This window comes from Polyodon spathula, chromosome 14, assembly GCF_017654505.1.
Source record: "Polyodon spathula isolate WHYD16114869_AA chromosome 14, ASM1765450v1, whole genome shotgun sequence".
NCBI lineage: Eukaryota > Metazoa > Chordata > Actinopteri > Acipenseriformes > Polyodontidae > Polyodon > Polyodon spathula.
Genome location: NC_054547.1, coordinates 5,440,923 through 5,501,870, shown reverse-complemented (window position 1 = coordinate 5,501,870; position 60,948 = coordinate 5,440,923). Strand labels below are relative to the sequence as shown.

General features: G+C 37.0%; 2 protein-coding genes across 2 annotated transcripts; one reads left to right on the top strand and one right to left on the bottom strand.

Moving 5' to 3' along the window:
• Nucleotides 1–24,827: 24,827 nt before the first annotated feature.
• LOC121327073 (regulator of G-protein signaling protein-like) lies at nucleotides 24,828–35,978 on the bottom strand. Its single transcript, XM_041270868.1, has 17 exons — nucleotides 35,948–35,978; nucleotides 35,613–35,695; nucleotides 35,061–35,135; nucleotides 33,319–33,454; nucleotides 32,859–33,005; nucleotides 31,846–32,705; nucleotides 31,011–31,067; nucleotides 30,399–30,633; nucleotides 30,157–30,261; nucleotides 29,143–29,260; nucleotides 28,403–28,596; nucleotides 28,004–28,121; nucleotides 27,121–27,214; nucleotides 26,292–26,421; nucleotides 25,716–25,878; nucleotides 25,325–25,463; nucleotides 24,828–24,977 (listed from the first exon to the last, which is right to left on the bottom strand). The coding sequence occupies exons 1-17, from the start codon at nucleotides 35,976–35,978 to the stop codon at nucleotides 24,828–24,830; spliced, it is 2,835 nt and encodes a 944-aa protein (XP_041126802.1).
• A 3,173-nt stretch (nucleotides 35,979–39,151) lies between these two features.
• LOC121327221 (glutamine synthetase-like) lies at nucleotides 39,152–44,137 on the top strand. Its single transcript, XM_041271108.1, has 7 exons — nucleotides 39,152–39,254; nucleotides 40,303–40,487; nucleotides 40,732–40,893; nucleotides 41,015–41,161; nucleotides 41,273–41,400; nucleotides 41,751–41,950; nucleotides 43,760–44,137. Exons 2-7 carry the CDS (start codon nucleotides 40,322–40,324, stop codon nucleotides 44,076–44,078), a joined length of 1,122 nt encoding a protein of 373 aa, XP_041127042.1. The 5' UTR covers nucleotides 39,152–39,254; nucleotides 40,303–40,321; the 3' UTR covers nucleotides 44,079–44,137.
• Nucleotides 44,138–60,948: the final 16,811 nt, after the last annotated feature.

Genomic DNA, 60,948 nt, shown 5'->3' with positions numbered 1-60,948 from the left:
TATGGATACCTACACAGCACTTTTTTCCCACCTGCTCATAACTACTTCGAAGAATTGCAAACATCAGGAATAAGATTTGACTAAATAAATAAATGACATTTTAAGCAATTTATTCTTAAAGGTGGTTATTATGTGCAAAAAGTTGCTCTGAACCTGTTATATGTCATTCACATTTTATTATCCTGTCTTAAAAGTTTGATAAATTGCACACATTACTTCCACTGTATGTAAGACATTAATTGTACCTTGAATAGCCAAAAAGCAATGGTCTACTGTACTAGTGTTTGTGAATGTTTCTTTTTTAAACATTACTATTGCAGACACCGGAGTTCAATGCACAGGCCAGGTGGTTGAAGCATCTGAAGCACCGGCTGGAGCTTGGTGTGGACCAGCAAGCCTGCACTCCCTGGATGTGCAAAAAGTGTGTACATGTCATCTAGAAGCTATGATAAATAGAAAGGAGGTCATATCAAAGGAGGTGGGGGGTGCAGTATAAATATGTTCTTCTACCTTTTTATTTCTTCTAAAAACAGTTCATCTAAATTCACCTAGATTTTCACAGTTCAAGTTCACTAAATACAACCAGCACATGTTTTCAACCTACTTCATTTTAACAGTGTTTTTTAATCCAGATTATGTATACTATTCTGCAGATCAGCCCGTATCGAGATGATACAGCCAGTGCTGAACAGGTGCAGGAGTTGTTGAATGTCATGCCCATATTGCCAAAGTCATGTGGCTCCTGGGACATAACAGACATTCTCCAGACATAATGAACAACGAAGGGGTGTCAGTGGTGGCTGCTCATTTTTATGTTGGAGTAAATGTAAAAAAATATTACCTTACCATTATTATTAAAATGTTATGTACTTTGTGCAGCCCATTAATATACAGCAAGTGTTGTAATATTGTTGGAGTGTTCATTTCTTTGGCTCCTGGGCATTGCTGGGAAGCAAGATGTCACATCTGAAAGAATTTTTTTTTTTTTTTTTTTTTGCATCTAAGCCTGAAGATCAAAATCCCATTTTGTTTTCAACCGTTTCTCCTGAGCTGTTCTGTTTGTTCCTTAAACGTGACATGTGAGGATATGGCGTAGCTTTCACTGGGATTCACGCTCACTGGGAGCATGTTCTGGGAAAAGCAAGTTTTAGATCTTCCATTGCCAACCATATGACTTGCTTTTGATCACGAATGCCCTATTTATAAAAAGAGCAGGTACATTTCAGACTTCCCTGTCTCACTGGTGCATATCAACTCTGCGAAGTGCAGTCACTTCACCCATCCATTACTTAGCTTCTCTGAGACTGCAAACAGAAGTAACAAGTGTCAACTGTCATTGTGGCTTTCTGATGAACATATCTGTCAATGGGAGCTCATGCCACAATTGCCTCAATTGTCATACATGAAAAAAAAGGTTTTTCCTAACAAGTTCCCCGCTGTATTTTATGGTAAACGCAATGCAAAGTATAATAAAACATACTAAAAAAAATCATGTTATTCAAGCAGTAAATCACAGATAAGCATGATCAAGTGCTGTAAAACTGGCTAATTTCCTACACTCAATATTACACTTCATTTTCCATTTGAATATCTTGGCACGCTACTGTTGAAACAGATCATCCATAACTGTAAAAGTCATATGCAGTGCATACCAAATAACAAAAGAAACTAGTCAACTTATTTGACAAATGCTGGCCGGCTCTATTGTACAGCGGTATCGGCGCTATGCTTTAGTGCACCCGCCCTCCGACTGTGTGTGGATTCCCTGGCCCTGTGTGATGCGCCTGCGGACGTGATTTATCGATATATATATATATATATATATATATATATATATATATATATATATATATATATATATATATATATATATATTGTTGTAACCTTTACTCCCCCCCCCACTGTGCTTTGATTGGGGAGGCACATAATTCGCTATTTGATATGTGTTAGCCCACACATGAGACCCGACTTCTAAATCACACTTCCGTGTCTAGTGCGGCGGTTTGCCATTTTTGTCTTAGCGAAAGTGGCTTTACACATATTTGTTAAATAGGGCCCCACATGTTAGTCAAGCGGTGTTCACTAATGCTAAATGTTACGAGAAAATCGAACTCAACAAGCTTGTAAAATTAATCTGTCAAATATTTTAACTTAATTTGCAAAATTGCAAAAATTGTAACTTCACATTAAACTGATCTTATTCGTTAGTAAAGCCTTTACCGGTTCAACAAAATTTGAAACAGCAGGCAAACATGAGCGTCTGAATGGCACAGTATGATTTGTAACCCATTGGGTGAAACAAAGGTTCAATCACTATGATGAAATCTGACTGGCAAGTGTAAAGCTTTTTATCTGAATCCAAAACAGCTAAACCACCCATTCACTATAAGAGTGTGGTTGTGGGTTATATTTTAATATATAAGCTACCATATAATTCAGATAGGATGTCGTGTTTGTGGTGATCACTGTTCTGAAAGCTGTCTGTAAGGGGTTAATATCCTAGCTATGACCTACGATGTATGAATATTCCTAAAACTGTTTTGTATACTTTTATAGTACTAATCAAGCATGCTTCCTGTGAACATCAAAGAAAAATGTTGCTGTGTTCTCAGGATAGAACTCTCTGTTGATTCCAGAATTCCAAATTGCTGCCAGCGTGCTGTGCACTGAAACCTTAAAATGAAACACAAGGAAACCACTGAAGGTTGGAGAAATCTGCTTTACTCTTTGTTTCAATTCAATCTTCCCCTGGAGGGAGGCTTATAAATTGCCAGTTTGTAATTTTTAAATTCCATGTTTGAAATTGATGGAAAAGGTTATACAATGAGCTTTTCGGCCTCTTTCAGCTCAGTCGAACTCCATCACTGACTGGAATTTGCTGTCTTCGCCTGGTTTTCTCTCTTACGTATACACACTTTGTAACAGGAAAAATAAATCTGAGCTTTGATTTGTAACAAAGTAATGACCACCTTCTTTCTCTGGTATTTACCATGCTTCCTTGTCCTTTACATTGCTTTTACTTAACTTTGTTTTGCTTTTATTTGGATACCATTTGGATCTAGAGCAGCTAAGCTCAAGTCAATATTATAAGAGTGGGGAAAAATAATATCTTACTCCTTACAGAGCTTTTTTTTTGCTAGTATGAAATGAAACAAAGTAATCCAGTTATATAGTCTAACAATGGATATGGGTTGCAGCTATCATGCGTCTAAATTAACTGTACAGCTGAGATGAGAATGGATGGTAAATTATTTTTTATACAAAAAGATGCGTGTTAATGATTATACTGTAATGGGTTATTAAATCTGTGGCTATGAACCAGAAGCATAAACTTAAACAAAACTTTTGTATCGTACACACACCTACATTTTCCTACAGTATGGCTTGATTTACTTTACTACAGCACGTCATTAAAAAACAAAAAATCACTGCCATTTAGACTTCCAAATTCGAGTTTGTTTCCAAATTAATTCAATAATGAGTAAAAAAAAGAAAGAAAATGAATCACAAATTCCCAGATTTTGACAGGTCTGTGTAAACAAGCTCAATATGTGAGTAAGGAATCCTCCCGGCTGGTTTTTTTTTTTACCCCCTCCAGAAAAGGAGATGGGGATCACAGGGTGAAAAGTCGAAGGGAGGACAACTTGACGGATAGAGCTGGGGTGGGGAGGTCACTGGAAGGCGTCTGATTCAAACTCAGGCAGGGTTATTTCCTTAGTGATTTTGATCTCTGTCTGTTAACACAATGCACCACCTGGTTGTAATACACAGAATCTTACATTTCCAACATTTAAAGTTACAGCATCCATTTTTCTGCAGACTGCATAGTTCCTGTATCCATGTAAATGTCTGCTGTATTTTTTATTAGAAACTCAACTGCTCTACACAGCAGTAGATCTAAATGCAGCCCCCATTTAACCATTAAAACAGAATCCTTCCTGAGTTTTAAAAAAAATCTATTTTTACAGGCAGAAAACAATAACGAGACTAACCAGCACTTTTGTGTGTTTCTGAATACATTTAAAAAGGGGCGTCACACCTTCTAATTGACTGTGAATGATTTATTAAATAAAACCCTAAATCTGTTTAAATGATCACAGGTACAGAAACCAAACGTGAACAAAAACAGATGAGCCATGAATGTTCAGATGTGCATATTATTATTCCCTGTCATTAGTGGAGGTTAAGATCTTTACCTTTGTGTTATAGAAGTTTAAATAATAATAATAATAATAATAATAATAATAATAATAATAATAATATATTTTACATTTCTAATTTGAGCTACACTCTTGTTGGCAGATTAATTCTTGTGTTGGAATATTATATACAGCTAGAGACTGTATTTTAAAGTAACATGTAAAATGTCAGATCCTTGTTCGGTACAGTGAAATACAGTTGTTATTTTATGAGCCAAAACATGGTTATATATTATCTACAGTACTACATGTAGAAGGTGCTTCTTTTACAGGAGTTCATAAATCAGCCGAAGTAAGTCCTAATGAAGGCCCTCGCTCCAATATGTGAGTGAGTTCAGCAGAGGGTTACATGCAGGTTATGCTATCTGGCAAGGTACTCTATCCATTTATAAGTACTATCAATTATTTTTTTATAAGAAAGTAAGGTTAAATACATACATGCATACATACATACATACATACATACATACATACATTGACTGTTGGAATGCAGGTAGTGTGTAATACTTGAATTACAACGTGACATTTTATACAATATATATGGATTTATAATAACTTTTTAAGGGAGGGGGAGGAGCGGTTTGTGCATGAACATAGTGTGTGCTCATAATCTCGAACTTTAGAATTCTTTAGGGTTAAAACTATATGCAAAAAGAACAGGTTATAACCAAATGCAATCCCAAAGGTCTATAGGAGGCAAAGATTCCTTAAGGCAATATAGGGTGTGACAGATGGACCAATGGAAAAGATTGTACATAAGGGTCCCCAACTGAAATGAAGACCCTGAAAAAATTATTCAGAGCAGCGAGTGGCAGCACTTGCACTTTTTTTTCTGAACAGAAGTTTCCATTCAACAGAAAATGCTGTTTCTGAAAACAACGTATTCCCCCCCCCCCCCCACCCCCCCCAATCCCGCAGTGTAATGTGGGAGGGAGGGAGCCATGTTCACTATCAACTGTTCAGGAGAGCAGAGCGACGCAAGATTGATTATACTCTCCCAAAGTAACAAAAGATCTCCCGCCTGTGAGAGGCTGCTTATGAGACCTGATAGACTTGTCATCTCTTAATAAACATCACTGATATGTCAGTGAGAAGAGCAGCATGAGAAGCTGCTAAAGGCAAAACAAGAAGCTCTCTCCACCATTCAACTGTTATAATAAAAAAAAAAACGTGCACTACCCCCCACTCCCCCTCCAACAAACTCAGCCATCCAAAAAGATTCATTTTAAGTTTGTCTCTGTGCAAGTCACTTATATTCTACAGATGAATAATAAAAGAAAGGACATGCTGATGCTAAAGTAGTACTCCCCCATCCCACCTCATTCCTAACACAATAGTCTATCAAAATAAAGAACATCTCTCTGTATGTGTTTGGCTAATAAGTCTAATAAAGCCTATGCCACAGCCATTCTGTATGCTTTATTCACTGGGTGTGGATTTAGTGAACCTAATGTGTTATGGATTATTTAAAAGAAGACATATTTTTGACAGTGTGCTTCAACTGTCATCAGACCATATTGAATCTGAAAAACAGAAACACCGCAAGATCTTAAAGATCTTAAAAATCTTAAAATAGCTATATGTGACTGTGCTGTGAATAAAGTTTGTTTGGGGCTGAGAGGGGATTTTCTCTGCTTTGAGCTCCAGTCACGATTACTGTAGCAACTATAGCATCCGACGCAGAGTCTTGTATCTTGCATAGCGACCACAGTAAAACATACTCGATAAAGCTTTACATGACATATATTCATCACAGTAAATGTGGAAAAGAAATATCGACAAATTGCCATTAAAGAAAGAGATTTTTTTTCTAGTTAAAAATAATCTAACTGGCTGAAGTAGGATCTAATTGCAGCTTACTGTAAAAGGGAGTAAATTAATAAATAAACAACAAATATCTAAATAATTATTTAAAAATGCTGTACTGTTTAATAAAAAAAAAAATGCTATAGATTGTAACGCAGGCAGGTGCATCACATAGGGCGAGGCAATCCACACAAAGGCAGAGGGCGGGCGTGAACCTGGAACCTTTTGCACTAAAGCACAGTGCCTATAACACTGTACAACGGAGCCAGAGCTTTGTAAGGAGCGTATAACTAGCTTATGTCTATGTGTGATTACATCACCAACCAACCCTGCTGCTGCCTACCCCCGTGCACACTACACTCTCCACTGCCAGCCTCAAGTCCATCCCAGACCCCCCTCACCAGGCTACAGTCCGACAAGTGCGTGCAAGGGTACCTGCGTCCACGTCTGACACCAATGTAGCGAAATAGGTTAACTCAGGCAGTCGAATTACACACGGCGTTGCAATCCACACACAGGCTGACGAACCAGGAACCTCTCGCACTAAAGCATAGAGCAGATACCGCTGTACAAAGGAGCCGGCTCTATCGCTACAATATGTTCAAATATAGTTTAATGTGTTAAAAAATGAATGATTCATTTTTAGCACAGTACGTGGGTTGATCTGTAAAGAAAAAATATGTTCAATAAAAAAAGTATTTTGGTTAAATTGTTCAAGAGTTTATGTTTGAGATTTGTTTATATTATTGATTGATTCAGTAACATAAAGATACACTTTTCATTAAATCACATTAGGGTTTACCGACAAATAAATGCATGCATGTTACCAGTCATCTGCAGTATGTCGACCAAGACATTTCTAAATGACATCCACTGATCTGCATATTAAATATACGCTTTATCGTACACAAGTCGGACTGAAACACAAAAGTAGTACATTGTGACATCTTATATCGTTGCAACAACTTAGGTGTAGTCAGGAACTCAAAAGCATAAGTCATAAAAAGCAAGTTATTGTGAGCCCTGCCATCTTTATAAAGTATACCATTTACAATATTCTGTATTTTTGCTAAAAAAAAAAAAAAAGTTGTTTCTGTCACAATTCAATCTGGAGAACTCTCCCTGAACACTGTATAATACCTAGTTAAAGCCAGCAGTGTGTGAAATGGTATTTTAAAATAAATGAAACTGACTGGGAAACAGAGGAGTGGAGGAATATTGCGATGTCAAGCTGACAGACAGGCTCTGAAAAGTAACAAGAGTTATCATCTTAAAGAAAACCGGATTAAATAAAACCCACGACCAGTGGTGCATTTCCCACTCTGATATTGACACGGCTGTGGCTGGGGTTATTTTTCATTGTCTCATCAAGACAAAGCATTGTGGGATATCAATCTTGCCTCCAACAGATAAGCCTGCTATATAGCGCTTGGTACACATTTCATTATACAATCCTTAAACAGGTGTCCATCCACACATCCTCAGCATTCAATAAATAAACGCAATATAAAAAGTGTCAAGATATTTATGTTTGTTTTTTTCTTATACTATTACACAAGTTGTTCTTTAAAAAGCAAATGCATCTAAATTAAGAATTTAGAAAAAAAAAAGAATACGCTGATATTCTCTCTCTCAGGATATTATTCTTTATGATTTTGTCATTTTCTCAGCATGTGGTCTGCAGACCTGTGCATCATTAATTAGACTAATTAGCCAACATGATGGAGCTATGAGTAGTCTATTATTCCTGTATTCCAGTGGCAATTTCACAGCAATGGACTCGAGCTTTCCCAAACATGCATTGTCTCTTTAATGTCACGGCCAAGAACGCAGCCAGCCTATCTTACACAAAGTGACCTTATTATTCCAGGAAAGCACTGTGATTGATTGATTACTGGTATCCCTTTAATTGTGAGTTTTTTTTTTTTTTTTAACAAGAACTTCTCAGGAACTGCTCTTAAAAATAAGCAATGCACGTCAGCTGGCCTCATGCCAGTATTTATTTATAAAAGGGATGTCTTAAAAGCAACCCTTTAACGAGCTTAGCCTTTAACTGCATTGTGTTGAATCTTACAAATCTGCTTTAGTAATCGCAAAACTACTATTGTAACATTGATATATATATACTGTATTACCATACTGTACTGTAACATTCTTAACACTAAATACCTACAACAGAATGTGAAAACAACAGAAATATATATATATATATATATATATAAGATATATATATCTATAGTATATATAATATATATATATATATAGATATAGATATAGATATAGATAAGATATATATCATTCATAATTAGATAATTCATAATTCATAATCATTAATTAAATGAATACCACCAGTATTTCATTTGCATTCATTTTATAGACAATTATTTTTGGTGTTACATAACTGTAGACGTTTTTTAAAAAATATTTGAACATGTATAGTAAATTATCTATTGATTGCAATCTCCATAAAATGCATCAATTCTCTTCCCAAAGAATGCTCTCTTAGATGAAGTTTTAAATTTTTTTTTTTTAAAAATTAAAAATGTTTAACGGTCCTTTTCCTGAAAAAGAAAATGTGAATACAAAACTGTCAACTTTTACATAATATATAAATATTTTATATAATCTCACTCTCCACACTATAATCTCGCTCTCCACCCTATTATATCATTCTCCACCCTATAAACTCACTCTCCATCCTATAATATCACTTTCCACACTATAATATCACTCTCCACCCTATAATCTCGCTCTCCACCCTATAATCTCATTCTCCACACTATAATCTCATTCTCCACACTATAATCTCACTCTCCACACTATAATCTCGCTCTCCACCCTATTATATCATTCTCCACCCTATAAACTCACTCTCCATCCTACAATATCACTTTCCACACTATAATATCACTCTCCACCCTATAATATCGCTCTCCACCCTATAATCTCACTTTCCACAATATAATCTCCCTCTCCACACTAATCTCACTCTCCACACTTCTTTTGTCAGCCACAATGGCACTTGCTGGCAGATGTGATGGAATGTATGTGATGTGGTCCGAGAATTGGAGTAAGACCACCATAAATATCTATATTTTATTGTTAAAATGGCAATCACATAGAAATGTCTTGTGGTGAATCTTACTCATGTCCCAGTGGTAAAAGCGAATAGGTCCTTTGGTACTTTTATATATAGAGAGCTGCTCAACCAACTGCCTATTGTTGTCTGAACTTCCTGCACGGCCTTGAACAACATGGAAACACTTTAAATAGTATTTCCCTGAGGAAAGCACATGTACACAAACAGCAACGCAAAAATGTTCATAGTACAACTCTACGTAAACAACCCCTCTAAGGCCAATGTACTGAATCTAAAGTAAACTTCAAGATTCATTTATCGTTATGAAAAAAATATTTCTGTACATATACAGTCTAATTAAATAATTTCAGGACACTTACATACAATTCATATTTTTAAAACCATGCCTTTTTTTTTTTTCCTTAAACTACAGAAGTTCTGTCTAAGACACAAACAGACACAATGTCATGTTTGCATTTGATTTTCCCTATTTGATTTCAGCAGACCATTGATTATGGAAAATAATTCTGCTTTGAAACACCAACATAGGAATTATAATATCTAAATCATTTTTCCAAACTTCCATATTAACTGTGAGCTACAGTTGAATATTCATCCTTTAGTTGGAGAACAGACAAAGAAAACATGAATTAAGAAAGGGGAAGATGGAAGTATTTGTTAAAGTCTAGAAAAGAAAACCAGAATCTATCCTAAAAGTCATTTGAGAGTAGCAGGTGTTGGCACAAATTGCAAAAGGCAATCAATGTCACGTCCAGGGGTCTTAGCAAATGTTATAAATTGCTGGAAGGAATTTGTAGATGTCATTAAAGCTTTTTTTTTTTTTTTTTGTGTATGTGTACAGGTCCAAACATCTGTTTTAATATATAAATGTTCCCGGGGCTTTTTTGGTAATTGTTCAATGTATTTTTTTTTATTTTTTTTTACTTATTTTATAAGAAAATGCATTATTTTTGTATCGGTGACATCCTTTTCTTTGTCAGGTACTGTAGTTTCCTATTTCAAGGTGAAAGCCTGTGCATTCTTAACAAAGGTTGGGTGCTTTTTTAAACCCAGTGAGTCCTAACTCAAGCAAAGTCTGAAATACTCATTTTGTACAGACAAGTTTTTTACAATGAGTAAAACAGTATCTGATGATACTGTGGCTCCAGCCACTGCTGTTCTGTAGCCACTCATCATAAGCAATTTGCTTAGTCAGGCAAAAATCAAAAGACTGTTCTCTTGTCCCTCAGTGAGGGATGAATGCACAACAATGATTAATTCAATCTAAAGACCTCCCTCACTTTCTTTAAGATATGCCTTTGTTCTCAAGGAATTCCCCCCCGATATGTTTACTATGTTTTTTGTTGTTCCTTTTCATGGACTCATGACTGTCTCCAAACAGCCTTTCCACATACAGTGACAGCCACCTAGAAAACCAATTACATTGGACTGGTCTGCAATTGATCTGCCAATAGACTCATTTGAAAAGAACGATTTTGGCCTGGTTTAAAATTAATTAGTCTGCAGATCCTCCACCACCACCACCCCCCATCCCCCCACCCCCCCCCCTCCATTTCAATTTATGAGAGCCCATTTATGTACAAATTGCACAAGGGCCATGATATATGGACGGTCAGCAGCACAGATTACAAAAGTGCAAAAAAAAGGGAAAAAAACAGGGCTTCGCTACACCCCTTGCTGATTGTGCATTTTAAACTGGGTCCACATTGAAAATCAATTTCCAGTACCAGCACTGAGACTTCATTTTTATTTCCAGAAAACTCTGGCAGGGCACCGGGACAATCACTTATCCATTAATTTTTTGGCCATTACTTGTGGGAATAAACTGAGACCAGACCAGATTCAAAACCCCAGACGGCCTTTCACAAGCCAACCTCCTCAATGAGATCAACAATATCAAGGGGAAAATTACGTTAACTTAGCTCCATATAGCTTCCAGTACTGTGTATTTAAACATTGCACATAGGGCTGAAAGTTTAAAATACTTCTGAAATGACTTACTGCTTACTGACTCCTTCAACATTGGTAGCAGTTTTGCTTATTCTACCAAAACACATTTTGTCTGCGTTTCACACAAAAACAAAACAGTAAGAATCCATGTGACATCTTTTTTGACGTGTATTTCAGCTGTTTTGAAAACCCAAGCGCAATTACAGTTTAAGGCTGTGCTAATTGTATGCACCTCCATATAAAGGCTCATTTCCGAAGTGATGACATTTGAATCAATTCATCGCTGATTTCAATTTGCAGCTTTATAGCAGGAAACGGTTTGCACTTCCCTAACACTTGCAATAAAGACGTAATTGCTGATTATTCAAAGCGAACGCTGAGGTGTTATCACATTGCATTTTAAATGTGTGTGTGCCAGACTCGTTTCCTTTAACACAAAACAGGCACAGCGTTTTGCACAGACTTGTTCAGATGTTTGAGAGTTGTTCATATTTGGGATATTACATTTTATGAATAAATAACTATGTAACAGACAGAGATTTTATTTAAAAAACACATTGTTTTGAGTTACAATAATCTCTCAGCCTCTTTTATAAGAGTGTGTGTAACAGGCGCTGTACGCAAAGACCAGCTGATCTGCACACAAGCACCTTAAACCAGGCTCTTTTCCATGAGCAGCAATAGAGCCCTTTAACCACATCTCATCTGTAGGGGTCAGAATCTGTTCCAGCGGTGCTTCAACCAACACTACCTATTTACCAACAGCATTCAGTTTAAATTTACTTCACTTTGTAGTCTTCTTCTTCTTCTTCTTCTTCTTCTTCTTCTTCTTCTTCTTCTTCTTCTTCTTCTTCTTCATTTATTTGTTTATTAGCAGACGCCCTTATCCTGGGTGACTTACAATTGTCACAAAATATCACAGTACAAAGTATTGCTTTATAAAATATCACATTACAAGTTATCACATTATAAAATATCATATTACAGAATATCATAATACAGATAAGAGCAGCTGTGATAGTACAATAAGATTAAATTCAAGTAAGAACAAAATGAAGAATACAGTAAATTATAAGTAAGAGTGAGTTTGAGTAAGAGAAGTTAACTTATAGTAAATATTTTGCTTCTATGAGTAAAGTTCAGTAAGGCTATAGTAAGTATTATTTTTGGATGAAAATGACTTCAAATAAGAGCAATTACAAAAAAAAAAAAAAAAAAAAAAAAAACATTTATAAAACTTTAGGCTGTAATAATTGCCTGTGATAAAAAGGTCAGGTATCCTAAACCCCAGACTTAATCAAACAATAGTTCTCCTATAGCAGCACTATAACTCTTGTACTGTTTGCATGCTTCTAGGTGAACTCTGTGATTTTAACCTGCCTTGACTTGAATCATTAATGCAACAGGGATCTACAGATCACTGAATGCTTACATAAAGTTATTTATTTATAAGCTATTCAATTCAAATATTTAATACAGAGACCAAGGTCTCCTCAGCAGAAATCTGTATTAGTTAGTTATTAGTAGTATCATATATCTAGGACTATACAATATATTTTGACTGGCAGTGTACAAGGTCTTTAAGAAATAATCAGCAGCGGTTTGTTTAGCATGGAGTATAATAGGTTTAAAATACAATTTAAATATCCATGAGGATAAACCACAAGTTTTGTGTTTGCAGAGGGACTGCAGTAGCATTACTATCAGGATCAAAACAGTGATGGTCAGCCCTGTTTCCACAAAATTAATACAGTATCCGAATATTCTTTAAAATTATTAACAGATTGACATTTTACAATCTAGCCATCGTATGTAGTGACAAAGGGTCAATTAATGCATTAGGATAATTGTAGCGTGTTTTACAGCCTTGTAAAATTAGGTGCACTTTCCCTTCTTTATAGCCAGGGTTTTTTTTGTTTTGTTTTGTTTTGTTTTTTTCAGGGGCAATATAATACATTTCTGGTCAGCACTGCCCTCTGCTGTCAACTTCTGTAAAGTTGGTTTAGGTATGGTTTCTTGAGTGTTGTCATTTTTGTTCACTGTTAGCCTTTTCTGTATCTTTGTGTAGTTTGAAATATCTGTGAATTACAATAGTGTTTATAAGTTAAACTGAACTCTCTGCCTTGAATTGAGTTTAAAAATCGAGAGTCTCATTCTGATTAAATACATATATTTAAGTGTATCTATGTAGAGTAGCTATGCATCTATTGCAATTTCTATATTGTGAATAAAAAAAGAGATCCTTAAAACCAACTATATTCTTAGTAAAGGAATAAATTATGTGAAGTTTTAGCTGTCACAAACATGTGTGTTTTATTTGAATGCAAGTATTTTTAAAGTCTTACCTAATGGTATTATAATATATTATATTCATATTATACAATGTGTGTGTGTGTGTGTTTGTGCATCTGTACTGTATGTGTGTGAGGCTCAGAGGGAGCTGGTAGGGGTTTATGACCTAGAAACGCTTTTAAGTAATTAATGTCTAAAAATGAAGACTGTCAAAGGATGCATTAATTAGTCCAGACTATCACAGTCTATTATCTACTTTTGTCATTAGGAACAGTCCTACAAAGTGTTTAATTTAATGGATAGTGTGAAAGAAGATCATCAAATCTACCTAAATCACATAGAAAGGCTGAAAAAAAGTTAATTAGCTGAGTTATTACATTTTAGACAAAACCTTCTTTTCTCATTATGCTTCAGCCGGGTAATTGAATTTCTAATATCTAAGTAATTAGAAAATCCTAAAGTTTAGAACATTTTATGAAATAGGCATTTCACTTTCTTTTTGTCAACTTCTTTTACATGAGTATATAACTTTCCAACAAAACTATATTTAAAAGATATCAGTATACAATGCCTATAGGAAGTATTCACCCCCCTTGGAAGTTTTCAGTTTGTTGTGTTCTGGATGCATTTAATGGGATTTTTTTTCCTTTGATTTACATGACCTACCCAACACTTTCAATGTGTGAAGAAATGAGGGGGGGGGGGGGTGAAAAAACAAATCAATTAAAAATAAAAACCTGAAAAGTCTTCTTTAGATAAGTATTCACCCCCTTTGCTGTGACACTCTTCAGTAAGCTCAGGTACAAGCAATTGCCTTCAGAATTCACACAATAAGTTAAATGGAGTCCATCTGTGTGCAATAAAAGTAGTTGACATGATTTCAGATTAAATACACCTGTCTCTCTAAGGTCCACTGTTGGGTAGTGCATTCAAAACAATGATACTACCATGAAGACCAAGGAGCTTTCAAAATAACTCCAGGATAAAGTTGTGGAAAGGCACAGATCAGGGGAGGGGTATAAAAAGATTTCAATGGCATTGACTATCCCTTGGAGAAGAGTCAACTCGATCATTAAGAACTGGAAGGTATATGGCACCACCCAGAATCTGCTTACAGCAGGCCATCCTCCCAAACTAAGCAGCCTGGTAAGAAGGGCATTGGTCAGAGAAGCCACCAAGAGGCCAATGACAACTCTAAAATACCTACAGTGTTCCATGGCTGAGATGGGAGAAACTGTCCATGTGTCAACAATAGCTCAGGTACTCCATAAATCTGGCCTGTATGGAAGAGTGGCAAGAAGGAAGCTATTTCTGAAAAACAATCCTGCTTGGAATTTGCAAAAAGGCAAGTAGGCGACTCTAAAAAGATGTGGCAAAAGATTCTGTGGTCTGATGAAACAAAAATTGAACTATTTGGCCTAAATGCAAAGGGTTATGTCTGGAGCAAACCCAACACAGCACACCACCCAGGTAACACCACCCCTACTGTGAAGCACGGTGATGGCAGCATCATGCAATGGGGATGCTTCTACCAAGTATTGTCTCACTGGGGTGAATACTTATCTAACAAAGACATTTCTTTTTTTTTTTTTTTTTCATTAAATGTTGTTTCAAAATAAAAATTCTCTTGCCTCTTCAAAGTGTTGAGTAGGTTGTGTAACTCAAAGGGAAAAGAAATCCCATTTAAATACATTAAGATTTCAGGTTGTAACGCAACAAACTGTGAAAACGTCCAAGGGGGTGGGGGGGGGTGGTGAATAGTTCCTATTGGCACTGTATAGCACATATAAATGTTATATAAAAAAGTATATTGTTTATTCTTTTTTCAATAAGGCCTATTTAGACATACACAAGTTTATTTGCACTTTGCATCATCTGCTGCTGCACAATCTCAAACACAAGGTACTAGAATTGCTCTGTATGACAAAATACATTTCAGGCTAACAATGCTGATGCAAATAAAGCTCTAATTATTAGGAGGTTAATAAGCCATTCCACTTATGGTTTCCATGGTGATTGTCATCAACTGCAACAAAAGAATCACTAGACTATGTAATTGATACATTCAAACACTCAATTGTTTGCCAGCTCAAGTTCCAGTTTATATATCAAATTTGCCTGTATATCTATGCTTGCCCAGACATGTATTTTAACTCAGTCCCCTCCTCTTGAATTGCCCTCATACTGACTTGGAGGGAATGAACATCAGCCGGTGCCCTCCATTCCCATTGATTAGCAATCGTTTCTCTTTTCACCAAAGCAGCGGATATTACCACAATGCAGAACTCTGGGGGGGAGGTTCACCTTGACTAATCTCGTCTGCAGGCCTTGTCTGGCACCTTACATGTAGGGGTCACTGTGGTGTGGGGAGGCATAACGCTGCGACTACACAGCTGCTGTGTCCGGTCATCAAATGCCATACAGCCTAGAAATACGAAAACAAAAGCCTTTGAATTGAAATAACCAAAACATTTGTTGCTGAGCATATGGAACGACACAATCAGAACATTCTGGGAAGATAAAAAAAAAAAAAAAAAAAGATTAATTTAGTCCTCCTTCTTATGGGGCAATATGCTATTTTAGTTACAATATGCTAAGTGCAAGTTTGGTAGTGTCACGCACTGTCCTATACTGTATGTACACTGCCAAGTAGTAATCTGTTCTCATCTTCCTCTGTTAAAGCTGCCCCTGGCAATACTGATATCAGGGCATGCTTTGCAGTCCATAAATTCCTCTCGCAGGCAAGCTAAGGAAAGAGAAATCCATCCGTTTAAATGTTGCTTTTACTGTGAGTTCACTGACAAACAGGCTAATTAGAGGATCCGAAACAGTAATTACAAATTCACAAAAAATGCAATGCGAGATTCTGTTTGTTTTCAAGGTGAGATATCTCTACATTTACCGTCAATGTAGAGCACTTGACACTTTTTAAATGATGTACGACACTCATCAAAAACAATCGCTGCCTACTGAGCTGCTGTTAACATGGTCTTAATGCTTACCTGAAAAAGGGGGCGTGCTTGATCATTGGGCTCCTATGACTTTAATGTGTATCTTTTATTTCAGAGTGGAGAGAAAGCATTAAAGTCGTGTCTGTATGCATGTATTCATCCATTCACACGGATATGCAAATCCATATAATGTTTAATGGACTAGCTGGTATTCCTAGTTCTCCTTTGGAATTCATTATCCATGGTCACCATATTAAACAGGAATGTGTATTATTGCATCATTAACATACAATTTAAAAGTGACCATCTTTAGTATCCATTTTTTTTACCTTTTAGGTATTAGCTTGCATCTTCCTCAAGCTACAGCAACTCAGATCAGGCTTAGTAGATCCAAACTACAGTCTAATGTACATTTTAGTTAAAAAGATACAGTAGGATGAAGAGATTGTAATGGCATTTTTTTTAATTGTAGTGCTGCTATATCATTATTACTGTCATATAAAGCTATATATGACTGTACTTAATGAGCCATCCAGTGAATGCCACATATTTTAAATTGAAGCACTGAATGATGAACACCTAGAGAACTGCCAAGATGGTAAGCTTAAGTGACTTGGGTCCTTGAAATAGAAAAACCTGCTGCCACCTTCCATATATAAGCTTTTACTTAATGACTATCAACTATCTTTGGCAGACAACATTGTGAGTAAAAGGGTTATTTTTCAGCAAGAGGCAGTTAAAATTACTTTAATTGCCTCATTTTCCAGGTTGAAGTTCCCGCATTTACTGGCCTCCGCTTTCACTGCTGTCTCCTCATATACATGAGTAAGTGTATTGTCTCCATGGTAACGCGATGAACACATATTCCATTCAACGATGCACAATATACCAGAACTAGAACCAACGTTCCTTGAACTTAGAGATCATACCGCCAAAGCCCATTTACTACAACGCACATTGTATTTCTAAAGTTTACTCCATGGCCTGAGCTGTTTTTACAAAACAAGACTTTACCTCAGTGTCACTGCTCACCTTCCCATGAGTTACTGCTTGGTTGACGGAGAGAGAGGATACACACGGCTTCTAAGTGGGTAATGCAAAAATAATAAATGAGTGAAAGAAGTCGATTCTTTTTTAGTTACCCACAAAGAACCACGATGTTTCCTGTTTATCCCACGCAGAGTTAGCTAGTTACTTATGATGACAGATTTAATTAAGTCATTTTTAAGGATAAAACATTGCCATTACTCCAAGTTGTGCCCTTGATAAGAAGTTATTTATTAGCTTCATAATGTCAAATATACATATATTTATTTCCAAACATGCTTCCCAACCTGCTTAGCTACTTCTGTTTTGGGAACAGATAAACAGGATAATAGCTGGAGCACGAAACTGCACAGAAAGATATCCACAAGTCCCATGATTCCCCATTTACAAAAATACTTAACAAGTTTCCCAACAGAGATAATCATAAGCCAGTGCTAACTGCTAGCTATGTACAGCAAGCTGTAGTCAAGTGTTACAAGCAAAAGCACCATGTTTTACTCATCAGAATATGAACTCAAGAGCCAAATGTCTTGGCTCGTGAAACAGCTGGCTGTGGAGTGCCAAAATTACTCTTTTATTACCATCTACATATAAAATGGATCTCCTGTAGCAACAGGCTAGTCAGATTTAAGAGTGCTGGCATGCAAAGTGTCCGTTATAAAGAAACAAAGAAGTTGTGAACCTATTGAGACTGTAAGTATTAACGAACTCCTTTTCACACGGGAATTTTGCCACTAGTTTTCACACTCCTGTTTTTTCTAAAAAGCTGCTCTCTGGATTTTAAACATTTGGCTGAATTAGTGGAATCAGTATTCTGTTAACATGACACTAAGACAGTATGTGTAAGTAGTTCTGGTGTTTGGGGGGACCAAACCGTTTTTCTTTCCACTCCTCGCTTCTTCTGTTTTCCTTTTCCAGTTTCAAATAGCCATTTCCTGTTTCATTAGTTTACCTCAATGAATTTGCATCATTCTGCTTTCTGATCCACCTTAGCACTCCAAACCAGTGAATAGCAAGAGCCAAGAACCTCAGTCACTACTCATTAAACATTTGTGTGTACCAAATTTGCCACCTTCCACACTCTTGGCTTGTGTGCATGCTGCAAACCCTGTTTTGTTATCATCATAAGCCTGGCTAATGTTTCTATGTACATTAAATTGCAAACTTAAAATGTCAGCAAATTACTTTATACGGAGCAGTATAACAGTTGTACTGTTTGTGCTCCATTGTTAAAGTGAGCTTACCAGTATCAATTGTCCATAACGTTCATTATATTCCTGGGCTGTCTGTGAAAGCTTGTTGATGGCATTCTGAGTGTACCAGCCCTGATGTTAAGACCCTTACAAATATATCTGTACCATATTATATCCCATTACCTACACATTTCTGCAAATCTGTACTGTGAATCCTAGAGGGCCTCAGATCATGCCCATAACACATTGTAATTTACCAACTGAGATCATCCATTGCAGCATCTGATTTTTTAATGCCTTATTTACATTCCTTAAGGGTATTCTCTATGATTAACAAGGATATTTAGACAGGGAAAAAAAAGTCTATCTGCATCATGTTGGGAGCCTTCAGGCATCTACAGCATGGTGTTGCCCACCACATAATGAAGATTACTGGAGTAGCAATATATTGAATAAAACTACCACTGTACATAGATTTGTAAAAGGCTCAGCCGTTTTAAGAAGTGGAACCTTCTCACAGCAACAAGAATAGTGTGTAGGTTTCACCAGTTGCCAGTTTTTGGTACCATGGAAACCAAATCATCATGTCCTACAGTAGATCCACAAAATGTGGAACAGAAACTCGCAGCACACAGCCATTCTAAAATTATTCAAATTCAAAGATACCTTACGCAGCCCAGCCAATCAGACCCACATTTCAGTCAGAAGTAGGTCACCATGACCTAGACTGTAACAGTCTCAGGAATGAACCCTAAGGAATGTCCATACCATGGCTGGGCAAATTTTACAAATGCTTACACTATACTAAATCCTTGTTACTATGAATATGCATTAGTCAGGGTTATGGGAAAAGACAACTAAAATAAGCTTCAGTATCCTTTTTGCAAAGAAATAAAACCCACAGTGTGATTGTCATTTTTAATAACAGTAACATAATATCAGACATAACGAACTTTGCATGTTTTAGCAACCTATGATCCGAAGTGTATTGCTGTCAAGAACCTTTGTAATACAAACAACTGCTATTTTTTTCTGGAAGATTGGATGACAGATCCATAATTCATTCAGACCTCAATGTAACAGTGTGAAACACATTTCTAACTGTAAATGAATGCTGCTGCTCCTGCTTTCCATAGAATTTGAAAATAAAAAAATCAATGCTACAGTTTCTCAGAGAATAGAAAGAAAAAAAAACTCTCAATCTCCTTTTAATTACTTTCCTGAATTGTTAACAAAAGGGGTAATTTTTACATTGAAATGAACTGCTGACAAGGTGATTCTCAACTGAACTGGCCTAATTATTTGCCGTTCGACAACTGACGGCTATTACAAATTCCTGTGTAGATTAATTTTCTGATATGCATAACATTGTTCTGCATGCTAATTTCACATTCCTTTTCTGTTCTGAAAACTAAAAACCTTTTTAGGGAAACATAATTAATAACTGAAGAGGTCTGAATTGTTCTGTATAGGTTACTGGAACTAGGCTGGCGTTCCATTTGAAACGACTGCTTCAGAAGCAATCACTTGAAAAGCAACACCAAAGCAGCTGAGCTTCTTAGGCTTATGAAAGAAGGACTCAGTTGCTTGTAGCTTGCAATAACATTTAGAGGAGCATTCTAAACAACAAAACCGACACGGAGTTAGAAAGGCAATCACAGTTTAGGCAGTATTATGAAATATACATTTTATCATCTTCTGGCACCACATTCGAACCAAGGGCACTTTAACAAAATAAAAGTAGCTGCAGTGACAACATGGAGCCTATTATGTTCACTCTGCTGTATTTCATTAGGGGTTTATAAGAGACAGAAAAACACACGGCTTATGTCAGTGATGTTATTTTATTCCATACTATACTGTGTGAAGACTTCACTCTCTTCATCTGAGAGGCTGATCCATTCAAGTCAAGGGGGACCCACAATAGGTGGTAGCTTGGTAAATTATAAGATGTATTTAACTAAAATCCCCTGCCATGCAACCCAACACACTGCAGCGGTGCAAGGACAATCTTGTAATGGGACAGCTCAAAAATTTGATCTTTTCTTTAAAAAAAAAAAAAAGCTGCATTTTTTTAAAGACTCAGGGGTAGATGTACTAAGATGGGCTCATCACAGCACAAACATAATTTGCATTTTCGTTGTGACAATTCGTCAAAGTATAGACTTTGTCGTATGTACCAAGAGAAAATATGTTAATGAAGAGAGCCACAGTATACTAATTAAAATCTGTGTTGCGTCATCTTAGCGAGATCACTAGCCTTGCGAGTCGCGTAACATTTTTTCAAATAAATATTGAAAGGCAGTTTAATCCCATCAGATTTTATAATGGGGCCCTCACCCCCAAATAAAAAATGTGCTTCAATCAAAAAGCTTTTCATAATCGTACAGTAGCCCCTCGATAAACCGGACAGGTTTGTCTGACATAAGGTGTCGGGTTTAAAAACAATGCAGTAACATTGCACACACACACACACATTTATAGTGCTCAATGTATTTTAAACGTAAACCATTGTGCTGAAATAACACTGATGTGTTTTAGGTAGGCTACACATTAAATTAGGTAAAAATATAAACCTGTATAACAGACCTACACAGTATACAGTACAGTAGTAAAATCAAATGAATACCTAGCACCCTTTACAAAAAAACACAAAATAAATCATACTGTTGCATTGTACATATTTTTTTAATTTAAACTGAAATTAAAAGATTTTAGCTTTTTATTATTATTATTATTATTATTATTATTATTTATTATTATTATTATTATTTTTTTTTTTTTTTTTTTTAACTTGGCCTACTTAGTAACCTAGACAATTAACACAAAATAGAGCAAGGTGCCGCTCTATTTGAAGGTTGAATCAAGGTGAATCTCATCCTGGCTCCCTCCCGTGGCATTCTGGGAGATGTAGTCCTTTAACCTCTCCTGAATTATATTTTTTTCTCCTCCTCCCCACATCTCCTCCTCCCCACAATACAACAGGTGTGTTTCTGATTCCTATACAGATGCTCAGAATGAGCTGGAGGGGTTAGCGGCACATGTGTGCAGTCTATTGTTGCTCCCAACATGTTGGGGAAACCAGAAATGTCATAGAAATTTGTTTTCAAACATTTCTGACTTCTTTCACTATGCCCACTTAAAAGGTAACTTTGTCTTTCGTAACTAAAAAAAAAAAGCTCAATTTTTGGATTTCTTGAAAACAAATGGCTCAAAAATAAGAGTCTGTGGACTTGAAAAGTAGTATAAATAGAATACTGTACCCTGGCTTTTTAAATGTGGTGCTCAGGTAACAAAAGGGAAATGCTCATGCAAAGCTGACCATGTTTATTTGAGCACCTGAGCTACTCTTTGATTATCTGCATTGAACTTCTTATTGGTGAAGATAAAACTGCTGTACTAACTATCTATACAGGCTGCTAAAATAAAAACATATAAGAAATTTAATTAATCGCTTAAAGACGTGTGTGTGTATATATATATATATATATATATATATATATATATATATATATATATATATATATATATATATATATATACACACACATAGGTAGATAGCTATTTCAAATCTAAAACAATCTAAAACTTGGAAAATGTTAAGTAGTTATTAATATTTTTATTTACAATGCTATTTATGTATAGCATATATAACGGTTCATAACAGTTTAAATGTAGAGTGTTTAGCACCAAATATAATTTTCTTTGGGTTTTTTTTGTTTTATTTTTCCTTTATCTTTTAATGACGTTTGTAATCATTTCCAATGATTTTTACTGCATTCACTTATAACCATTTTGTTAAGTATTTGTTAAGGTGTTTTCAGCTGTGTTCAAGGGCACTGCTGCTTACTAATATAAAGACATTTTCACTGATTTACTCGACATTATACATGGCTGTGGCAGACAATCAGAATCAAAGACCTGCTCCTAAATACATGGTTCAAGCACCTTAACATAGACAATCACACACAAAAAAAAAAAAAAAAACATTTCAAAATGTTCGAGTTCCGGTACTTGAATTCAGAGCCACGCAGAAGGATTACCACTTACTGCAAGTTGCATTTTTTATTCACTGTAGAAAAAGTAGAATGGATTTTTTTAAGAAAACTTACCTAACTATTGATCCGGATCTTCTTCTATTCCTGGCATGCACAGGAGGTGTCCTGTAAAAAGAAAAGTCACATAAGACACAAGTTCAAACCAGCGTCATTGCAGGAAGATTTTTATTTGAAAGGAAAATTAAACAGATGAAAACGTGAGCTGTCAACAAGGAGCTATGATTAGATAGCAGTGTAATATTTGCTTTATCCTCTAGGGGGGGTTGTGACATACCCTGGCACTGAGCTGTCTGTGTCCTGTTGGCCAGTGCTCTTTACATGGTAGGTATTGCTGGCACAACCTGCACAAAACAGAACAATGTAAGTGAGACATACAGATGGACACATGGACAGATTGATAGACACCTCCTGTATCCTCAGATTTTCTCAATAGCTTAAGCTAAATAATGTTAATACCAAGCTTCATAACAATTCAGCAAGCAGATCTCCAGATACAGATGGAGGGTTGTACGGACAGACATGATATATCCCCATGATCTGATATTCTCAATAACTTAAGCTAAATAATGTTACTACAGTAACAAGTTTTCTGATAATAGTTATTAAGATTTATCATGTTTCTAAACTTCGGTTTTCTGAAAAGCAACCTGGAAAGCTAAACTCAAGTAAACAGTTTTTAGAAAACAAAACATTAATAGTTAACAATCCAAGCAATGTACAATATATAACGTAAGATGTACAATATAAGAGCCACATATGACCAGGACTTTAAGAAAATGCTAACTGGCATTCTTTAAATACATAGCATTGCGTTACGTGTTGCAAATATTTCAATTTAAAGTTTATGTAGCTATCAATAACCCATAACCCTTACCAACAACCATGACAGGTGACATTTATGGACTTACTTTATTTACTACAGCCTCTTTAATCCAGGCCCCGGGGGGGGGGAGTGCTGACTGCTGGCATTGATCATTTTCAGCACGGCATTGTAGTTACATATCAAACGGAATGGGTGGCAAATTAAACCTTGCAGTAGAAAAAAAAATCTTCTAAAACGCAGTACCCAAAGTGTGTTACCTTTAACATCGAATCTGCTTTGTGGAATGATAAGCTGGGGTCCGTGAGATATTGCAAACCTCATTATAGGCGCCTCTTCTGTAAGAAAACAGTAAAGACTAAAAAAAGGGTAAAGACTGAAACTACAATCCGGTAGCCATTTACATTGTGTCTGTAATTACTGTGTATTTACACTGCAGTTAGTTAGTAAATATATGTGTACTTACACATAACTGCAATGTTATTACGCATAGTTACATGTACTTAATGTGGAATTTTTTTTGCACGATATATATAAGTACACAATTGTATCAGAAAAGGGTGAGGGTGAGGGTTAGGGTTAGGGCTATATTGTGCAAAAAGATTTACACATTAAAAACATTCTGACTATGCATAATGTCAAAGGAGTATCAGGTGTTGGAATTCACATAGATTGTATTGGAATCTGTTTAGATATATATTCCTGGTATTGCATTTACCAGTGAGGGAGACAATTTTCATATACCATTCCCCATTAAGGTTAGGCTCAAGGTAGTTAGGAAATTCCACAATGTCCCTTTTCTTCTGATCTTTCTTATGTCCATACATACTGCTCATCACCTTCCAAGTACAGTATCTGCAACAATAAAACACTGAACACCAATAAAACAGCTCTAATATATACACAACAACTTCCATCTACCATTACCAACTGATTATCAATTACAATAGCACCGCAATGATACAAATAAGCTAATTAATACTATAGTGAAGGTTATCATATTAGGCGTTATAGCCTCTGAAACTTATTGCACAATTACCAGGTTTTCATGATTTCAACAAGTTTGACAGTAACATACATCACTGCCGCAGCTGTAAATTCAATACTAGAGCTCTTAGTACAATTAAGAAGTTGAGGATCATGACATAGATCAACAGTATGTACAGAATAGTACAGAATAAGAACTGTGACTGAATCCACTCTATCCTTGTGGATAATATCTAGTAGACAAAAAAAATCTTAAGGTCAGTGATTTGTTATAATATTTTGGGCTTTTGTAATGAAAATATACCCAAGAAATTCCAGTCCTAATTAAATTGTCTTGAATTAGTTTTTTGTTGATATTTTGTCTATTACACTACTACATATTGCTATAGCATTTTTCATATGGGTTTAGAAACAGCAGACCCAATCAACAGTAAACAAGGTACGCTAACTTTTTCCAGCAGAAGATGAGGGTGGGAAAGATGGACATGACTGCAGAATGGAAAAGGCTACGGTCAATATTCCCATGTAAAACTGAAAGCAGAATCATTTCTCTCTGAACCTCAGCAATATTGATCTACAGAAAACGAAAGAAAACATGGTATTGGCCAAAAGATTCATTTAAGATCATTGCTATGTGACTGAATCCACTATATCCTTGGGGATACAGTGGAATGGCCGTAAGGGATAGAGGCCCTAGACACATGAGTTAAATCATGCTTAAATCATGTTAATCATTAATCAGTTAAATCATGCTAAGTCTTTTTTTAATAATAAAACACAGTTCACGTGAACCTGTCGACTTATTTAACCATCTTTATGTATTCTCAAAACACACAACTGAGTTACCATAAGAATGCAGAACACCACGACTCAGCACCACACTATATACAACATACCGTCATATTGAATGGGATTACTTACCCGGTGTTTAGGAGAGATCTCAGACCTGAGGAATAGCTTGATTATCATTTCTGCCTTGCTGTGCAGCTGAGCCTGGTCGTTCTCGCCATACATTCCCGCTGAAGCCATGATCCTGCCTGCATCTGCTAGGTTGCGAAATCTGCAACCAAGTCAAGTTGACTAAATATTAGTATTATATCAGACTTGAGAGAATTATATAAAACAACTGTGTTATCACATCTCAAAATGTTTGATCTTACACTATATTAAACCCTAAAGTCATACAGGTTACCGGAAAATAATCAATTGTGCCTGAGATGGTTTCTGAGAATGACATGTTCTGTAAGTTCTTCATTTCATGTACAGTACTGCTTACAGTCACAGGGTACCACCATTTTAACACTCAACTTACTTTTCTACTTCTAAGTAGAATGACAAGTCATTGACTATAAAGCCCACGATGAGGGCTTTGTTGTTGACAACTCTGCGCTTTACTTGTGTGGTGTCTGCCTCTTCTTTATTCTCAGCCACTTGTGTATTGGTGGTACCAGAACTACTAACGAATATCATTCGACCTTCACAAAACAAAGCATGGCTGTGTTACTGATTAGCTTTTTCTAATTTTACTACAAAGTTCTTCAAGCCGAGGACTAGGAAGAGTAATGTGCTTATACACTAGCCTCTAGGTTAGTATTCTCAGTCTACATACTGGAAGTTACTTCACAATTTAACTCAATCAGCACTGGGCACCTTTGGTGGCAGTCAGTGATTGGTTGGGACTGAAATGCTCTCACTAAGAGAAAATGATTTTTACTTTTTAAAATGTTTTTGCAAGGAGGTAAAATGTTCCAATGAATCAATGTTGCAATACTTATGCACTTTGAGCACTGCTGTTTACATTAACTTTATACATTAAAACTGCTGTTTAACTTTATACATTAGATCTACTGGAAATCTAAATAAGAGATCTCAGAAGATAGGCACTTACTTTCTGAATAGTCATTGACCTCATGTTTAAGGTAGTCCTCAAAACCTTTCATGACCATTAGGTTTTTCATCGCACTGCGGAATTTGCAAACACTTCTAATGCAACTGCAAAAAGCACTCCATATATGTTGCTTGAAGGAAAAAACAAACAAACACATACTTAGCTACCGGTAGAAAAAACCTTTGCTGCACCATATTAACTGAGGCACAATTGTGTAAGATACTGAAATGGTTGGCGCATTAAAAACTTGGCCACCAAAAATTCCCTTTGACATGTTCCCATCAATAATATTCCCAGTTACAATAAATAATTACTTTAGGTGTATTTGTTTTTATTAAACATGTTTCATTTCCTTTTTCTTTTAAACTACTGTACATACAGCCTCCACCTACTGAATAATGCAGACAACTTGCATCCAAATACAATCTGTCACCACGCTAAATAAATTAAAAAGCATTCAATAATAACAACTGGCATTCAAAACATTTTCTCTGAAAAAATTTACACCTGTGAAACGTGCACTGTATTTGATTATACTACTGAGAAAAATCGAATAGATATTCTACTAATCACATAAGTACAAGTTCCAACTTATTCAGTCTCATTTGAAAGAGATACTACAGCAAAATCGTCTATTGCCTGCAGTCTACAGAATGTACATTTCACTAAATAATTAAGGTATAGATGGACACTTTGGATAATGGTCACATTTTAAAATACAGCTCTCGTACGTCAAGGTTTTTGTGACATGTATAAGTAGCGTGACAGTTACATTGCAAATGGGAACGCCAGTCAGTAAGTTTTTGGTGTGAAGTTTACAATTTCTTACCAGCTTGTCTTTCAGGAGACCGTCTCGAATTGATGTGTCAGAAATAGTGGTAGTGGTCGCAACTGGAGGGAAAGTGTCTTGGTACGGTCTTAACCTACAACAGACACAATTCTTTAGAATAGCTGTGACATTCCAAAAAGAACTCCAAATCAGCTGCAATTATTTTATAATGACATTTATATAATCTACATTATTTTAACATCTCACATCTCACATTATGATTTCCTCCTTGGAAGATGAGAATGTTTGATGTCGCGTGTATGTGATTTAAGAGAATTACATTTTGTGGACAATGCTGTGTGGTAAATAATAAATACACAATTCTTTGCTTAGCGGTGGCAGCTTCTCGCTGTCAGTTTATTCCTCTTCTAGAGTGCTGCTTCTTTTTTTTCAGCGTGGGATTGTTGGGGAGTGTAGCCATGTTAATGTCTTGTACCGTAAAAATTGCTGGTGCTATGGCTATTAGGCGTGGAACTCTGGCAGAAGCCTGCCTTCAAAAGCCAGAGCAGTGCCTGCCAGCATCAAATGCAGCGATAATTGCTTTGCTGTGAAGGGTTAGCCTTTTCTCTTCTCTCTCTTTTTTTTTTATCTTGGTTGTATTGGGAGACAGGGAGATGAATTTCCTTTTCAGACCTGACCGTACAATATAGCGGTTTATATGTCTGACACAAATCCTTTAGTCTGAATTACATACACACACATGCACGCACATGCATGCCACGCGCACGCACACACGTATGCACGCATGCACGCACGCACAGACACACACACAAGACTGACATATGAACCCTGAGGTTCAAGTTCCTTCACATCTGTAAAACAAAACCAGGCAATTCATTATTTGGATTGCTGTGCACTTAGTTCATTTCTACATGCTACTCACCATTTTTCCTCGAGAGATTTTAAAACCTGGTTCTGTGCTGCAAGAAGCAGGTTTAAAGTCACAGAAGGCATCCTTGGTATCTCCAATATAACATTGTCATTACACTGAAGATACACCTCTATGAAAGAGAAAAAATAACATGAGAAATAAGATTAAGACATTTTAGTATATTGGACTTTTCAGGTAGGGGTAAAAGCATGTGGGTAAAACTGTTTCATAGTTAACCTGGATGACTCTAAGTATAGTTACGCTACATTCTATATTTCAGTGCCAGTATATTCGCACTAACATTTTAGAGGAAAGGAAATTAAAACCTTTCCGTACTTGTTTTTTGTTCAGTTCTGTTTAACAAGATCAACTGTAACGAACTTGTTCAATCAATAGAAATCTCATTCATACCAGGTTTCATTTTTCGACCGAAGAACCTATCCACGATCCTGATAATTTTGAGCTTTATGATTTTAGGATCGTGAATCTCAGTCAGCTTCTCCACTTCTTGATAGAAGAGCACAGGGCCATGTGCGCCAAACGTCTTCAGGTAACGTTTGAAAAACTCTGTGCTTACTGGATTCTTCAGGACCTCTGCTAGAGACCTGTCATCACAAATCAATTAACTTAGGGGATAAAAATCAGGCTAAATAGTCTGGTTGAAAATATATAAATATGACAGTGTTGACTTTGCAATGTGACGATTTGTTTGGGAACATAAATAAAGAAAATACTATAAAAAACTGTATTCAACACCACTTGATTTATCTAGTGAAGTACGTACAGAAAGACAGACAGACAGGCATCTTATTATCTCCCCAGAAATGTGATAAAGGTTGTCCTTATTAGGCTTCTTCTTCTTCACAACTGGACAAGCAGTTCTCTCTCTACATATAACAAACTACAAAATGTGATGCCCACTACATTAGAATATATAACTATGAATGCCTAGGGGTAATAACAAATGCTACTACTGATAAAAGTAAATTACCTTGGTCTCGTGGTGGAGCGCCGGAGGATACTGTTGCCTTTCTTAAAAAATGTTATATTTGCTTTTTTCAAAAGAATACCAGTTGAAATTGGCTTTGATTGTACCTCTGTAAATAAATATACACATTGAAAGATTGAAACTACAATCTACAAATACCTACCAGTGTGCAAAAATGTGTGGTTTAAACAGAACGTGTGCTTGACACGGGAGGCTGTGCACCTCCTTCATGCTGATTGCCTTGAAGAGCTTGTGTTTTACACCTTTATGATTGTTTGTAGCTTTCAAAAAGACAGGAGAGATCAAAGATGAGATCTACTATACATGGAATCTTGTCCTAAGACCCGAAAACCTAGTTCAGGTCTTCCCCTTACCTCTCTGAAAGGAACATATAGTTGTAATGAAACCTATTGACTGGGTTAAATTCCTACAACTACATTTTACATTTATAAAAACAGGTTCACCACCAGATAGTTACTGGCATAGATAAAGCTGATACATGTTACAAGCATTAATACATGAAATAATTAGACTAGCTTCCTCTGTTTATTGCTAATTATTCCCCATGGTGTTCTCGAGAGATCTTGCAGTTTTCAAATTAACTCAAATGGATTAATGGTAAAAAAATGCAGCTACTTCACCCAGCACAAACAATACCAATCATTTCAATTAAATGTAATAACCTACTATTAAAATCCCAATCCAGAGGTTTCTTTAGAACTGGAACCAGTCCAGGTTCCATCAGCCACCAGGTGCAAGTGGAGTGAATGAAAAAAACAAAGATTCTTTGCACAACTCTGAGCATTATGTTAACCGAAAAAAAAGGTTCACAGTACAGTTAATATACCAAGCAATGCTATCACAGCATTTCATTCTGCTCATAGCAGCATGGTGCATGAAACAAAGCCAGAATGTTACTGCATTTCTGATGACATGTCATTTCATCCCATGCGTAGCACCATGGTGCAGTGAGACTAACTGTTTGAATGCTGATGGAACATATGATGTCACACCCTTTTAACAGCATGTCAATGAACATTCTCCAGCTCTAAGTGTGACACCTACAGTATACTTGTGTAAGCGTATTCCCAAACACAGGGTTATTCATTCATAATGAAAAGCAGTCATGTTCTATTTAGGTTCATTGGAAAGTGATGTTTGCTTGAGCCATACATACCATAATACGGTCTGTTCTTGTAATAAAGTCTGTAATTTATGCTGGTCTCCTCAACTGCCAGTTTTGGATACTTCTTAGCCAGTTCTGTAAATGACATCTGACATCCTATTTAATGACAAAACCACAGAAGTTGGAGAGAAAAAGGCAAGAAAATTGTGAATCAAGACATCCATTAATAGGCAGGCAGTCAAGGTTATGGCCACTGAAATAGGATTCTGAGATATGAAGTATAACGTTCTTACTAGCTTGTCTTTTTGATGGTGCCAACTGGATGGATCCTCCATTCCTGATATCCTCCAGTGGCATCAGTGCCCATGTGTCTTCAGTGAGCATATCCGCATCCCCACTGCTGGAGCAGGCCTGGCAGAGATCCAGGGCCACTCTCATTCTGTCGAGCAGCTGATCAGATTTTTTAAACACAAGTGTAACACCGCTGGCTCTCTGTTTCAGCTTTACTTCATTTAAACTGGAACTCAACTGCAGGACAAATATTACGTAGTTTAAGATTGTTGCAACATAATCAGTATAGTTAAAAAGTCAGTTGGCGAATTTGCAATACTGCTGGGGAATAAGCATTCACCACTGAGCTAAATGATGGGGAACAGTATTCTAATGATAAGACAATTTGATCAGACCTTCCCTTGTATGAAAGCTACACAGAGGACTTGGCTTGTTCAAAGTACTGAGGAATCAGCTTATTTTAAAGAAACAATGTGAATTATGGTTCCCTAAGTTTTCAAAAGTGCTTAATGCGGAGTTATAATACCTCAGCACATTAACACATTACTTTGATGATTCCAATATCTTAGCCTAGAACATCAAAAATGAAAAATCTTTTAATGAAGATCAATTACCAGAAGGAAATTCTTATCATCTTCATCCAGAAAATCATCATAGGAGGAACAAAGTATCTAGAAGAACGAGAAACAACAATAAATATGTATCACTACATGGAAATATCACCAGTATTGTCATCTCCAAATACGAAACAAGTCATAATGATTCTCAACTCAAAAGAAGTAAGCCCACCCCTCATTATATCGCCCCTCGCTATGCTGCAGATTCAGATATATCGCGGTCCTGGAGTTGGCTCCCCATTTATACAGTCTAACTGTGCATGCCTTAGCTGCACTATACAAAGGCAATTGCACTTAGAATTACTGTTTGTTTTATTTCATATTGCACATCACAAACAAAAACATACAAAACAAATAAAAACTAAGAATTAACAATAGCACAAAGCAAATTATATATCTACTTACTGAAGCTGTTTTTATTTTGGACAACAAGGTGTTCACTTGTGGCAGCAATGCCCTAGCAAAAGTCACAGGGCAGTGATGTCAGCTCCCTAGCAACAAGCCTCCTATGTTAGGAATGGGGATTCTCTCAATGCAGCGGGTTGGTGCATTTGAGAAAGTAGAAGAAAACTCATGAAATTAATTGGAGACTTAAGAAGCAATTACCCTTCGCAATACAAATTAAAATGGTGTGCTGCTTTTTATACAAAAAATGAGAAAAAGCTAGCAGAGCAGAGGATTTATATTGGACCCTGACGCACCCGATAAAACAAGGGAGTAGTTGTACAGTACAGTATATATAGCGGATTTATATTGGACCCCAACACCCACGATATATCGAGTGGGGGGTGTATTTGTTACAACAATAAAAACTAAGCTTTGATTTTCTTACCTCACAAATTTCATTTTGGGCTGTCAATATCCAAGGTATAACTTCTCCAGCTGGCAGCAGATTCCGTAGGTGTTTGGTGGTTTTCTCTTGCAACTGGACATATTCTGTGGACTCCTTACTGAGATACACTTCCACAATCCTTTCAGCAACTATCTGTCTCAGAATATGACCATATCCGTCTTCCGACCTTAATACAAGATTTAAGAAGCTGTACATCTCTCTCCACAGTCCCAAGTAATGAAGCTCAGAGGTGTGTTCCTTGGTCTTTAAGAAGGTCTCAAATGGACCACCAGCAAAACCATCAGCCGTAAGAACACAGGACAGATATTCATACTGATGAAGATTTTCTGGAAGAGACTGGAAGCTCAGAATGGAAGGGGGTTTGATGACTGGCCTAAGTAAGATTTTTGGTGGTTTGTCATTGTCTTTCGAACAGCGTTCGGGGTCTGTTTTAGATTTTATAAGTGGCAAAGTGCAAGGAGATTCCAGGAAATTCAATTTGGCTCTGGATTTGCTTCTGGCAGACTTCAGGGGAATGTTCCAAAGTCGTTTTTTGGTCTGTTTGGAGGAATAAGGTTCAGTTACACTTTGCGAAAGTTCAAATGTGATTCTCCGCACAGAGAGGTTTACTGTCTGGTGCTCTGTCAACTGTCCTTGGTATTCGTGAAAAGCCTTTTCCTTGTATTTCTGCAGTATACCTCTGCATTCCTCCACCTTCTGCATGGACAGCTTGCAGTGAGTGAGAAACTGTGGAAGCCAATAAGTGCGTACTTTCAGCAGGGCCTCATCCTTCATTTTCCCAAGAAGGTCTCTTCTGGTTTTGAAAGGGCGATCCCAGTTGAAAATCTTCAGCAAAGTATCTAAAAGGTTAAACAGATTAAATATGTGGTAAACACAGAGATTTACACATATTGTAGAGATGTTTCCAGGTCATTCTCTTACTGGGAACTATGGAGAGACAAAAGTTTACAGGGGGTGGGGGTGGGGTGGGGGAATTACCCGAGTTATTTTACAAGTGACAGCCACTGTGGATCCTTCTTGAAGGTGCACCACTTTTAGGACTTGAAGGTATGACAAGTAGATGTTTCTCTGATTTAAGTCTGTCTCATCAATCTGAAGCAACCTACCCACACTGACCCAGAAAGCAACCAGCTCCTCTCCTTTACAAAACAAAAGCGTAGTTCTCATTATAAAGACTTCACCAAAGTAGGAAAACAATTTACTTAGCTTGCTAAGTTGTGGAGTTGCTTATTGATTGGGGTGTTTGAATATTTCATTAAGAGTGGTTGAAAATATACAATTGTGGAACCACTGAGTAGTTTCACACCAACTGCTGCCTTTTGCAAAATGTGCTGCATCTTTGCTATTGTACAACCTGCTGTGGACACCCTGAATTAATCATATCAGAAGTGTAGTGGGAGAATGCAACTACTGTGCATAAACAGAAATGGGTGAATTGTTTCATCAACGTACCGCAAGTCCCTTTGATGAAAGAGCAGAAGCGCTTTATTCCCCTCACACTCCCGATGCATCTCTTTAGCAACCACTGGCCTGCAAAGACCCATCTAGCCACTCCTATTGAGAGCAGGATAAAATGAGAACCATATCGCTATGGTAAAACAAATGAGAAAACAAGGTACCACAGGCAAGAGTTGTAAAGCAAACCAAAGGGTAATAAAAGCATAAGCATGGCAAAAGCATGGTTAACTAGTAAATTATCATGCAAATTTACCATAGTAAATCATGGTCTTATACGCAGCGGTTCAGATAAGCTGAGTACCTGCCGTTTTCACACGTTAAAAAATCCAAAATAAGCACTAAATTTAAAATGAATGCATAAGCATACCCATAGCAGTTTTGCTGCACAGCTTGTCTGCCTCCCCTCACGCCTCCCCTAAAACTTCCACAACAAGCTACATCTCTCAGAATACAATGTCTTCAGTTACTAGGAAACTGTACACTAGAAATAACAACCCAACAAACATTATCCAATCTCTGGCTAGCCCTGTTGTCTTTGCTTCCAATCACAATAAGAATATAAAAACATTTCGAAGCTACACAGGTTGAAGCGTAAATATCCCAGTCCAGCTACAAATTCAACTGGAAACCCGTGAAAAAAAGGTGCCTATAATATGAAACTTATAACTTATTAATGCATTTCCCTGTTTTATTTATCTGTACGGCTTTATACTGAAGTTTTAACATGTTTACTGAGATTAAGAATTTCATCTTAAAATATAAGTAACGTAATTCATTTGCAGAGTCAGTGTGATACCTCGAAAAAAATGCGCCTAACTGATAAAGAACATTGCAGAACAAACTAGTGGTTGTTCAGTGCTAGTTCAAATTAGCATTGCAGTTAAATGGAAGACTCTTTTTAATGCCTACCCAACTACCAATAAAGATTGTACAGTATTCATCGAGATTACTCATGACTTCAATGTAATGCTTAACCCCTGCAAATACATTTTACTCTTTCAGTGTTAAAACTAGACAGTAAGTTACTCCCAGACCCAAAACCTTATCTGGAGTGCTGCTTATACTGGATAAGTATGCTTATTTAGTGACTGAAAATGACATTTGTGATGTTTTAACCAAAAACATTTGTCTATGTGACTTAGTTAGCCATAATTCCAAGGTGATACTCTGGGCATTTTCTCTTGATTTACCTGTCTCTTGGCAAGTTGAAAACTGAAGGAGTTCTTGACAGAGTTTACAATAATGGTACAGCTCAGTTTTCTGAAAATATGTATAACGATGAGTATACAGCCACTCCAAGAACCTGACATAAGTAATATCCTGTTATAAAGGGGAAAATAAGTCATTATTGAATGTGCTTTCCAGAACACACACCTTCAATGCAACATGACCTCATAGAAAAAAAGCGAACCATGAGGTGCCTTCTACACTTTGCATAAGGCTTGAGGCCACAATAGTAAAAAGACAGCTAAACACTGCACATGCTCTAGCAAGGTTCTGGGATCATGTACAGCACATCAAGATAAAGGACCACAGCAAATGTTGCCCTTGTAAGTTGACTAAGCATGTAATGTCTGCATCTCACATGGTTTCCGCAATGTGTGGTATTGAAGGTGCAGAGCATATATGTAGTAAGTCGCTTAAAAAAAAACAGATCTGTATTGCTGGCATTGTAAGCATAATTTATTAGGATTAATTGCTGACAGGTACGTTACCTAGAGAATGTTTAATATTACCTTGTTATATGGTAACTCTGGGCACATAATCCATTTGCTCTCTGCGATATGGAAAAACGGAATTTGTCCATAAACCTAGGATTGAATTGTTGTTGTTTTTTTAGTCTTTTTAATATTTGTTAGCAGGTTGAAACATTTCTACAGATCAGCAGGTTCCTAGTCTGCAAATCCATACTTGAACTTGACATCTAGTTAGTGAGAAAACTGCTTTCAAATCCACTGTAAAATCTTGAATAGTGTACTATACAATGCAATCTGAGCATTAAGGTCACACCCTCTAGCAGCTAACACTATGGGTGTCCTTTTGTGTTAATCAAAAAGACAAAAAAAAAAAGTTTATAAAATGACCATATGGGAAACCTTCGGAACATGCTTAATATATTAGTAGTCGTAGTCGTCATCGATGTAGTAGTATTTACTACTACTACTACTACTACTACTACTACTACTAATAATAATAATAATAATAATAATAATAATAATAATAATAATAATAATAATAATAATAATAAACACGTACACTAACTATGCAAACTGGTAGAATTAACTTACTGGTAAGCTGAGAAAAGTGTTGAAGAAATCCACAAACACGTCATCTTTTAAAGAATTAACTAATTCCTCGAAGAATTCTTTTTCTAAAAATAAATTAATTAATTAATATATTTAAATATAGATAGACAGATAGACAGATAGATAGATAGATAGATAGATAGATAGATAGATAGATAGAACATAGTCATGTAAATCACAAACACATTAAAGAATTGTTTTGTAACGTTAGCATAGTAATTAGAAAACAAACCCAAAAGAATGATATTTACATAATCTGTTTTCTCTCTGCATTGTTCTCTGACAGGTTCCACTTAGAAAGCGATCAAGTAACTCACCAGGTATCTCATTAGTTCCAGAGGTCTTCATGTCTCAGGAGTTTGACTTTCCCGTGGTAGACGCTTGTTGAGAGCAGAACCACTATTGTTCAGGTGTGTATTAAATTGCTTTATTGCGTAAAAAGACGTTCCATACATTCGAACGCGTTATTGCTCACTGAAATCTACTTTTATGTTTGTTTTTGGAAAATAAAAAAAAAAGTTAACTAATTAAAATTCCCAATCAAGCTTTTTAACTTAACCAGGTATTCACTTCAGCAAAACGTGGTGAGACAATTCAACACGTCAATAGCCGTTACAGTAAAATATTTAACAGATCGATTCGTCCATAAGCATTTACGTACATTAGCAGCTGATTGCTAAATAAATAAATAAATAATACTTGCATCTCAAGTATGGGTTGGATTTTAATGCATGTATAAACGCATGTTATAAAACATCAGAGTTTAAAATGTATTGGTCTTCCAAAACCTGTGTGCTTAGTGCGCCATCTGCTGGAGGTATGGGGGACTACCCTATCCTCTTCTCTCACTTGTACATGATGTACCTACGAGTAAGCCTACCACAGACGTTGTGTGACGTGTTCAGGTGTCACAAAATCTGCAGCGTGTATTCTCCCCTACTCAAATATAGCCAAACCGGATTTTTTTTTCAGATAGTCACTTTCAACCTGAAGCTTTGAGACGCTTCAGGCTTTCTACATAAAGTATATATATATATATATATATATATATATATATATATATATATATATATATATATATAATCTATATATATAATATATTAGTTTCAAATTTGAAAAACAAACTTTTTTGTATACCAATTTATATAATACTGAAGACAACCGTTCTTCGTCAGAGGAAATTTTAAAAGAACGCAGATACCAAAGGTTTGAACTGGGTTCCTTTTGCAACATGTATGCTGATGCAACACTCCTCCATGTTTCTAGATTTTTGAGGGAGTATTTTGAATTATGACCCAAAAGACAACAACTTCAGTCCATACGTGTTTGTAAAAAGTAACAGTAAAAATCCCCTTAAAGATTAGACCAGGATAACCAGTAATTCAATTTGTTCCAGGGTAGTTGAAGATATATCATACTAAATAAGAATAGCACATTTCCCTATCAATGAAAAAAAAAAAAAAAAAAAAAAAAAAAAAAAAAAACTCGACAAGCAGTTATAAGTACAAAACATGCATTTAAATCAATCAGTACTCCTCAGACTTTTAAGAGAAAGTTTTAATACAAATATTAACATGTTACATATAGGCTTTTGTGTGCCTGATGTGTAAATGCATTATGTAATTGGAATAAAATATTCTCAGTAAACCAGGACACAGAGGTTTTAATAGAGTTTTATAGCCCTGCTGCCTATTCCTTGCACCTTCTTTAGAAAGCTGACTTATGAAAGCAGCATTATAAAAGCAAGGTGTAGAAAAATCTAGTGAAAGCTAAATTAAGCATGGAAAAAAAAAACTATACATTTGTAAAAAAAACAAAACAAAACAATTTTTTTAAAAAAAGTGAAATATGACTGCAGTTGTTATTGATACAGTTGGCCACTAGAGGGCAGGATCCAACCGCAATCATGAAGGCGTTATTTTCAACCCCAGTGTACACAGCCTGCATAGGACCATTTTTATGTACTTTTGCAATTTTAATAAAAACAGTTATTGCCTCCAATAAAGCCAAACAAAATGAATTACAGGATGGGTATGAGATTCAAAACCAAGGCTGCACAGCGGAACAGTCTGTGCCAGAATTCAAATCCAGTACCACTTGGCACCTAGGACCCTAAGCCCTAGGCTGCACTGTTTTAATTAAGTTTTAAAAAAGGCTTGTTTTTCCCTGTTTAATTATTTCCCCTCATTAAAAGAAAACAAACAAATCAAAAGACTGTTAAGGGAACTGAGGGTGAACTTAGTTATCTGAGTTTCCAAATTCATTCATGCTACGGTGGTCCTTGCTTATCAATAGATCTTTGTCAAACACTGTTGCAGAAGACTTTGGTCCCTTAGTCAGCCTAAGTGGGACTGTAATAAAACCTTGCTTACCAGATACATGGACTCCTTATTCAGTCAGCAGATTTAATAGCTGCACAGAAACTTTATCCCTGCCAGTTTCAACAAGTTTTCTTGCAAAACAGGTATGCGTGTTTTGAACTGACAAAGTGGCTTAAGGAATATGCTATGGATTATATACTGCAGTTCTCTTTGCCTTTGTGTGTGAAACATACATATCTAATGAAACAGAAAGAGGATGCATTGCTGTGCAATTTATGCTGCAAGAGTTGAATCAATTGATGCTAATTGAGAACCCTTCAGAATTTGCATCCTCTGAAATGTAATAAACTGCAACCCCTGTATATTATGGAAGCCATGCAAAGCCACACCCCCAGCAACCCTAGTTCCACCACCCTTGTCCTAGACCTCATACACACCTGGTATTATAATGTAAAGGACCTGGTAGAGACTCGAGTGAAGAGCAACAGCAGACTGTGTGTGCATGCAACACTTTTTTTTTTTTTTTTTTTACATTCAATAGGTTTAAATAAGCACGATAAACTACTATGTTAGTTTTGTTACAATGGTTAAATCATGGGAATACTTGGAGGGTAAAAGGAAACTGAAAGATATATTTAAGGTGTGAGAGCAGCCACTTGTCAGTCCAAGGAAGAAGAGCTTGGTTTTATTTACTCTTCATTGTTGATAAAGTTCAGAATGCAAGGTGGCTTCCTGTCTATTTCAAAGTTAAGTCTTGAAATGAATAAATGTATCTCTCAATCAAAGATGAGCAGACTTGTAACTGTACCAAGTCTACCACAAGAGATGGATTAAAGTATTTTGAAGTTGTGCATTATTATTATTATTATTATTATTATTATTATTATTATTATTATTATTATTATTGCATACTCCCCACATAACAGTTAATACAACTGAAATCCCTCAAATATGATTTCTGGTCTATGATTTTATGTTTTGGGGACAAAAAACCCACACAAAGCCCAGCATCCGAAAAGCACAGGCTGGAATCCTCATCGTGACCAATCAGGAAGCTGCTCCCCCCTCCCCGTTTCCTTTGTCCAATGATTTCACTGTATGTCGTTCCACTACCTGAACATGCAAGGATCACGTTCCCGCTGACCAATCACGGGCCAGAAATTTCATTATCCTTGTTATAAATTTGAGTGTAGCGCAATAAGGTAATTCAGGAGAATGAGACATCTACAAAGGAGATATTTGAAAATAGTTCACTGGATTCAACGCCAGTCTGAAACCTTTCTTGATTTTTATTTGCTACCAGGTATTTTAGTCTTATAAACTGTTCTTACTTTTTAAAAGTTTTTTGTTGTCTGTTAGTGCATTCATTCTAAGAGGCATGTTTTGAGGGTATATATGAGACTTATAGTATTCGTTCTTGTTTTTTTTTTTTTGTTGTTTGTTTTTTTTTTTTTTTATATATATATATTTTTTAATCTGTACGATCCAAGATAGTTTGGATATTTATTTTTTTATTTAAAAAAAAAAAAAATCCTGTTTGTACTAGTGGTTCTGTATAACATAACGTTAATTATTTTGTAATTAGAGCATTGTAAAGCTCTTTCGCTATGTTTAGTAGTGTTCTCTGTTGTAGTACTAGCATGATTGAATGACATCAAAGCTAGCTGTTATCCTCCAAGATTGTACTGTTTTTAAGATCAAGTCTAGCTTCTAAACGTTTTCTGTTAGCAAACATACGTTACCTCTCAACGAGATAATGCGATTATTACTGTCAAAGCAAGGCAACGCGGATATGATCGGAATTCATTTAGTGTAGACAACAGCGCAGTGTGTAAAAAAAAAACGTGTTTGTTATAGCGTCCTACTCACATTACATTTATTTTTTCTTGTAATTGTTTATGGAATTTAAATGTGACTGTTATATACATTTGTGTGAATTGACTGTAGCGCAGTGCTTTGTACAAAACTGTATTGATCACAGTTGTACAGATACAATGCATGTGACAGTAGGGGAATAGCATTCAAAATTACAGAATCCTCAAATCTGCTGCACGTGGGTTGCATGCTGTTTTGTATGGAACGGAGGTGGGGGGGTGGGGGTCCTTTGTTAATCTGCGGGGTACACGGAGTGAATCGGATTCGATACATTTGATCAATTTAAGCGTAAACTCAATTGAACATTTAATAGCTGTTTTCTGACATGATTGAATAGACGTATTACTTGACATTTGTAAATAAGTGGTCCCTAATGAGTATGCACAATAGCTTTGTTACCTGTGAAACGTGCTCAATAACGGTCTGTATTACGTGTCTTGTTTTTTTTTTAAATCCCGCACTCTTTCTCTTTCCAGGACTATTTTAGTAATTAAGATGGCCACCTCTTGCAGCTCGCAGTTGAGTAAATGCGTTAAGCAGCACTACATGGATCTCCCGCAAGGTGACAGGGTTCAAGCTATGTACTTCTGGATCGATGGAACGGGAGAGAACGTTCGGTGCAAAACCCGAACCCTGGACACCGAGCCAAAAAGCGTTGACGGTAATTCAAACAGGAGGAAAATGAAACGGTCATTGTATACCTGCAGCAAGTTAGGGTTTATTCTAGCTCTGCTTCTAAACATTGCTTAAGTCTTTATTATGTACCAAGATTTCTGCTTGGCATAACGTGTTTTATGTTAGAATATTCAAGTCCAATCTGAGTGTTTGGCAGGTGAGAGATGCAAATAAGGCTTTTTATTGCTATGTAAATACTGAAACGCATCTTGTGCTTCCTCTCAATGCAGATTTGCCAGAATGGAACTTTGATGGCTCCAGTACCTACCAGTCTGAGGGCTCCAACAGTGACATGTACCTGATTCCTGCTGCCATGTTCAGGGATCCCTTCCGGAAAGACCCCAACAAACTGGTCCTGTGTGAAGTGCTGAAGTACAACAGGAAACCTGCAGGTAAGCAGCTTCGCTATTTGGAATCCTTATCTATCTGAAGCCTTTCTTGAGAGCACAGTTCCATTGAGATTCACATAATGCAGAAATGTAACTTTTTGTTTTGTTTTTTTTAACTCTACAGAAACAAACCTTCGTCATTCCTGTAAGAGAATCATGGAGATGGTGGCGAACCAGCACCCATGGTTTGGTATGGAGCAGGAATACACCATTCTTGGAACTGATGGGCACCCATTTGGCTGGCCTTCCAATGGTTTCCCTGGTCCTCAAGGTAAGGGGATATTACCCTTTTAAATAAATGCACAGCTGTTACAGCTTTAAAATCTGCACTTCCATCATCTCCTCATGTGATGCTTCATCCAAAACATGTGATCCCCTCCAGGTCCCTATTACTGTGGTGTTGGTGCAGACAAGGCCTATGGCAGAGATATCGTGGAAGCTCATTACAGAGCCTGCCTCTACGCTGGAGTTGAAATCTGTGGAACAAATGCTGAAGTCATGCCAGCTCAGGTGAATACCATGTTGCTTTAGTTGTGCCATTTTTAATTGCGGAACAGTTTGCAAATCTGGTAACTTGGCATGCCTTGTGTCTTATTATTCACCGGCAACACTGGAAACCAGGGCAAGGCCAGCGCCTGTTCTATTTCATGAGCAATATGCTTTGCTCATGAAGCATGAGGAATTCTCACAGCTGTTCGTATTGCTGCTCTTCAGCTGTATCCTAGATACTCCTCTCTTTGTAGGACAGACCGAGCTCAGTCTGCTTTTCATATAGGGCTGCCGACTGGGACATGGATTGAGTTGTGTTTTTTTTTTTTTTTTTTTTCGGGGCTCAACCTAAAATCTGATTTCCTTTACAGTGGGAGTTCCAGGTTGGCCCCTCTGAAGGAATCAACATGGGAGACCACTTGTGGGCAGCCCGGTTTATCCTGCACAGAGTTTGTGAAGATTTCGGAGTCACCGTCTCGTTTGACCCCAAGCCGATCCCTGGCAACTGGAATGGAGCTGGCTGCCATACCAACTTCAGCACCAAGGAGATGAGGGAAGAGGGAGGCTTGATGTGAGTGTAATCTCGGGCAGTGCTTTCTAATCCATGTGCTTTGCGCTGTATCACATATTGGAATACAATGTATAGTCGCTCCGTTCAGGGACCGTCTAATGCATTGCAGTTCTCACACTACTTTAAATGGTCAAGCAGAGACACTGTGGTAGAGCAAAGCTCTCTGCTTAAGGGGACATGGTATTTGATGTCTGCTATAAGAATGTAATGGATCTGGACTGTAAAGATTGTAATTAAGCATACCCTGCAGTAAAGCCTGAAGGGTTGCAAGTGTCAAATTCATACTCTATAGGGTTAACACTAGAACCACCGCGTTTTATAGGCATACCTTGAACAGTCATGACTGGTCAGTTTTACTGGCGTATTGAAAACAGCAAATATTGTAATGAAAGGACAATTGAATATAAATTGTAGTTTTATTCAGGAAGGTCATATAAAGCATCTACACAACTGAAATTTTGTAAATAAAAAGATATGAACAAATGTTTTTATGTACAGGCATTAAATAATGCACATCCTCAAAACTGTAAAATAAAAAACAAATGTGTGTATCATACATACAAAACTGTACAACTGAAAGAGTATAAAGTATAAATTTAGAAAATGGCTTTCTATTGCCTACATAACACACACGTACTCAACTGAAGCTATGCATTTATATACAGACGCACTATAATCGAAATGACATGAATAAATAAACATTTGAATAGAATGGACTTCGTTTACAAAGTCTTAAGTGCTGGCACAAATCACACAGATACTACTTTTCAAAATACACCGTGCACTTACCGCATTGTCAGTCTGCTGCATCAGAATCTTGCAGTAATTGCAAATACATTTCTGTCCTGCTTCTTTAGCGATCCATTTGTAGTGTGTATTGGGGTAACACTGAATTGCGTAGAAAAAACGTGTAACTTACAGTAACCAGTTCAGACAGACACCCTGGCACCATGAGCTGTCAAGGCTGACTGATGGGCTATCAGAGGCTCATTGAAACAATAGAAATGTTAACAGAAACAAAAAAAAAAAAACTCATTGAAACAATAAAAATGTCACTTGAGGAATGCTGACTGATAGAGACACAATACGGCTGCAAGTCCTGACTCATAAACACAAATACCACAACAGATCATTGTTATAATGTTTTACATATATCAGTGTGGCAAGGTAGCCGAAGTGAGGAGACTCGGCGTCGGAAAGTGCAGCAAATAAATAATAATAATAATACTTTTAATAATAATCAACACACAAAACAAAAGGGCACAATGGCCAAATAAAGACACAAAACAATCTACACACTAACAAACGCTGCTAACATATTCTCACTCACTGCTACCAAACAGGTCCTCTCATTCTCTCAATCACTCCCAACCACGCTCCTTTTATACTGGTGCCAGGACTAACTGATTAATTAACTCCTCGTTAGTCCAGTCACATTCCACGCATTCCTGACAAACTCATTTACTGACAGATCCACCCCGCAGACTTGCTCACGTCAACTCTAAGCACAAAAACACACAAAGACAGGCTGTCAATTTGACCGCTTCTGGTCAGTATTTTATCTCGCTAATCTTTGCAGCTACACAATTCTTTGTTTTGTCAGGGGAATTAGTACATAGGTCAGGAAAGCATAGCTCCTCATCTTAAACACATGCACAGAAATTTAAATTCCAGAAACGGTCAAATGACCGTCTTGATCTCTGTGGTGTTAACAGCACTACTCTGAAGAGATAATGGAGCAGCATGAGGGGAGAGTATCTCTGGGATGGATGCAGTGTTCTGATGCTTTGTCTGTTTCTCTACTCTTAGGTACATTGAGGAGTCCATTGAGAAGCTTGCCAAGAGGCATGACTATCACATCCGGGCCTACGATCCTAAGGGGGGGTTGGATAACGCCAGACGCTTGACCGGTCGCAATGAAACCTCCAACATCCACACTTTCTCTGCCGGCGTGGCCAATCGTGGAGCTAGTATCCGAATCCCTCGAACCGTGGGCCTGGATAAGAAGGGCTACTTTGAAGACCGGCGTCCTTCTGCCAACTGCGACCCCTACAGTGTAACACAAGCACTGGTTCGTACGTGCTTGCTTGGTGAAGAGGGGGACGAGCCTGTGGAATACAAGAACTAAACTGAAAGACTGAACTTTACATTTTATTTAGCTGTGTTTTATAAATTTGTACGAGGGAGTCAATACTTTTTTTTTTTTTTTTTTTCTTTTAATGTCGCCTGGGGTGGGGGGGGGGGGGGGCAAACGTTACCCCTGGGAAAGAAGTAAATATTGTCCATGTCTTAACAGCTCTCCAGTAACATAAGTTGACAGGTCAACTTAAAGCAAAAGGAATTTATTAATAATAATAGTAATAATAATAAAGTTTTAAAACAAATCTTAACCTTCTGTAGGACTTTGCAATGGCTGGGCACACCATCATTCTACCTTTATGTAAATGGAGAAGAAGAAAAAGAAGCAAGAACTCACTAGGGTTAAGGTCATTAACAATTCGTTTCTTGGTGACAATTGGTTTCATGCCCCTTGGCAATCCTACCAAGTTACACCTAGGGATGGGACAGTATGAAATTTACATGGTATGATAACCGTTTAAAAAACAAAATGCAGTGGTAAACTTAATATCGCAGTATACACCATGCAAGTTATCAAATAAAGGCTCAAATGAAGAAAGACTAATGTAAATCACTTAAATTACCGTAATTCACAAGAATAAAACCAACAAAACACACTTCCTTTCATGGAATGATTTAAACATTTGGTATTTAGTATTTTACTGTGCCAAGTAACTTGGTACGTTTCTGATCGGTTAAAACGCAAACATGTACCCGTACAGGTTATTATTTAAGAGCAGAGATGAGTCGTTTATTTCTTTCGACCGGATAAATAAAATGTATAGCAAAAAAAAGTATTTTAATACTAAAACGTGTTATTGGATTTACATTTATGACATTGCACAAGTAAGCTGATTATTACACAGGTGGAGTTTGTAAAAAAAAATTAAAAAATACATTTAAAAATTCTTTACTTACCTAAGAAAATTGGAATACTGTTACAACTAGTTTAAACAAAACTATGTTGACAATAAGTAGGCTGTCCTGCTGCAGTCGCGGGTCTGTGCTAGTTTTATTTGAGACATTGGTCGTGTTCTTATAGCGCAGATTTCCGCAGGTCTGCACAGCGCTGCACAGCATCGCGGAGATGCATTGTACACGTCACTCAACACCCACAGAGATCTGTGCAGATTCTGCATAGCACAGAGCAGCTTTGAAATGTTACTGCGGGAGGCTGGCTGCGGCTGTGAACCAAAGGGACGATGCAAAGATCACGAGTGACCTGCTAATCGTAATGCAAATAACCACTAAAACTACTGCTGCCACCTTATCGGAGGCGAATGACATTTTATCATTATACAATGAAGCCGTGAACAGCCTTGTCAACACTATATTAAATAAATAAATAAATTATTACAAATAAATAAAAGTACTCAATTTGTGATAATATCATTTTACAATAACGTTTAATGTTTATCTATTACATTAAACTGACTGTTGATAATCCAGACAAGTATAGTTTGTTGCAAATGTGTGCCACGCTGCAAGGTTTGGAGAAGGTCAGAAAGACAGCAGCCAAGAGCAGCCGGTGCAGCAAGCTCTGGGTAACAGAACGCAGCAATTGAAACGTGTATTCTGTGCCGTTGACCGTTTCCTTCAAAACCATTATCAAAATACAGTATCAGTTCACAAGAAGATCCTCAGACACTTTGCTAAGGCTGCAAGTACCATCACTTATTTAGAATAAGCGTGTTTGCAGTTGAAAAAATGCGTTAACTGGTGTATAACCGAATTACGATAATTGCGGTTTAGAATAAAAAACGGTATTAATACCCTAATGTACTTAAACCGCTGTAAACCGAAAAACCGCCATACCGACCCATCCCTAGTTACACCAATGCTTATCTTTCCTAAATAAATAGATTGGAGTAGCATCCCTAGTAACAATTTCTACTGGACACTAATGGGGTGGAGATCTGATTTTTTGGGGGGGAAGGGGTGCGAGTGCAAGTTCCCCTTTTTTAAAAGAGATCTGTTACCCTAACTGGGTGGGTTAGTAATGCACTTTTTTTGTATATTGAGATTGTTACTCCAGCATGTAATATGTGGTGAGTTTTAACTTAACTGTCTGATCTGACACTAACACTACAAAATAGTTTGTCGCTGTAATACTTGTTGCTTCTTGCTGTCTAGCATTTTCTAATAGATTTTTATGGCATTTTGTTAGTAATTTACAAATAGTTAGTGAACATGGTGTTTTATTGAACTATTAAAACATTTGTTATATTTTTACCAACGTTTGAGCTTCAATTGCTTCTGAAATGCAGCTTTGATCAAGTATGGTGGTTCCAGGTCCTCTTGCTTCAATATCAAAGCACAGATTGTTCTTTTAAAAGGTGCAGTCCCTCATTTGATTACACAACGAAAGCTGGTAGTAACAGTCTGCATGCTGGTTTGGTCCATAGCCACGCAACAAGGTTTCAAATAGGGATTGAAGCTTGACTGCAAATGAAACTACTGGACAACCTACACTGACGAATATGAATATGTAGTTGTAACCCAGAAATCATATATAAAATGAAACACAGCAATACAGTACTGTGCAGAATACATCTAGCTGCCCACAAGTCTGTAATGTGTCCAAACCACCCGTAAGAAGCAAATGAGAAACCTAACACAGAAAAGGCTGTTTAAAATATTTTTCAAGTTCAATGAGGTTTTCACTTGGTGCATACTGCCCTCTGGTGGCCATATTATAAATTACCTAGTTTAGTAGGGGGGTATGCATTAAATATAAAATACCAACCAATGCCAAAAGCATTACTGGAGCCTCCTTTTGGGTATTTAGGGTTTAATTACATTACCGAGCCTATTAGATGTGTCGTGGAGGCGTCAGTTATGCATACATTTTTATCACACAGTTTAGTGAAAGAACCACTTTGAGTGATGGTCACCACTGATAAGCATTGTCTTTAGCAAAACATTGAAGATAACCCTTCCCTCCCCCCCATATATTAAATAGTTTGGTACAGAATCAGATAGTCTGTGTCGTATTGGAGCCGCTTAAGAGCGAATGATACTGAGGATTTGAAACAGAAGTGCATCCGTTTGCAAAAAAAAAAAAAGATTTGTGTACGGCCACAGCCAGGTACCCTTTATTTGTTTGTTGCGATTCAGTTTTATCTTTTAAATAAATGTTTAGCTTATTTTATATATTTGATTTGTGGGTTATACACATGTATATCTATCTCCATATATTTATAGGAGCAGAACAGTTAAATATTTTATACATGAAATATGGAAACTGTGCTCTACCTGCCCAAGAAGTGAGGAGTCGGTGTTCTCTGCTGACACAGCAGCACCTCAACCCTGGTTTTGAGTAGCGTTATACCCGTGCACAGGGCTTGTGTTGAAAGAGTTCAATAAAGATCACACGAAAACGTCATCACTGCTTGTAAAAAGGGTCCTTAAGTGACACAGCCTTTAATTATTTAACTAGTCATGTCTGTTCTCTTGTAACCATGGAAACTGAATTAAAAATGGATGCGCTTAGAAATCTATGGCTGTACACAGTGAAAGGGCAATAAAAGTGCAGGCAAATTCATGGGATGGTTTGGTTTCCTATTGATGAGACAATGCTTTAAATTACTCAGTAAACAAAGAGCACTATGAAAATCTGCGTTCTGCAGACAGTTCAAACAACTATCCTGCTGCAATATCCTGTATTCTGAGATTTGTTGTCTCCCGACTTAGAAAACACCAAGTGCTTTATTCTCCAAGCTTGTGTAACTGGTGGAGGCGGGGTTATGGTCCCAAAGTGAGCACCTTAACCAATTATAAACCAGTGCTTTTAATGTGCAATTATTATATGTGTATCTTATCACCTCATCTCAACAGCAAGGCTGGGTGTATGACAAGCATTACCCACAAAAGCATTGGCTTTCTTTACCTCGTTTTGATATTCACTGTCATGCAGTGCTCTGCCTTTATAATCCATGTGTCCATATATGAACTATATAAATTGTATGTAAACTAGCCCAGGGGGTGTTTCCTGTAAGTAAAAAATTGGGATGAACCAATTCTCTAGACATTGGATTTGAATCAGCCTTGGTTTAATTAAGACATCTGATTGTTTTAGATTCTATAACCTCAGTTAAATTCATTTATCCAATTAGATCCTATGCTTGAATTTAGGAAAACCTAATAAACAGAAATAGAATTACATCACATTACAATTTGATCAAGAGATTATATTAGATTGTTATAACCACTGAAGCAAATGCATTATGAAGCTGTGCACATTCAGGAAATGTTTTAAACAAAGTCACGTTCTAGTTATAGTTAACTTTTAACCAAATAATGCTGTACATACAGTATTTCTCAGGATCATTTTACAATCATCAATGCAGCCCAATCTGGGAAGTTGAAAGTGTGGCTTGTGTTTTGTCTATAGTAAAACCAACAGTCAGCACAGAAAAACATACAGAATGTGTATTTTGTTGCTGTATAATGTTCATGAGAATCCCATCTAGAAATATAAAACACTCAATACTGCTTCATTTATAAATACTGAAAGAATTACATAATGCTTAATCATTGCCAGTAAATGACTCCTCTAGCTTATTATCAGTTTGCTCACAGTGCTACCCAAAACAGCTGTGAAGTTGTTACTACTTTTTCGCCTGTCCAGACCAAAGTGACATCCTGCTATCACAGTCTATGGAAGATATCTACACTAACAGTGCAGATCGATTTCTCACTCACAGTACTGTGCAGGTGTTTTTATATCAAAAAACAATACAGCGCATTTCTTTTGATGGCTCTGCTGTTTGATGGGGTTCCCAGTCATAGCTGACACACCATTGCATTTGTAATTACAAGGCTGTGTACCATTAATTATTTCAGTGAAAAATATTTTTGAGGACGATTGATTATTTAAAGAAAATCTCCATTACACTGTGTGACATACTGATAAATAATGTAAACACAGACGCTGCCCATTGCATGTTTACTTAGAGCAGTCTAGGTTACTAGATTATATGATCTGGAATTCTGTGGGCGCTGAGTTTAACTTTCCCTCTTTGTATTGGTTGACGTTAGTGAGCCTTGGAGACGGTCCTGTCTCATTATTCTTCATATTCGTTGTCAAGTTTAAACATGAGTTTGCCAGAAAACAGGATCAGAGTCAGACAAAGACAAACCTGCCTCACACACAACTTCTTGGAACATTTCTTATTTACTTCTCTTTTTTTGTGCTGAATAATGTGTCCATCCTTATCTGGCAGGCATAACTGCTGTTTTTTTTTTTCTTTTTTTGTTGCTGGAAAATGGTCTGTCAAAGGCAAAAATATTTACATACTCAGTCCCTTTCAGTGCAGCTGGGGGGTGTTAGCAGGGCAGCTTGTTTTGGGACCTTTTACCTACTTTTCTGTCCCCTAACAACAGACGGAAACACAGAGATGCGATTGGTGGGACTTAAAACAGCTCAGCCAATTACAAAACACCAGAAATTCAGTTTACTGTATGTGATGCATTAGCACTAAGCTATGTTGCTGGGAAGATAAACTTTGCAAAGGCCTAATATTATAACTTAGAGTAATTACACACGTTTTCACCGAAGTGCAAGAACTGCTAGTCAATACTTGTCATATTGTAAGATAAGTTGCCAAAGGAAGGTAAAAATGTCCTTCTCCTTTTTCTCCCAACACATTTTTTTGCAGACCCAAGGCGCTTTTATCCATGCATATGTATATTACAGGACATCCACTGAAATATATTAGGGAATGCATTTATTTTGTATCATTTATATGAAAACACAAACAAATACCTTTAAACAACACAGGGATATCATATTAAATTTTTTCACCGTTTTATTTTGTCTTTTTGAAAATTTCATTCATTTATTTATTTGTGATTATAATTTCTTTACTAACCAGCAAATTGTCCCCCCCCCCCCCCCCCCCCCCCCCCCCCCCACCCCCCCACACCTTACCCTCTTTGAACTGCACAGTAAGCTAATGCTGTTGTGAACAGCGACCGTAACCTTTCACCCATATACTTCATTCCAGGTTTGCTGTGTTTATGACAAAGCAGGATCTCTAAATTTAACAGGGAGTTCTAAACACGGTTGACCCTGCCCCTCCTTGGGAAACTGTGCTTTAATCTGAAGCCCAGCTCTGTTTCTTCACACATTGGGATGTCTAGGATTTATTACATGTGCTTCCAATCTTATTGAAACATGAAAACACCATTGTGTGTTCTGAAATTCTGAACAGTCGGTACTGTATAACAATAACAACAAGAAAATCTGCCAAAATATAGTTACTATAACTACCACTGACTGTGTACACGGTTTCCTTGACAACAATAGTGAAGTTGGAAGCTTTAATCAGTTCATATGTCAGAAAATGGTTGGGAGTTCCACGTCGCCTCAGCAGTGTGGGACCTTAAGGTAAAGGAATACTGCAGCTACCAGTCTCTCCTCTAACAGAGAAGTTTAATTGCGCCAAGGTCCGACTGGAAATGACATTAGTAGAGTCACGCGATAAATGCGTAAGGGAGGCAGCATCTGTATTGAAGACTGGATGGAAGTGGGGGGCAAAGGCTCCCCTTTGAATCAGTGATATCATGGGGCAAGTTCAGCATGGAAGAGGAGGTTTTGGTCTCAGTTCAGCTTCCTATATGGCACAACGTAGCCCCAGCTCAACAGAGGAAACTGGTAGTCAACGAGGTGCAAAAGCAGGAGAAGAGGATGAGGTGTGCAAAGGCAGTTTCCCAGGCCAAGCATGGAGAATGGATGACATGAGGAAGTGAGGAACAACACAAGATTGGCTGGCAAGACCTATGGATAATGGAACAGAGCAGGATCAGTTTCCTCATCGAGTCAACATATGATTTTCTCCCATCACTAAAGAACCTAAACCTCTGGGTAGGGGAGGATCCATCATTTCCTTTGTGTTCATCACCAGTAACATTAAGGCACATTTTGACAAGGTATAAGGAGGGTCTTAGCCATGGATGGTTTACTTGGTGTCATGACCAGGTGATGCGCTGTTTGGGCTTAGCATTGGAAGACAAACATAACATGGCCAATAAGTTGCCACCAGTTCCATAAAAACATTACACACAAATGACAACATTCCTCCGTCAAGGGGAGTAACCACCAAGAAAAGGTATTAAAACCAAGCCTCGTCTGGGACAACTGGAAGCTGGTAGAGACTGGAAAATGCTGGCAGATGTTGGTCAACGGCTTATATTTCCACCCGAGATTGCCATCACTAACCTTCGACTAGATATTGTCTTGTGGTCTAGATCAGCACTTTATATTATAATGCATACAGTGTGCTTACAGTGTTGGTATTCTACCCCAGAGTTCACATGAACAGTTTGACAAATTTAAATAAATAAATAAATAAAATTGTGACCAAATTGTGTCAGCAAATAATTTATCAAATTTACAGAATCATGCATGAGTCACACGCCAAAGAGCTTTCAACAGGTGCAGTCTAATGAAATACACAGGAAATGCAATTTAAAAAGTTAAATACAGCTAAAAGCATCTCCGTTCAGGTCAGTTACAGCCCGTTTCAGTCCCCGGCTTCATTCCAAACCGGTCTTTTACTTTCAACACTGCAGTACTGTAGAGACGTCTGGTTGACTGCAGACCAGTTAACCAGCCCTGGACTTCTGTTTGCTCCTTTATCATTGTGTATGACGTATTAGACACATCAGAACTATTTCATTTGTTATATAGTAGGGTTGTGTTTTGATCTATAATCTATAATTATTGAACCAGTGTGGTCACTGATTTCAATAGAAGGTGGCGTTTTCAGTACAGCATGTCCACTGTTTATATCAGTTGCATTGACCAAATGAGGTTACTCAGGGTGAGAGCATTTCTGATGATTGAAATAACTGATAGAGTAATTATGTCACTTCTGTGGCATGAGTAAAACAATTACGTCTGTTACCTACCAACAACAGTACTAAGCAAGCATTTTTCTGTACAAAGGTACAGTCAAAGCCCTCATCCCCTGACGCAGCTGCATCAACAGAGCTATAAAACCTACTTATTGAACTCTGAACTGTCACTTACGACAGTGCACAGCGTGAGACTGTCTGCTATAGTAGTTGCTTTTAATAGAGTTTAGAACAGACGTTTATATTGGATGTCAGACCTTTCATTTTTAATATATTAAAAAAAAAAAAAAAATCTAAAATACAGTTGCATGCCTCTCTCTCTCTCTCTCTCTCTCTCTCTCTCTCTATATATATATATATATATATATATATATATATATATATATATATATATTAACATAGAGCAAAACACTTTTTTAACAGATATTCCTCCCTTGTTTGACATCTCTGCAGTCCGATTGGATACTTTCACAAGTTTAAATACACAGACAGCAGATTCATGCTTGATGATGGTTCATGGTTGATGATAACAAGGAACAAGGATCTCACAAGCTGTGGCAATCCTGACATTGAAGGATGAAGAAGCAGTGCTGTCTCCCTGTCTATCCACAGCTTTTGGAAGGTTTTGAACCAGGTGCACAGTATCCGTGGTAGCAAATTATGAATTGCAGCTTTTTGCAATGTGGACTATTGTCCAGTTGAGACAACCAAATTAATTTGACTTGAGACTGAACCCATGACTATATTGAGATTGAAAGGCCACCAGAGAGTATTTGTCTTTGCCCATGCCTTGCACCAGGTTCAGTCGAGAACGAACAGTGGTCACAGATTAATCTGATGGCAAGAAAAAAGCATGTGACAGTTTTGTTGACAGCTTGCTGATCAGTACAAAGCGTGTTCTGTGTTCCAGTTAACTTTTTTTTTTCTCCATGTAAACAACAGCAGCTGATTGTGAAACATCCCACATTCAAAACAAAAGTTTGTGTTAAATCTCGATGTCAACATCTTCTAGTGCTCATGGTATTAAATGATACCAACCACTTACACTGGCCAGCTGGCTTGCTTAAAGAACAGCGAGGAGTATGGCACTCCTAGATGAGAACATGATGAAACTAGCCAAGCAGCCCAATGAAAAGAGAACACAGAAGCATGTGACTGATTGAGATTAGTTACTGTTTGTGGGAAACTACTCCATTGTTTTTTGTTTTAGTTGTCTTCTTTGTTGGCACTGACTTTTTGTCCCTTATAAAAGACATGCATTGATCTTGTAACCTTTTTATTTCCATTTCCTTTTCAAATAAAAAAAAAACAGTACACATGTAATAAATGATTATAGATCAGTATTTTGCTGTTCATAAACATCTAACCTGTGTTTTATAAAAAAATTTAAATTCTTCTGGGCACACTGTAAATATGAGGATGTCATCAGTAAATCATAGGTGATTAAATAGGTTTCATTGATCTTCAGACCCTTATTGAAAATGTCTTCTAGAGTGGGGAAATTGTGTCTCCTTGACTAATCCTGTTTAGGATTCCAGGCCCATAGGGCTGGGAAACCTATTGTTATTGCTGGGATTATTCGTTCCACCAAAAGTTGCTCGAAAACTAATGAAATTCAGTAGGATGGTAGATGCTTATGGGAAGATGGTAGATGTTAATTGAACAAATGTCATAGGGCACATGGTTTGGCCGCCATATTGGATTGAAAAAAAAACAATTTTGCCTAAATGTAAAAATTCATCTTTTGAAAACCACGTATTGCAAAGTGCGGAAAGTTGGTTTACTTGTTGAGAGATAGTCCAAGATTAACAGGTGTTTGTAAGAAACTGATAGATTATGTGGTATGGCGGCCATGCTGCACGATGTCATAATCACAAACTACAAAGATCTTCTCCCAAACCGCTTGTCCGATTGAACCAAACCAAATGGTACACATGATCCTAGAGCAATTGTCTTAAAAAGATATTCAAGACAACATGGTGGCCACGTTGGATGACATAGAAACTGGCTAATAACTCCTTGTAGAGTAAAAATAGGGCCATGGTTACTATGGAACACATATAGTAAGCCATGTATGCATTCTGCACTATTTGCTAAAGTGTTTGGTACTGGTACTGGCACTGGAAGCTGTAAAGTTGCTGGCAACTCTAGTTTAATCTTGATTTTTATGGAGTCTTACTGTGGATGTTACTTTCTTGTATATGGTGCTGATCAAGTCTCTACTTTTTCTCAATTCCTTGTTTTTTCAGGGAGCTTAATACAGATCTTGTACACACAGAGTCAAAGGCTTTTCATAGTTGATGAATCCCAAGCAAAGTAGTTCTTACTTGTTGCTGGTTTGAATCACTTGCTATACAACTTGAAGATGATCCATTGTGCTACATCCACTCCTGAATCCTGCTTGCTCATTTGATTGCTCAAACTTATCTTCACCTCCTTTCAAGATGTCAGTCATTATGTCATCTTCTCCAGGTGCCTTTCCTGTCTTCATATGTTTGATAGCATGTTTCACTTCTTCTGGTAAAACATCTGGAACTTCCTTCTCGTGTTGCATTTCTTTAGTCTTGTCTTCATCATCTGCGACATTGCTATTTTCATCTTGATATAATTTTCTTGATGACAGTCCCGTCCTCGTGTTTGATTGTTAAAATCTGTCTCCCTGCTTGCTTGCATTCTGTTTCATCATACTACTTCTGTTAGCTGCTATTGGCCATCATTAACGTCAGTATAATCAATGCATGTTGATTGGCATGTTCTGATCAGGATTTTTTTTGGCATGCGTCACAAATCTCCGTCCATTTTGCTTTGTGTCAGTGCTCATTCGTTGATCAACGAGAAGACTTTAGCAGTGCAATGAGAAAACAGCAGTGTCGAGTAATAAACATTATTATGAAGTAATAATTATTTTCTTTAGTACGGTGCAAAATCTGAATATTAAAAAATAAAATTTGGTAAGAGAGTCAAAATCAGGATATAGATGTAGCTATGCTTCACGCTTTTTAGACACTGGCCCAAATTGCAAGGTACATGTTAAGCATAGTGACCAAAGTTTTGTTTCTAGTATTTTCTGTTATGAGGTCTGTAATAAAACTGTAAGGTGTTTTTTCTTTGAATAATGGCCCCTTTTCTAAAACATTTTGAAGAGTTTATTTAAGTTAAATGTGAGTTTTCACTTATATGTACAAAAAAAAGGCAGAAGTAAACCACAATTATCATATTACTTTATGAAAATGTGTCTTTTGCCACTGTTTCTTGGGCAGAAACTACAATACCAGGGATAAAAATACATTTTAAAAAGTCTACTTTAATACTGTTTCTGATTGATAAATCTTTTTTTTAATAGGTCATGGTAATTAATCTACACAGAAACACAACAGAGATGCACACAGAATGTATTATTGCAAGACAAGTACAAAATACATAAAAGAAGCAGGTATATATGTTCTAATCCATGGCTATTACTGTGACATGGCCAGGTCCTGTTGTAGATGAGTACCCAGGCTTTGGAAAGTATTAAGGAGCTTAAAATAGCAAACTACATCATTAGTAATGCCTGTTTCATAATACATTTGAGGGGTATTTTAGCCCCTATTGTGCATTGTTTGAATTTGACTTTTTTGTATAATTTCTCACTTCTTTTTTTATACTATTTCATATCATTCAATTTTTAGGATATCTTGAAACAAAACCCTCTCTACAGCAGTTATTGCATAGTGCAATATTTAATGCTTGTCATTTAAGGTTCAACTCGTGTTATATTACAGTGATACATGCAGAGGATACAACTCTCAGTATTTTCAGCTTCCTTTTTTATAGCAAATTGGTTATAATTGATCAGTTATTTAAGTCTTATTTTGTATTTATAAATGTATCATGTACGAATATGTACACATTTTCTAAGTATTGCATTGGCACTTTCTCAATTTTTAAATGTTTACACCCGGCTGTACATGCACTTTTTTGTTGCGAATTTCACCGCTGGGAAGAGGACACAATGATTAGTTAAAATAATACTTAATTTGTACAAACAGTACATATTACACACAAATCAAAATTAAAAAGACCAAGTCCAAAACAAGAAAAAAAAAAACACTTCTATAAACTGTAATGTTGATCACCCCACATCTGCCCACTCCATGTCCAACAAGAACAATGGAATCTAAGCTGTCCCATTGGGTCTTAAAACAAAATAAAAGCTTGGGACAACAAAATGCAAATACTTCCCCGGTAAAAAAAAAAGACTCCACCCCCTTTGTCTTCCCTTGCAATAGACAACATGGAATTTAATTTATAAAATCTGGACAATAATGTACATTTTAAAACAACCGCTAGCCATTAAAACGTATTTAAAATGCTTGGTCACCAATGATCACTTTTCATTTTATAACGAACAGGAGTGGGGTTTCTTCATTATTTTAGGATTGACAAGCACAAAAGACAAAAAATAATGAAACATCTTGGGCAACTGGCAGCAACAATCACCAATAACAAGTGTACGATTGACATAGCATAATCTTGTAGTCACACGCTTTGTATCCTCAATCCAGCAGTCTGTTCCAGGTCCTGGCAAGCCTCCAGCTGTCCTTCTATGCCCTTGCTCACTGATCTCTTACTATTTCATCTGCTGAATGTAACCCAGTATCCAAGATGTCCTGTTCTTCTCTACTCCTCTCCAGTACTGTCCCAGTCCAGGCACCACTCTTACTCTTATTTCCACCCACCTCGCCACTCTGTTCTCTCTATTCGAATCTGTAATAAATAAATAGGGGCCTTCAGAAAATTCCCAGGTGTAAACAATCACTTAGCACACCCCCATACATGATTAATTAATTTAATCTTTATTTTACTTGGCAGGATGGCTGCTCTGTAGCATCTCTGCTAACAGGCAGGTGCTGTAATAACAGAAAATAATTTGTTTACTGGTGTTCCTTCTTCCCACAAATAATTTCTTTCAGCACATCAGTTTTCTCACACAGCAGGCAAAAACAAACCAACATTTAAAGGCACTTCAAAAAAATGTGAAAGCAAAAAAAAAAAAATTATACATATTTTTAAACATATAAAATAACACTTCAATAAAAAAATTTAAAAAATCAACCCCATGGTTAATATGCCTAATACAAATAAAAAATAATAGCCTGTCTGATGTGCAATAATAGCAAGACATGCATGTTGGAAAACATGGATTGAGAATTGATTAGGGGTTTGCTACACATGTGGACTAGCAGAGCTATACTGGTGTTCTTTTCTGAAAAGAGACTAATATTGCAGATAGCAGACTGTTTGGTTCAAATGTACTGCTAATCACTGATAGAGACGATGCGTCTACAAACTGCCCAACAATGACTGCAAGCTAATGAGATAACAATGCTGTGGACTAGAAGGGAACAGGCTCTAGACTTCAGAGAGATCAAAAGAGATAATCCCACTGGCATCAAAGGGGGTCGCAAGGAGATAACAAAAGGCAGATGTATGGACCTTTTGTCTCCAGGAGTGTGAAGAATGCACTGAGTTCAGAGCTTGTCACACTAGACTACACACACAGACACACACACATTAACACTCACACAATAAATGAAATTTCCTTGACCATTGGTTAATGTCAGAGAAAGGGGAGGTGGACCATCTATACAGAAGGGTATTTAATGTCACGCAAACATTGTAATGTTGAGTATTCTGTATGTCCTGTACCTGGGACCAGACTCCCTGCATATTTCAATAAACCTGGCAACTGATTGAAGAAAAGGACTCTGCATTTTCTTGAATCTACTTACTCACCATCTATTTTTTTTAGGTTACTTCAATGCATATTAATAAATATGGCAAACCAGGGTAAACTATGGTGCATGCATATTATGCATAGGGAAAAGCATGGCAAAACTGTGTAAAAAATACTGTGGTAAACTTTTAGTAATGATTTGTACAGATGTTTTAATCTGAAGCTTATTATATATATATATATATAGCTTATTCTGGCTTCAATATTTCAAGTACTTTGCAAAGCTCTTGTACTCTACAATAAAATAGACAAGTGAATTAAGATACATAGAAACCTTAATTTAACATTTAAAAAAAAAACTTATATACACTGTCCCACAATAAGTGATCAAGTACCAATGTTTTAATAAGAAACTCTATTGTTCAATCAAGATGTGCGTTTGATGTAAACTCAGATTAGGTTTTAGTTTTTTGTATTGGCACTGACGCTACCCTGGTGTCCTGCTACACATTGTTATTAGCAACCGCAGAAAACAACAACTGACAGAAAAACCAACTGAAAATGTACTGGAATTCTCCAGGAATGTAATGTGTTGTTGCAATTCTATCTGCTTTCCGGATTAGTTCACAGCATCTACTGGATATGTTTTGGTAACACGTGTACTTTGCCATTGTTATTTTAACTACTTGTGTGATACAAAATGAATGTTCTAGAAACGTGTTGGTCTTCATACCGTTTAGAAATTCTGAAACCCCACATAGCACCATATTTTATTTTTGTAATAATATTCACCTTCAACAGGCATGAGTTTCTAAAGATGCATTCCTGTCCTAGGGCTTATTTGTTAAAATAAATCTCTACCATCATCTGAAAAAGTGTGATCCAGTCTTTCTCCCTCTTTTTAAAGAACAGGTTTCCATTCACCCAGGAGATGCAGGGGTGTGTATCTGTGTGAACTGCAAGGGATTACAACATGTACAGTAATGCATGCCAAGAACAATACACCACCTTCCCTGGCATCTTTATATAACCTGCACATCCTTCAGCTTTCAAACCAGTTTCCAAAACCAATATCTCCAGACCTTACTAACAGTGGAAAACACAGATCATGAGAAAGGGCCTAAAAGCAGATATTTATTTGGGAACCTCCTTAACATATAGCAACCCTCAGCAGAGAATACAGTTGTGTTTTTAGCCTTAGAAGTGAACAAACTGTTGTCTTTTTGTGCCTGTACAGCTCACATGCAATGGTAGCCAATGCTAGTTGTACATCAAAAAACAAAATAGGGGGAAACAGTCCAATTGACTTACCTCTCTAGGCATATTTATTGCAGCTTTGCTAAGAACCATAGTTTAGCCATTGAAGTGCCATTGCATTGACATAACTTGACAAGGGTATGGAGAATGATAATTCTTATTCTTTTGGGAACATGTTGACATGAGGGGGCGAGTTCCTGTTTCTTACTGTATTCATTAACAAGGAGGGTGGGGGTGGGTTCATCACCAACCAATAGCAAATGGATTAGAGAGGGACCACAAAGGGGCACAATACGGTCAATTCAACCAGAAGGGGCACCCTCAGGTCTTGGGAATTAAAAGAAAGCTGAGATAACGTCTTACAAACTGCTACAAAAAGACAAATCACTTCCTGATGGAAACATGGAACGAGAAAATGAAGGTGCTTTTAACAGAATTAGCCACCATGGCTACAACACACTCGTTATGCATCTCAATATACTTTACTGCTGCGAAACACCAAACGGGTGCATTGGCTCCCCCATTTGACTTGGTTTTTAGTTTTTGCACAATCAGCATTTACGTAAACAGGGCAAGGTCCTGCAGTTGGAAGGCACCAGACTGAAAACAAAGCAACAGTTGAGTGAAGTTGGAAACTACTGAGCTCAGCATAACTGCAATCAAAAATCTTTCTTGTTGGAAAGAAAGCACCTCAAATAAGTCAAATAAGCATGTCTGGATTCATGTAAATGCTAACTATATAAGATCAGGCTTAGAGAACAAATGGTATAAAATGTCTCTGCACTCAAAGTTATAATTTGTCTGTTACGTTTGGTATATTTATGATGCCTGTGTCTCACCAGGTTAGCACATTGGTCAATTTAAACCAATGTAGGTAATGCATATTTCCAGTAATTACAGTACGCTTGGATATAATTACAGTAGGCTTGGACATAAGTTGACCGAGTTTTACTATTCTAACTATCAAGTCTGTAAACATTATACTATGTATTGTTTTTCAGTTTTAGGCTGAAAAATTGTGCTTGACCACAAATGACTATCAATATTTAGCCCTTCAGAAGTTTTAGAAGGAGCTTCAGAAGAAACTACGGCAGTCAACAATATGGGCCTCTTTTACAAAAGGAGTTTCCATTTTCAGTCAGGGCAATCATTCTGAATATAAAAAACAGTGATTGCTTTGCACACACTTGCTAATTTTATGTCCACTTGGAGAATCCAGTTTCCTGCAGTGCTATTGAGGTCCTGTTTGCTATATCAGATTGGCCATTGTAGCGCAGCAGGTTTGAATCAAATGCCACTTTGTACCGAGTGTGAAACACTGTGGATACAGAAATGAATGTTGATCCAAGCTTTCAACACGTTTCAGTGGGAAAACAACTAGCATTTGGTTTTCAAGACCACCGCGGTGGGGAGGAGGAAGAATGGCCTTTGTATTTCCATAAAGTGCATTAGTAAGTTTGTCATCATTGTTAAAATTTACACACAATACTGGACTGACGTCATCAAAAGGCAGAGGTTGGTTGACAATATCGAACGATACCAGTAAGATGATTATGTTGAAATGAATCAACAACCTTACTTATAAATAAGGTTGTTGATTATATACTCTTTGAAAGAATATGCATGCCATATTAACACAGAGGGACATTCTTCAAGCAAACTTTAAGTATTTATTTTTAAACTCTGTACTGTACAGGAACATATCGCTATGCATTCCACTGTACTGCAGAATGTAGCTAACGCAAGCCCAGCCTATTTTGTGACACACAAGAAAATATCACTGTGAGTGAGTGCTCATAAAGAGTGTTACAGTCTCTGACTAAGAACTTTGCCAAAGCAAATGATAACCTTGACCTGTTTTCCCTTTTCATTAAAAAGCATTATGTAACATCTTCACAATTCCGCTCCTATCCATATACAGTGCAATGAGTTGGCATCTCTGCCCATTGAATTGAATGGGAAGGCAAGGGCTAGACTTGAACTGCAAACCATGCAGTTCAAAAATGCACTTTGGTTTCTGCAGACAAGATACAATAAATCATAC

Bases quoted from the DNA above. Each gene is read 5' to 3' on its own strand.
- LOC121327073 (XM_041270868.1), bottom strand. From the start codon at position 35,978: ATGAAGACCTCTGGAACTAATGAGATACCTG. The intron at 31,068-31,845 runs GTAAGAAAATCA...TCGTTCTTCTAG, and splicing joins CCCAAAATGAAATTTGTGAG to ATACTTTGTTCCTCCTATGA. The intron at 26,422-27,120 runs GTAAGAAATTGT...TTTTCCTTCAAG, and splicing joins GTCTCCTGAAAGACAAGCTG to CAACATATATGGAGTGCTTT.
- LOC121327221 (XM_041271108.1), top strand. From the start codon at position 40,322: ATGGCCACCTCTTGCAGCTCGCAGTTGAGTAAATGCGTTAAGCAGCAC. The intron at 40,488-40,731 runs GTAATTCAAACA...CTCTCAATGCAG, and splicing joins CGAGCCAAAAAGCGTTGACG to ATTTGCCAGAATGGAACTTT. The intron at 41,401-41,750 runs GTGAATACCATG...TTTCCTTTACAG, and splicing joins CTGAAGTCATGCCAGCTCAG to TGGGAGTTCCAGGTTGGCCC.